The sequence below is a fragment of the Daktulosphaira vitifoliae genome, unplaced genomic scaffold (genome assembly GCF_025091365.1).
Source record: "Daktulosphaira vitifoliae isolate Bord-2020 unplaced genomic scaffold, ASM2509136v1 Scaffold_2, whole genome shotgun sequence".
In the NCBI taxonomy this organism is placed as follows: Eukaryota; Metazoa; Arthropoda; class Insecta; order Hemiptera; family Phylloxeridae; genus Daktulosphaira; species Daktulosphaira vitifoliae.
The window spans coordinates 35,061,691-35,125,520 of record NW_026099573.1 but is presented as its reverse complement, the minus strand read 5'-3'; the positions used below and the strand labels follow the sequence as shown (position 1 = coordinate 35,125,520).

Genomic DNA, 63,830 nt, shown 5'->3' with positions numbered 1-63,830 from the left:
TGTTCCGGAAATACTGCGTCCTTTAAACATATATAAAATTAAAGCTTATTTTATGTACTACAAAATGAAAAAAAAAAATTTGTCCCGACGACCTATCTTCTATACGCAAATGGCTACCATATTCAAAAATATGCTATTTTTGTATGAAAATTATGGGTTTTGTATTTTATTTTAATAGAAGTTGATGTTGCTTTTGCAATTATCCAACAATTTTTTAAAATTAAACACTATCTACAGATTTGCATCGAAGCGTTTCTTATGATAGTGATTTTAATCACTGTCAGATTAAATCTAGACTGAACCCAACTATGCAATGTCTCCACTATGCCGCGACCCCACTGTGCTACCGTTTTTTTATTTAAAATTATTATAACTTTTTTAAAAATAACCAAATCAATATAATTCTTTTTTTTATAGATGCATAATATCTTTATCTATCATATGGTATATTTTTTTTATAATTCTGATAAAGGATCAGATTTATACCCAACCCGCCCACAGGGGGGATTTAAAATGACAACTTTTAGCTACATGTATGGATTAACGTGTAATATTGTGTAATTAACACGCTTATATTAGTTTCACCTGTATGTATGTATGTTTGTAACTCTCCAACCGCCATGCGATATCGCATATTCCGTCATCTATGGCCTTGAGACTAGACTGTCATAACGCAATTACCCCACCCCACGTCTCACTCACCACACGATGACAACACTATTCCTGTTATGTATAAATTTATTTTTGGTTATCGTACCCGTACACGCGTGCTTGTCATCAATTATATATATATAAACAAATTTTTATTTTGACTGACCAGTACCGCCCGCGTGTAATGCGCCTTACGTATATATATTTATATATTCCTACCGCCGCTGCCGCCGTTTATACCTTAGGTATAACGTTCCCCACGTCCACAAAACACGGCTATACCTAGTGCATGATACGTTTACGTACTTAAGTGCATTATTTGTATATATATATATATATATATATTCTAATTACTATTAAAATTTATATATTAACACGCTTTATTCTTATTAAGAGATATAAAAAGAGGTATTCATTCCGATTACGAGGGATCATTTCCGTATCGTCATTTTTCGTCACTACCTCCACGTTCCGAGAGTGAGTAATTTATGCGCCTGCTGCTTTCCTTGGATGTGGTAGCCGTTTCTCAGACTCCCTCCCCGGAATCGAACTCTGTATTCCCGTTACCCGTTACAACCATGATATTGATAGTAACTACTATCATAACATAAAACTAAAAACCCAGCACAGGGGGGTCGCGGCACAGTGGTGACGTGGCATAGTTGGATCAAGTATAATGATATCTGACAGTGATTAAAATCACTATAAAAAAAAAACGCTTCGATGCAAATCTTTAGATACTGTTTAATTTTAAAAAATTGGTGGACTATTCCAAAAGCTACATGATCTGCTAGTTCATTATAAATATCCTAATTAAGATAAAGTATGTAGAATGAAAAAGGGATTATTAAAAAATATTATTTCTCATAAAAAAATAATGTTGATCCATACACTTTTCAATATGTCATAGCATTATAAAGTTAAAAATGTAAAAAATAAAATCGAGAATTTTCACGCAATAATAGCATTCGGTAGCCATTTTCACCGTGAAGATAAAATAAAGTCCGAAATTTTTTTTTTCCATAATAAAGTATATTACATTAGCTTTAATTTAAGATATATATAAAAGTGTCAGACTTTCCGGAACACTTTCAAAATTTAAGTTGAAAAAGTAAATTTTTTGTGAAAAATTGGTCATTTTAAATCCCCCCCTGTGGGCAGGTAACGGGTCAGATATAAAAAAATATGTNCAGGTAACGGGGCAGATATAAAAAAATATGTACCAAATGATAGGTAAAGACATCATGCATCTATAAAAAAAAAATTATATTGATCCATACATCTTTCAAAAAGTTATAGCATTATAAAGTTAAAAATATAAAAATGAATTTTTTTACAAAAATCGTATTTTTTTTTATAAAATTTGATGTCTGTNAAAAGTTAATTTTTTGTGAAAAAGTTGTCATTTTAAATCCCCCCTTGTGGGCAGGTTAAGGGTTAAATTTATGAAAAAAATATACCAAACAAAAGGTAATGATATTACACATCTATATAAAAAATAATTATATTGATATGTTCATTTTTGAAAAAGTTATGGCAGTTTTTAGTAAAAAAAATTGAAAAATTTTCGAAAATTAGCGATTTTTAAATTTGTAATTTTTTTGGAGGTTTCCCCCATTTACGGGGAACGAGGGCATTTTTTCCAATTTTTGAGGGTAATGTCTTCGACTAGATACAATTTGTGATCTTTTGACGTATCATTAAAAGAAATTGGTTCGGTGAGAGCTGAGAAAAAGTGGTAACAGACACAAAAAAAAAAACACATCTTAGTAAAACCAATACCTTCTCAGCTTCGCATCGAAGCTAAAAGTAAAAAATAAATATAGTTTAAAAAAACTAAAAAACACGCTTTTAAAGCACATTGAACTAATTTTTCGTATATTGAGCGCACGACGCTTTTATCACAATAATACTAGTATTTTTCGTTCATTATTGTTTTATGTGATACTTTTGGCCGCCTAAATCGGCGTTTCATTTCACTGTGCGGATGAGAGAAACTGTTGGCTATCGCCTAAACAGGCCGATACAAACCAACCAATAACAAATAAAAACATGCCAAATTACGGGCCAACGAGTTAACTACTTAACGACTTAATTAATAAATAATAAATTATAACAACTAAAAAAACTCTGAGCATATGAATAATTTTTATTAATTTAATAATATTCCCGCTCAACCTTCAACACATGTTGTGAGTAATCATTTATAAATACACAAACCAGAATAAACCGATGTACGGATTCATTGGAAATATTGAGGCATTGTATCCTTATCAAAATGTTATCTAAACAAAACTTTGATTTAACTTGTAACATATTCCCTGTAATTAAAAATTTACAAACTATTTTCGAGAGATATCAAAACCTAAATATCTCTAACATGTGGAATACCATTCTACTTGAACACATCTGTTTCCATAATAATGTCACAGATATGTGATAATGTCAAAAATTTTGTATTTTTATCTTAGAGTGTATATTTTATTTTTAAAATTGTTACAACTACCGCCGGCCGATCACCCAGAGATTATATAATACCTCTTTTTTACTATTAATTAAGCTANTATTTTTATCTTAGAGTGTATATTTTATTTTTAAAATTGTTACAACTACCGCCGGCCGATCACCCAGAGATTATATAATACCCCTTTTTTACTATTAATTAAGCTATTAATTAATAATATAATAATATTCATTTCAATTAAACGGGCGTCCCCATACTTGAACAATGTTTCACACAAACAAATTATATATATATATACAATAAATATTTTTAACCGATCCGACCTGTTGATTGTTTTCTTCCATTCGTGTTTGACTCGAGACGCTTTTAAATGTTCGGTAGGTCGCTACAATACGATACGCATCAGCTTGGACAATTACACGCTAATCCTCAATAACGTGAACTAAAACCGTAATTTCAAAAAAAAAAAACAATATTATACCGCCGAACAAACAATATTCTCGGTCACCGATATTTTTAGTTATAACAAAACGAGAATAATTATATCAGGCAACAAACTCAAAGGCTGCACTTAATTTACGCTGCGTAACTGATCGCAGAAAAAAAGAAGATAGGAATAACAACTGTTTTTTTTTTTGGCAAGAGCCGGCACAACAGATTGGTGATGGAAACGGCTGATAAGAACTAATTGTCTTTACCAGGCCTTGTCGCCTGGCTCGAAAAAAATAATTGCGCAAGTTTTTTTTTTTTTTCAGTTGTTTTAAACAATTTCTTAAGTTTTGTTTATTGTCAAAATTGATTTGTTTAAAATGGATTAAAAAAATAGCATTGAAAAAATGTCATTAGTCTTGCGTGGATGATTTCATTTCATAAACATCATAACAAGTACTATCTTGCTTGGCTCGGTTACTAGGTCACTGTCCAGTATTCCCCCTGGGTAGCGGGTAAATAGTAGGCCCTCTGGTTCAGCTGAAACCTTACACAGGCAATATTCTTAGTAAATACATATGCTCGCTTAATAAGAAATAAGAATATTTATGAATACATTTTTATTTTACCGTAGATAAGTGCAAATATTTTGATGTGATGTCTCTGACAATTTTTGATATTTGGTTGAGCAAACGGGAGTTGAAAACAACTAAATTTTATTTCACAAAGCAGCTACAATTTTTTTTTCAGAAAAAAATTTTATATTTATTTAAGGTATTGTAAGAACATTTATTACTATGTTCTTACCACTTATATTACACACGTTTTATTTCTATTTATTTAATTCGTAATACATATTAATTAGCATAGAGGGAGATGCTGATGTGACAATTCTACTCGTCTGTAGCCCGGAGCTACCGACGTCGAACTAACAAAGAGCAGTTGTGTTTCATTTGCCGTTTTAAACATAGATTTTAATGCTATTACTTTCGTCTTATTTATATTATTTATAATTTAACTTGTTATATTCAACGACCCGTCTATCGCCAATTGTCATCATAGCCAAAACCAACTCAGTCTTACTTGGATATACCTACTAACCAACTGTACTAGGATTCGGGTCAGACGTATTGTACATTACATATAACTGAACATCTAAAATATAACTTTACTTTGTCGTTGACATAAAACAATAGTCTAATTTTATTTAATAATTTATCCCCTGGAACTAAGGTACACGATTGCCTGTGTCTCCCTCAGTCAATTAAAACTCATTTAAGGAGATAGGGACGATATTTGGGCAGACGTCGGGTAGCTTCCGATTCTTGGTTTTGACCAAGATCCTCAACTATTAAACAAGCCCCTAACAGTATCTATATTTTAAAATGCATGCCCTAGTAAGGTTTGATACCTCAATGTCATATGATTAATATTGTAATCACATTTATAATGTTGCAGAATTTATACAAGTTTTTGTTTAATAAATCTTATCAATTAGATGTGTGGGCAGTAGGTGTAAAGTATTTTAATAGTTGTGTATGTGATAACCTCCACTAGTCAACCGGTCTGATATTTGTCATCCTATCGTCATCAGCTGACTGTCACTGTGCACCTGTACCAATATTGTTGTATTTTCCCCCAATGAACGTGTTCAAAGTTGGTACCACCACCACCCGGCGTCACGATCAGCGGCCACTATACAAATGACGCGACAACAGATTTTTTTTTTCTCAACTATACTATTGAAGCGTTGCCTAAGTTGTCTGTCTGTATTTTATGGTGAAAACCACGTTTTTTTTTGTATTTTTTTTGTCCTCCATTTTTTTTTTTAAATAAAACGTTGAGATGCCAATGATGATGGTGATGTGAGGTACAACTATGGCCGGTGGTGGGCCGTCACTCCTCGAAACAATTAACGACAAGTATCAACATGAAACCCCCCTTTTTAATTTTGTGTATCTAGCACCTCTTTTAAAATATTTAAAATAATAATTATAAATTTTTAATTAAATAATTGAAAAATGTTATTATATTATACATGGCCTGTTTTTAGCTTTTTTTTTTTTTTTTTTTGTCTGTTGCCACTTTTTCTCAGCTGTCACTGGACCGATTTCTTTCAAAAATACGTCAAAATATCACAATTCGTATCTAGTTGGAGACATTACACTTAAAAATTGAAAAAAATTCCCTCGTTCCCCGCAAATGGGGGAAATATGCAAAAAAATTACTAATTTAAAAATCGCTAATTTTCGAAATTTTTTAACTTTTTTTTCTTAAAACTTCCATAACTTTTTGAAAAATCAACAAATCAACATAATTTTTTTTTATACTAAAACCTTAAATATTTACCTTTCATTTGATATCATTTTTTTGAAAATCTATCACTTAACCTACTCATTGGGGAGGATTTAAAATGGAAACTTTTTTACAAAAATTAATTATTTCAACTTAATTTTTGAAAATGTTCCGGAAATACTGCGTCCTTCAAACATATATCAAATTAAAGCTTATTTTATGTACTATAAAATGGAAAAAAAAAAAATTTGTCCCAACACTTTATCTTTTGCATGTAAACGGCTGCCGTAGTTAAAAAAACGCTATTTTTGTGTTAAAATTTTCGATTTTAAATTTTCAACATAAAAGTGCTATAACTTTTCGAAAAATGTAATTATCAGCACAAATTTTTATTTTCTATATACATTATAAGTACGTCTTTCATTTGACATACTTTTTATTAAAATTGTACAATTTTCCCATATATAGGAGGCGTTCAAAACTTGAAACATTGTATAAAAAATAGAACTTTTTCAACTTAACTTTTGAAAGAGTTCCGAAAAAACTGAGTCCTTTAAACATATATAAAATTAAAGCTTATTTTATGTACTATAAAATGAAAAAAAAATTTGTCCCGGCGAACCTATCTTCTATGCGCAAATGGATACCGTATTCAAAAATATGCTATTATTGTGTTAAAATCCTTGGTTTTGTATTTTATTNCTTCTATGCGCAAATGGCTACCATATTCAAAAATATGCTATTTTTCTATTAAAATTCTAGGTTTTGTACTTTATTTTATTTTAAAATATCTTATTAGGAGAATATATTGACTTTCATGAATATTATATAATTTAATTGACATAGAATAAAGGTCATAAGACATAAGAAATTAAACTTATTAAATTTTTTTACTTTTTTATTTTCATACTAAATTTAATAATTATAATTAGTATTTATTCATATGTTATATTTTAAAATCAAAGAACTACTAATTAGGATATAATCAAAGAAATAATAGTTGATTTATCTTTTGGAATAATCTACCAATTTCTCTAAATGAAACTCTATCTACAGATTTGAATCGAAGCGTTTCTTATGATAGTGATTTTAATCACTGTCAAATATCATCTATACTTGTCCCATCTATGCCTTGTTTACACTGTGCCTCGACCCCACTGTGCTACCGTTTTTAAACATATGTAAATTATAATTTGTGTAAGACATAAGGCCACTCACCCTTACCCAATGATGGGAGACCTGCCAATTTCTCGAGTTTTTTTTTCTATACTTTTCCCTCATTTTTATTAATCATCCTGATCCCTAGTCTCAATATGTTTCCTCCGTAGATTTACACATTCACGCAACCCTTCAAAATAATTGTTCTGTTCGAATGACAATGTATCAGTCATAGATTCAGTAACTTTAAGTAATAACTCATCAGGTTCATCTTTGTTGAATGCATTATAATCAGTACAACTTTTGCTCCACATCTTATTAGATTTTTGATTATCTGATCTAAAATTGACTAAATGTTATTTCTAATTTACTTAAAATTATTCAGTTCTTTCAAATATGCTTAGAAAAACTATCAGCTTGCGGCTATGTATTGTATTGTTAAATAAAACAAAATAATCTTAATTCATTAACAACTATGCGACGACTTAGATTTAAATATCATAACTTACAATATTATCTTAGTAATTACACTTTGTAAACTCGTAGAAGAATTAATAACTTCTGGAAAAAAAAATCACATTCAATATCACTGCTTAAAACCGAATTCATATCAATAAAATCATTATTATTAAATAAATTTTCATCATCATTTCCTTCCATTATTAAAACACAAATGTCATATAAGTAATAAACACTGGATATAATTTATAATTAATACACCTTATAAACAATATGTTACTTCAGTTACAGTTACTTGAATTATAATTTAAATAAAAAAATGAGAAATCTCAGATAAATAATAACATGCATACTTTAAATTAATCATAATTTATCTTTACTTATAAGTTGAGGGTATATTGAGTAGTTTGAATAAATATGTTCATGATTTACGGATGATTAAAAAAAGGCGGTGGTGATCGGGCCATTCAGGGAAGGTCAACGGTACTTCGCGGTCATAAAGATGGGAATGATGGGAGACCTGCCAATTTCTCGAGTTTTTTTTTCTATACTTTTCCCTCATTTTTATTAATATTTGTTTTTTTTTTATCAAAACCTAGTAGCTCTGTCAACAAGTACTATCTTACTTGGCTACTAGGTCACTTTCCAGTGTGTCCCCTGGGCAGTGGGTAAATAGTAGGCCCTCTGTTTTGGCTGAAACCGTACACATTAATAAACAAAAATAATCTTAATTAAATCTTACTTGTGCTTTAATTTTTAATTATTTAAGTCATTTAAAATAAATGTTTGAATAGATTATTATTCATATTAAAATTTAGCCGTAATGTTGTAATAAAATTTATTGATGTTAATTGTTCTCGTAGTTATAATATTGATTAAGACTTAAGTAGATTAAAATTTTAATAAATCTTACCATAATTATTGATTTATAAAGATAAAATAGGATTATGAAATATATGTAGTTATTATTGAATTTTTTTAATGAGTTAGTATTAGAGGGAATAGTAAGAAATTTTTAGCTTAAAATTTATAATAAGAGCAATTTTTTTTTACATACAGTGGTTAAGTTTTTAAACTGAATTAAAATCATTATTATTACATAATGTATCTCCACAGTTACTGCAATAGCTTAATTAAAAATTTAAGCTTTCAGTCAGTAAATATTTTTTATAAGATTTACTTGTATGTTTTAGTTAATAAATAAAGAATATAATATTTTTAGTTGTAGTCAAGTTATTCTTTTCAAAATAGTTAATGAATACATTGGGTTTAATGTTTAATAAATAATATTAATTCATAAATAGATAAAACATAATTTTAATGTTTCAGTAACAAAAAAAAATATTATTTTTTAATGTATACTTTTGTACAATGGTTTTGTAAATATTTGTATCTACTTGTATAAAATCACTGTTAATTTAAATACATTTTATTTAGCGAGTACTTCTAAATTTATTTGTAAATGTTAACTAGTCACTTAGTTATAATTAAATTAATAATTTATTCTTAATTTGTTTAGTGAAACATATTCTTTGTTTAAAACATTTAATATTTACAATAGTTCAATATTTAAATTATTACATTTATTATGTAAATATAGTTTTTCTTATAATTAACAAATTTTTAAATCCTTTAAGCTGCAGCATATAATTTTTTATTTGTGTATACGTTCACACAAATGTTTTATTAGTTTTTAATTAAAAAAAACCCCAGCACAGGGTGTCGTGGCAGAGTGGTGACGTGGCATAGTTGGTATAAAAATAAGATAATGAAATCCTAATTTCCAGAGTGACTATTTCATTTACTTTACATAAACGTTAACTTAATTAACTTTATATATAAATGACGGGTCGGGTGTTTTCTGCTACTCTTTACAGGCGAAGAACGATAAAACAATCCACCTAAGGTCAATTACAGACAGTAATTTTATTATATATATAAACTAATAGACATTCAATATATTGATACATCAACACTAAAAAAAGTTGTAAAAACATCATCCAGTCATCAGCCAACCACATTACAATTTGACCTATTTCATCAAAAAGTAAGTCTTTATTTAGTTATTCTCCAATTGAAATTTTAAAAGTATCACAAGAAAGTAATACTGATTTCCATGTAATTTGGTCTCGCAAACATATCCAAGAGAATAACTTTAAGACATTCATATTTGTTGACCATTTATTCAAATAATTTATACATTCATTATAAAATTCTTTACCTTGAAGTGAAAAATTTTCATGGTAATTGTTTTGTAGTTTGGATAATGATTCTTTCACTCTGGTTGGTAAAAATATTTCTTTTTCTTTGTGGGTTAGTGTATCAATGAGTTTAAAATACTCTAATGTCGCTTCAGTGGCACATATTTTATCAGATTCAACATTTAAAATACTTTGATGAAATAAAAATGAATTGTTGTGGACAAACCAGAACCAAATTTCTCCAAGAGAATTTTCAAAGAATCTTTTAAGATTGTATGACATTCTACTGAGGCAAAATATTCTTTTATTGGCTTAAACATTTGTAAAATTGGTTCTCCTGCAGGCATCAGGCTTAAGAATTTTGTTTTTGAAAAAGTTAACATATTTCTGTACTCAACTTCTACAGTATCACAAAAGTCCTTTAATGAACTCTAACAGTATAAATGTAAAAGTCTTTATACATTTTTACAACAATCACTTCAATATCAAAAGGTAAAATGTCTGTTGCATTTTGAATACAATTATTCAGAATATGTGCCATACTTAATGCGTATCCAATATATATATAGTTGAGAACCGCACAGTATATTTATTTAATGATATAGATATACTGACAAAATTGATCATCGCGGTCAAGTCACAAAACAACAATGTAGAGCCAATATATATAATATTATATTATTCGCATAAATATACTTTCGCGCAACAAATTATATTTAGGTATAATCGAACACCGCAGTCAAGTCGCACAAAACAACGCAGTGAAAATATATATATATAACCAAAAAAAGACACCAGTTATCGTGTACGTCGGAAACGGAACAGAACGCAATATCGGTAATCCATATTCGGCGGCGGCCTTATCTCAGTGTCAAGGGCGGGGAGACAACCGATGACAACCGATTGTCATATTAATAGCTGGGCGGCTGATATCGAGAGAGACACGGATGAGCGCCAGCCTAGAGCAAAAGACACGCGGTGCCGTGTCAACTCCCCCCACCAAGCCATCAGTCTATCACTTGACCCGCCCGGTTTTTTTTTGTAAACAAATAGTCGCATCATACACAGTAGTTATAAGTAATAAACAATTGTAGACTTACCGCCATGTTCCTTGTACGTGTGGATGGTCACTGATATTGCGTTTTAAGACTTACCGTATTAGACTGAAACCTTCAGTCTCGCTGGCAAGAGGGAAAGTACTATTCGGTCCGGTCATCCGTAACCTACGGATGACATAAGGACCGAGGAAGTAGAGGAAGGAAACTCCTCGACCGATTACTCGGCTTGAGGAATTTCAGGAGGGGAGTCAGAAGGAGGAGGACAGGGAGCATCCGCCAGAAAGGCTTCCACCGCGTGTCCCAGGTCGTCTTCGATCTCCATGGGAGCCGGTCCAACTGCGGCGGTTGTTACGGCGGAGCTGGCGGTCCGGACGATCTCCGAGAGAGGTGGTAGACGGGTCCGTGGCGCCGGCATCGGGGGCGTCGGTGCGGTTGGTGGGCGGATAGCCGCCTCCCTCTCCCGGTCCTTCCTTTCCTTGAAGGCCCGATTGATGCGCTCCCTCCGACGTACGTCGGAGGGAGTAAGCTTCCTGTACCCCGGGTGTGCCGGTGGCGGCCGGGTGGCCGAGCCTGTCCCGGGTGTAGGGCGCCGGGGCTGGACGGTCGCTGCACTGCCGCGGCAGCGATACCCGGGCGCTGTGTAGGGGAGGCACCACCCTCCCCCGGCACAGACCGTGGGATCTCCGGCACGGTGGCGATAGCCCTTCAGGTTTCGCGAAGGGTGGCCGCACCCGGGTGTAGAACGCATTTGCGATCGGGTCCCTCAAGATCTGTTGCAACGGTGCGCTCCGGGCTGCCTCGACCGTCGCACGGATTGCCGGGACGATGGCCAGCGGGACGTTGAGCGCCTCCGCCAACCGGCGGAGGAGGTCGCGCACCAGGCCGTCACGCTCGCCACATTTCCGACAGGACATGCTGAAAATAAAACAGCCCGTTAGCATTACTATACATCGACGACGGCCCGTAATTTGTAGTACATGGCAACTATTTTAATTTTAAACATAATACGTGAAGTTTGCGTGGGGGATTTTGATCTGTCAGGAACACTCCTTTGCCTACTTTTTCCGCTAGTCTGACAGGGCCCCACCACTTCGGCGCGAAGCCGGCACAAAATTTGTTTTGTTTATTAGATAAGTGGTGTGCTTTATAATACACCACGTCATCGACCGTATAAGGTTTTACTACGTGTTTCGTCGGTACGTTATCTATAATTTCGCCGGCCTGCTGTTTGGGTGATGGGCGACTATTGTTTACATTGTCGGCAGTCGCCGTGTTTACATGTACGACCGCCCAGTCACCAGGTCGTTTTTCTTCTCGGCCGAGAACGAGTACGGAAGGTGGATAACCGGTTTTTTCATTCCGACGATTACGCAACGCAAATAGTATCGACGGTATTTTAGTGTCCCAGGTGCTATGGTCGCCCTCTACTAGTAGGGCGCGGAGACCTTTTTTTAGCTCCTGATTTTTTCGTTCTACCGGATTTGCGCGCGGATGATAAATAGGTGTGGTCCAGGCTTCCGCCCCCCATCTATTTATCGCGTTAATCATTTCGTTAGAAACCAGATTCCGTCCGTTGTCGCAAAGCAATACGCGGGGGTACCCAAAACGTGAGAAAAATTCGCGTTCGAGCGTGTCTACAATCGTTTTTGTAGTCGCTGCGCCTATCGGGTACGCTTCGGTCCAGCGACTGAAACAGTCAGTTGCTACTAACAGGTTCGTTTTTCCCCTTGATGTTCTGGGGTACTCACCCATTAAGTCGATACTAATGACCTCCCACGGTTGTCTGGGTTTGCGCGAAGTTAGAGGATCATTCGGACGTCTATTTAGGGCCTTTGTACACGCGCAAACATCACACGATTTTACGTACTCGCGTACTATGTTTTTCAGAATAGAAACGCTGTTTGATCGCTCGGTAGGTTTCTTTCCATCCTGGGTGACTCGCCAGCATCGTCGTGGTATCGCCAAATCACACGCTGTGATTTGGCTACTGGTATTACAGCCGGTGTGTCTACGCTCATACGAATGCGTAAAAGTCCGTCTAACATGAAATATTCGTTGTTGTTCTTGCTGGACTACTTATCGTTTTTTTTGGCGTTCCCCTTGAGCAATTGTTTCATGACGGATGAAAGAAACGGATCGTCGTTTTGCCACTCTTGTATTTCCTCCCCCCCCCATAAACAGCCGTTTATCTGACGCGCCGTTTGTTTCGGTTAAGGCAAAAACATTGTCAAGAGTGGCCCGCGTATTATCCGACGCTCTCGTTGTCGGTGCGCCCACCGGATTGTCGTCAAGTAACTTTTCGTCAACAGGGGTCGACCGGATAATCTAGGAGGGATAATCTATACATAAACGAAAAGTCCCGTCCTTCTTCTTGGTCAGCACTATCGGTGCTGACTACGGCAATACACTCGGTTCTATTAGCCCCTGCGCCTACATGTCGTTTACCATATCGTCAATAACCTCCTACATGTGCAAGGGGTAGGCGTACGGTTTTAGTGCGATAGGAGTAGGGTCTTTCAATAGAATGTCGTGCTCGATTAATTTTGTGCGACCCACCGTGTCGTTAAAGACCGCTGCGTAATTACATATCGTCTGTGTTAATAACGCGCGCGTTCGTGGGTCGACGGTTATATCTAACTGCGTCAGATCTGGTTTGCGGATCGTGTGTCGTGCGCCCGATTTCCAACAAGCGGTTGTACGTTTCCTATTGCCTAAGTGTATTGTTCCTGCTGAGTAGTCCCAGGCGACTTTCTGATCAATCAAAAAATCGTGGCCAAGTAATACGTCGCAATATAGGTCGTCTAAAATAACCGCTGAAAAACGCACTTCTAAATCCGCGATTTTGGCGGTAAACGTGGCGGTACCGTTCGTCGTGGCGGTATGTCNACGGTACCATTCGTCCTGGCGGTGTGTCCGTCCGCTAGTCTAACCGCGTCAGTGTGTCCTTTATAAACAGTTCCGTATTTATATGCAATTACCGGTTTTACATACGATTTATGCGCCTGTGAGTCGAGTAGGGCTGTGACGAAGTCAGTTTCGAATTCTAACTCGACTGCTGGAGTAGTAATTCTACGCGGGCATTTTCGTTGGCCATTACTCAGGTGGTTTACGGTTCGAACGGGGGGCAGCTGGTTCTTAACCGCGACGTCGGTTTGCCCACCGACAGTGTTAACTGCCATTAGTGGACTAGCCGGATCGACTGACACCCCCTCCCCCACTGTGCCCGAAAAAATTTCGAACACCTGACTCGCGCTTTGTTCGTTCGTGTCGGCAGCGTGTTCGAACTCCGATACCCTGATTACATCCGAATTTACCGCGGCGTCCCCTCCATTCCGATAAGAGGGGTGCGGTGCCGAAAAAGTGCCAAGATCGTTGGCGGTATGTAACTCGTAAGGGCCGTTAGATTCGGTGTTCTGCGCGACGGTTGTGATGCGTAATATGTTTTCATCAGATAAAAATTTCGAAGCGGCAGGGCGCGTTTTAAACGAAACGTCGTCTAAAACACTGCGCCCTGTTTGGATCTGTTGTAGGCTGGAGGGGCGGACTAATTCCCTCCTAGCCGATTGCCGTTTCCCGATACCGACGGTCTGTTTGGGCACTGGCGGTGNGGTTTTGGGTTTGGTCGGTATTAGTGCCAGTGTCGCTCGCCGCAATATCGGCACGGGGTAAGCGGTGCGTCCGCGTGTGCATAACCCGCTCGCTGTCGGGCCGCTGGTTGCGCGGTATGCCGCGGATGCAGATCGGCTGGCTGTCGGGACGCTGGCGGAGCGTACCGAGGAGCCGCGGTTTTGTCTACGTCGTGCGCTATCTCACGTAGATCGGCGAAAGACGCTGGGTGCATTAACCGTATCATAGCGCGGTAATCGTCCCGTAAAAGCCCCGTTAACTGTCGCACAAGTTGTTGTTCTGGTAACCCACAACGTACTCGCGCGGCCAATCGTTGTTTATGAATAATAAATTCAGTTAACGTTTGTCGGGGGCCCTGTCGCGTCGTTTTTAAGTCCGTCTCGAGCGCCGTCCGGATGTCGATNTGTCTCGAGCGCCGTCGGGATATCGATATTGTCGAACTCCTCGAGTAATTCGGACCTAAATTCCGCCCAAGGCATATTGTTTAATTTAATAGCTCGCCACCAATCACCTGCCCTGTCGTTCAAAAACGGGACGACGATGTTCACCCACGCAGTTGGGTGTATACCGCCCTGACAGAGTAGATCCTCCGCTCTGTCTAGAAACTCCCGTGGGTCCTCTTCGTTTCTCCCGTAATATTCAGNGCGTGGGTGCTCTTCGTTTCTCCTGTAATATTCGGGTAAACAGGCGCGTACGGTGCGTAGGTCATGGTAAGGTACCAATACAGACCGCGAGCTGCGGGTAGACGACAAATCATTAAAAGACCGACGACTGTCGGTTGTGTTTAATTGCCCCTCCCGTGGTTGGCGCGTAAACGGAAAATCGGTCGGCTCGTTCTCATATGTATGAGTGCGCGGAATATGTTCGTCTTGCCAACCCGTGCTACACATCTGTGGTAATTCAGGGTAATTCTTTAAGTTATAATAATTTAATTTGTAATCCTTTTTCTGAACTAAAATATCTCGCAAGCAAGGGAACAATGTTAATTTCTTTGTGATTTGAAGAATCTATCATTACGCTAAAATAAATAGTATTTTGTAAGGCTACGTTCAATCTGACTTCAACTTCTTTGCAAATACATTAGTAATTATTCATTCAGCTTTAGTTCTACTCAAAGCAAATTTCGGCTCAAATAATGTCGCGAGTAATTTAGAAGTGCAATCTAAAGATCTAAAACTTTGCATATGTTTAATAGTATGATAAGCTAAAGTACCCTCTTTAGTGGCAAGTTGCAAATTTTCAGTAGCAAGATCATTATTTTTAAAAAAATGATTTACCTCTCGACTAGATAAATCAGCATTTAAGGCTACTTGTTGTTTTTTTTTAATTGATGTGATTTTTTATATTGCTGCGACCACTATTTGATATATAAAATTCACATTTACACACCTCACAGTACACAATATGAGGAGATATTGAAGTAGGTTATATAAAAGTAAACTCATTCTGTAGATTTGAATTAAACACACACTTTCTACGTGGTGGGCTCATTGTGCAAAAATTTAAAACTGTACCTATTAGTATGTTTCTTTATCTATTACGCGAGTACGTAAAATCGTGTAATATTTGTGCGCGTACGAAGGCCCTAAATAGGTGTCCGAATGATCCTCTAACTTCGCGCAAACTTCATGAGGGCAGCTCCCTCAAAATTATCTATGCATGAAAATGGATTTGAACAGTGTAAAGTTTACTGCATCAGGGGACTCGGATGTTTCAGTGTCAGCGGTTGGTGGGTTGTGTACCCACCAGGTGTCGTTATCCAGCGAATACACGACAAATGCAGGAGTGTTGAGGCAGGATCCTGCAGCCAACCACAGGGTTGGTACTGCACTGCAGAGAGTGATGGTGACCAAGCCACTTCCACTTGTGTAATAGTCGGGAAGTCATTGGAAACTGATTGCTCGGGTAATAACGGAACAGATATAACTATGGCCACCCCCTCAGGTGAGAAAGCGAGGACCACCATAATGGAGAGGCTGCTGAACGCTTTTAGGACACTCAGGTTCGACATCTGGAGTTTTTAGTGTGGTGGCGGAGGTGGGGGAAGACGATTCCCTCCGTCCTAAAAGGAAGGAGATTTCTCCGACCCTCGATACCCTCACCATTAACTGGAGTATACAACGCCCAGCGCGGGCATCCCCATGCCTGCGCCGATACAGGCCAAAAAACCCAAACGCCGACGGTCACCAAATAGGGTGATTGGACCTTGTCAGAGAGCAAGCAGGGTGGCAAAGGACGCTGAGTGTTCGATTGCGGAATCCATGGCGCCTTTGCTATTCAAAGTCGCAGCCCTCCGGCCGGCGACACATCTACCACCGCTCCAGCAACCTTGTGGACAGAGGTGGTGAAGCGAAAGGGGACAAAAAAGTGGAGCGGGTGACGACGGCTCCCAAGGTGGAGGTCCCCAGAGACCCTTAGGTCCGATCACCACCGCCGCCATCTCGAGGACGGAAGCAGTGGTGATCGGGCCACTCAGGGAGGGTCAACGGTACGCCACGGTTATAAAGATCGCGATGACTGCGTTGATCTCAAAGTTCTGGGGGTCCAATTGGCGGGCACCAGGAGAACCCAAATGGGTGCCCGCTAATGGATGAGATTCCTTCAAACGAACCTTAACCACTGTCGGAGTGCCCAGGATCTGGTTCGGGGGGCGGCATACGAGATGGGCACCGACGTGTACATCATCTCGGACCCGTACGCCTGTTCAGTCCGGAACTCTGCTGGTTGGTTCTTGAACCAGTCCGGCAGAGCGGCAATCTAACTATAATAAAATAAACAATAGCAACAAAATACAACCGATACTACTTCTACAACTTATCAAAATCATGTGATTGCATCATGTCACCTATTTTTGTCTGAGAGGGCCCATCAGGCTCAAACAATGGCAAGAAAACCCACCACGCCCTGCTTACCAAAATATAAAAATAATATAGTGAAATCCTAGTTTCCAGAGTGACAATTTCATTTACTTTACATATATTTACTTTATATATATATATATAAATGACGGGTCGGGTGTTTTCTGCTACTCTTTACAGGCGAAGAACGATAAAACAATCCACTTAAGGTCAATTACAGACAGCAATTTTATTATATATATATATAGGCAAGTAAAGATTTTCACAATTGCCAGAAAACGAAAGTAAAAACAGAAAAACCACAGAAACTGAACGGAGCAACCAGTTGAGGTGCACGTCGGAAACAGAACAGAACGCATTATCAGAAATCCATATTCCTATAGCCCGGATGTGCCAGCGGTGGCCAGATAGCCAAGCCAGCCCCGGAAGACGTGCTCGCCACGTCGGCCGCTCTGTCCCGGGTTTAGGGAGCAGGTTCAATGCCGTCGGTCCATCGGTCGCTGCACCACCGCTGTAGTGGTAGCTTGGCGCTGTGGAGGGGAGGTAGCACCCTCATCAGGCACAGGCCGCGGGAACACTCCGTGTCTCACAGAGTGTAGCCGCCGGTCTGACTCTCATCTCACGATTATAAAACACGCTCGCAATCGAATCCCTTAGGATCCGATGTAGTGGAGCGTCCCTAGCCGCCTCAACTAACACAAGGATCGGCGAGGAGAACCTGCATCAGCTCGTCCCGCGCGTGGGTGGCATCCCCATTATTCTTCTGGCTTGCTCTTTGACATTAAAAAAAAAAAAAATAGTAATAAAATGAGAGAAGAGTAAAATGAAATTAGTCGAATTTTTGTCGTGAGGTTTTATAAGACGGAGTGATCCTTAAAAGTACGCCAATTGGGAGGGAAAATAAAAGAGTAGAAATCGATGAAAGTAATTCAGCAAAAGAAAATATCATTAAGGCCACCGGGTCGAGGGGTAATGGGTATTCGGCGGGGTCGAAAGGATCACTAATAGGTTTTTCTTGGTACCCATTGAAACTAAAGACAAAGAGACACTCTTGAACATCATAAAACGCTGGATATTGCCGGGAACCACAATAATTTCCGATTGTTGGAAGTTAGATTAAAATAAAACGTAAAAATACGGTCTATATAAAGACCGTATTTTATTTTAACAACACAAATTGTTAAATTTTGTGTTAAAATAAAATCAATATGAAAAAATTACCATTATATTACTTGAAAACATTCACATTTAAAAATTTTAAAAAGTAATCATGTTTGTTACATGATTAAAACGCTAAACGGAATACTGACACACAACTCGGTACAGCAAGCTTATCTCAAACGACTGCCGCGATTACAGCCATTTTGAAATTGTCATTAACAATGATATTCAATAAAACAGTGTATCATGATCTTTGTTATCAACTGTCAAATATAAAAATGCATTATCATAGTTTAAAAAATGCAAAAAATTTTATAAATAGTTAGAATTGAAACTGATACTGTATGTACAAAATGTATTAGCAATAACATTTCAGCAACAGTTTGAATTGCACGATGCGACGTAAATTTTTTTTATTCAAATATCTACACACATATAAATATTTTTTTAGTATAATTAAATAAATGAAATTCGATTACTATATCATCGAGAATACTTTTTTTAATGAATTAATGAAAACTATCAAAAAAACGACAATATATTACAAAATTTGTCAATGATGGTTGTAAACTTTGAAAGCTCATAACTTTTAAACTGGACTTAGCCGACAAAAAATTTTTATATATTCCTAGTAAGTATAAAAAACTGAATCAATTAAAAACAATTTTTAAAAAATTTTGATGGGGTGGTAAAATACAAATATGTAAAATATAAAGTTTGCTATTGAATGTGATTAAGTGATGAATTTATAAAAAATAAACTGTATTTTACTTTAAAACTAAAAGATAAATCTATAGAAGCATAAAGAGTTTAAATCTAACCATGTGTTACACATTCAGATTTTATTTTCTATAGATTATTTTGTTATGTGAAGTCAATCTGAAATCTTTAAAATTGAAAATAGTACTATAAGTCTATACCCTTAATAGTTTTGTAAATGACATAGATAAAAATTTAAAAGAATCTACTCTTATTTTTCTAGTAGTTAAATATTTTACTAAGCGTTTTGTTCCTGGAATCCTTTTCTTATTATTTTTTTGATAATACATTAAAAAGTAAACATGAAAATTCGTTTTTTAGTTAATTTAATCATTATTTCTTTTTTTGTTACAACTATAAAAATTTGTAAATTGTGTAATGTGTAAATTAGAAGCACAAGTCCTCATCCAAATGCATCATTTTTTCAGAGTGCCATAAGGAGCTCAAAGAACTCGACTTAAAATTCCTTGAAACATTAAATAAAAAATTTCTATTAAAATTACTATTAATCATATGAACTTCTGATACATACTTTTATTTTCTTGTACTGTAGAAATAGTCTGGTTGACCTGACAAGTAGTTTCATTATTAATAAAATTAGATGGTCAACATTTTGGTAAGGGATACAGTAGGGTCTCGATAATCCGAACACAGGCTTATCCGAAAGACGCGGTAATCCGAACGGTCTTGAGAATTATCTTATCGCTATAATATGTACATATTTATTTATAAATAATATTTTCAGGTAATAAAATTTTTCGATTATGTTTGTACATCCGACATCGCACATGTACGTCGTTTAGATATGATACGTTAGATATGAACGTCGATCACATACATTCGTCAGTTGAGTGTCATACTGCATAAAGATCGCTTTACACTGCGTATTTGTAACATTTATTAGCGTATTTTTCTTAAAATGGCTCCACGTAAGCATGTTACATTAAAATTACAGGATAAGTTAGAAGTTATAAAATTAATTAACAAAGGGACCAGCTACAGTACCAGTGGCGTATTTACAAATTTGCTCAGGGGGGGGATGAAATGAATAATTCTCCATAGACTTGTGGGGGCTTCCCCCTCCCCGCCACCCCACAAAGTCCAAGAAACTACATAACATAACATAAAAATTTTATTTTTAAAATTCACCAACTTATCACTTAATTAAAACACAATATTATTAAGTTATTATACACTAACTAGGCTCCGCCTAGCTGGTGCTCCGCCCCAGACCCGGGGCCCTAAAAAAATATTGATAGCGCTTGTTCAAGGAGGGGCCAATCTCTCTTAAATACACCCCTGTTATACACAAAAATTATTAATAATCTAATTATAATAATTGTTTTTATATTATAGAATAATTAAAAAAAAATTTAGCAGGTTATTATAAGTGGCACACTGTAAATTTAAATTAAAATTAATATTAAAAATAAAAATAAAAATTTAATTTTGATAAATATATTAGTAACTGCGATTTAACGATGAACATCATAGTTATCATAGATGAACCCCAATTCAAAGGATAAACTCATAGTCTCATACATCATATATGAGAAAAAAGCAAATTATTCCTTGATAAAAATAGGGCAAATGCAAAATAGTGTCCTACTAATAATACATAATACACCATATAAATAAGGTTCATAATACGTATCAGCAGAAATGAATCACTGCGCATAATACAACCATGCGCGTGGACTTAAAAAAAAAGCTCGTAAAATGTGAAAAATGAACGGATTGAATTGATTTTTTTATCATATGTCAGGAATGTCATTGGGCGGGTCTGATGAAAATTTCAAACCTTAAGTCGTAAAACGCTGGCGTCAGCGAGCGTTTTTCTCGAAAACGGTCGAAATTTTAAAACGCTCGCGGGCGAGCGGCAAAAATTTTCCGACCTTCGCCAATAATTTTCCCGGAGTCTGGTGACCGAGTACTTTCGTTAAAAAAAAAATTTTTGAAAATCCGAGCACGCTAAGTAATTTTCCCAGAAAAGCGTTTTTTTCCTTGTTCTATTATATAATAAGATTATTTACAAAATACTTCAATTTTTAAATTAACTACAACACAAAATCCAATTTTCTATTTTTTTGAATACTAAGTTCATTTATGACTTCATCTGGTGAAACTTCTATTGTCCGGTAAATTGCCAATAAAGCCAGCCCATTAAGTCTAGTCTAATAATAAAAAAATAAACTATTATTTTAATACTAATTTATAATTGTATTCCAATAATAAATAGAAAATATATTTACTTCTGTCATACTATTCCTAAGATAGGACTTAATCCTTTTTAGGCTGGAAAAGCATCGCTCAGGAGTAGCGGTGGACACAGGCAATGTACAAAATATTTTAAGAAGCCCATAAATATTAGGGTATATTACTTTGTCGCCAAACCAGTAGAAATAGAATTATTTTCTGGTGGTGAATTTGAAACTTTCCTTTTGAAAAAATTTAAAATGGATTCTTTATTACTTTTCCCCATTGAACTAGTATTCATGTTTTACAATCAAACAAATCACATTTACATTAAAACTCCCTTAACCCAACAGTAAATTTGAACAACATAACTGTTATTTACACGCGTTTATCGTTTACGTTGCTTCTCAGCACGCTTCACAACTCGTGATCATCAGTGTTACCAAAATTATTTAATATTTAATAAAACAATAGAGGTCTAACTCATAACTGATATCATTTTTATAAAAAAAAAAAAATTCACTTTTTTTTTTCAATATTGATTTTAACATTCATTTTCATAATTTCGTTCATTCAATAATCAAAAAAATTATTTTAAAAAACCTCCCGGGGGGGGATATGACCCCCATATCCCCCCCCGTAAATACGCCACTGTACAGTACTATTTCAAGACAATTTGGGATAGGTGTATCTACCATCAGTGATATTAAAAAAAACAAGGAAAAAATAGAGAAGTTTGTCATTTAAACGGAAAATGGTCCAGGTAAGCGTAAAACATTGAAACAACCAGAAAATCCAAATGTGTGAGAGTGCAATTTTTATGTGGTTTATTCAACAAAGACGTTTACACGTTCTAATGAGCGGTGAAATGATTTGTGAAAAACCACGATCTTTTCAGCGCCAATTCTCAAAAAATAACCATGCTTTTAATGCGTGCAAAGGTTGGTTAGACAACTTCAAAAAGCGTCATGGGATATGGCGTCTCAAAATTTCTGGTGAAAAACTTTCGAGTGTAGAGGACTGCATCAAACCGTTCCAAATAGACTTTGAAGAACTTGTCATACAAAAAAATTTTAAAGCAGAACAAATTTACAATGCCGACGAATCTGGATTGTTTTGGCGAATGTTGCCTGACCACACTTTAGTGTAATCTACAGAAAAAGCCGTTCCCGGTAGAAAGATTATGAAAGAAAGAGTCACTTATGCCTTGCGCTAATGCGACGGGCAACCATAAAATTCGTTTACTTGTTGTAGGAAAGGCTCACAAGCCTCGTGCATTTAAATCGGTTGCACTTCCTGTGTGCTACCGCCCACATAGCAAATTCAATATATTAATATTGTCAAAATATTCTTACAAAATACTTTTTAAAATATTTTGAATACAATATTGTAACAATATCTCATAAATATAATAAAAAATATATTCTATTGAAATATTTCCATAATATGCTCATAATATAATTCTTTAAATATTTGTTTATGTATATTTTGAAAATATATTAAAGAGAATAAATACAGTATATTACACAGAAAATATTTCTACAATGTGCTTAAAAAATATCTTTTTAAATATTTGCTTATAAATATTATGAAAATATATTAATTAAAATAAATATAGAATGTTTAACTTGAAATATTTGTTGAATATGTTATTAATACAATTTTTTAAATATTATAAATATATATCTTGTTGGCCAACTGAGGTAACTTAAGAGACACAAGCCATCCTCTTTTCTCCCTTTAGTTACATCTTTGGATGTTATTGGTATCTTGTTGTATAATACTTATGTATTATATATACATATTCCTAAATCCTTAATAAGTAAACAGCCATTTTCTCTTATTAGTATCAATTTTAATTAACTTAATTCAATTAAGCTAAGTAAGTCAGGGACAGTAAAAAAACCCTTGTTGCTATTATTTTCAGGCTTATCGAGTTAAAACTTTTTTTAGTTTTATCAGCGCAATTATATCTTATTATTGTCCTGTGAAACTAAAAATCCTAAAAAGTTTTTTTATTATAGTTAGAATATATTTCTATATTATCAACAATAATAGTCAATTTCTAACTTACAAGGAGAAATCATGGTGATGGGATCGCCGATTTTCAAAAAAATTATATGAATCTAATCTAAATTGAATATAAAATTGTATTTACTTTGAATTTTTTTAAACAAGAAAAATTACTTAACAGACAAATAACCATTAGAACTACCTTAAATAGTCTTTTTTATCCTATTACAATCGAAGCAACCTGTGGGTCAATGGGTAACGTATGAGTGCAATGCGCTTGAAGTACAGGGATCAAATCCCGCGTAGTGGTGTCTAATCTTTTGCATTTTTTTAATATATTTATAAAACATTTTAAAAATATTGTCACAATATATTTTTTATAATATTTTAGAAATATACCTTTAAAATATTGTGAGAATGTAATATTCGCTGCCAAAGTATATTCTGAAAACATTGTGAGAATATTTCAATATATTCTGGTTATATTCTAGAAATATTTTAATATCAGAAATAAATATTCTAGGAATATTCTAGAAATATTTCATNGTTTCATTGCTATGTGGGCGAGGGCAGAAAAATGCGTGGGTAACAAGAGATTTATTTTTAGATTGGTTCAACAATTAATTTGTTCCTAGTGTTCGTCGTCATCTTTCTTCAATCAATTTTCCTCTGGAAGCTGTATCACTATTGGATAACTGCCCAGGTCACTCATCTGCAGATGAATTTATAAGTGAAGATGGCAAAATTTTTGCGATGTTTCTTCCACCAAATGCAACTGCTATGATTCAACCAATGGATCAGAATGTTATCCAAAATATAAAATTGAATTACCGAAAAACTTTACTTACAAATATTTTGGCGGATAAAGAAACCGGAGTTGACTTAGTAGCAGCTTTGAAAAAATCAATCTTAAAGATGTTGTTTTTAATTTGGTTAATTGTTGGTTATCTGTCCGGTCACATCTCATTAAAATGTCATGGAAATATCTTAGTCCACAACTGGTGGATGTGAACGAAACCAATGAAGTTCAGGGGGGAAACATTATCCTTACTCCACTTTTAGACAAGTTGGCTTCAAACACAGCCATCACTGAGGATGAAATTCAACAGTGGGCATCTGGGGGCTGTGATGAAGAGATACAGCACCAGGAAATTTTAACTGATGATGAAATCATACATGCCGTGACCAGAGGATATTGAGAAGGAAGAAGATGATGAATTTTTGCCCTCTTCAAAAATATCTGCTTTAGATGTCACTAAAGCGTTAAATACGGCCATACAGTGGGCTGAACAAAACGATGAAAGCTGCGAAGAACTTATGTTGCTTAGACGTTTACGGGACAAGGCATACCAATCCATAATAGAAACCAGTGTACAAAAAAAAAATAAATCAATATTTTAAATAGTAAGGTTCATAATTACATATACCCATAATTATATTAATATTTTTATACTTTCATTTTTATTTTATATATTCTTTTGAAATTACGAATTTTTACACGATTAATACAGATAAAAATACAATTTCATAATTTAAATTACGATAAAATTGATGTTTTTTTTTAAGCCATAGGTAATCCGAACGACCCCTTTCCCCAATCTAGTTCGGATTATCGAGACCCTACTGTATCACATTTTGTGTTGGGTTTTGCGATCAGTTGTACAGCATCGAATCTAAATATTTTCAAGAATGAATTATGCATGAAATTTATAAATAAGAAGATTACTATAAAATAGTCACTCGATAACCAAAAAATTGAGTTATATCAAACAAGTCATGATACGACTATGATGAAGTACAAGAACTTTTTGAAAGTTAAAACATTTTTTCCTCTATGAAAATTAGAGCACTTGAATTGATTGCTTATTGGAGGACTACTTAAAAAAATATTTAATAAGACATTGGTTGCAAAATTTTGGTTAAAGACTTCCTCTAGGTAAACCCTATGTCATTGGAAAGATTTTAAAAGACTGCAAGGATGAATTTAAGTAGATGTGATGGTTCAAGCATGAAGGGTTAATAGCCTAAGTATGATCATAATATACGTATAATTTTATAATTAAATTATTAAACGTTATACTTATTAAAAAGTATATCAGGTCAATCTTTACAAGAAAAATATACTTAAAAACATTTACCTCGCCATTTTTTGTCCAGTACGCATATCTAGATTTTGCTTTTTTTAAAATATTAAAATCATCCATGTTATGTATTGACACGGTCATGGAGTTGTCACCCGTTTGACACCCCGCGGTCGTTTCAGCTCCCTCTCAGCCACCACTCCAATGTAAACCGGACCATTACACACACGCGTTATCGTCGTGATGTAAATTCCGATAAATGCCTCATGTCGAATACCCGCTGCAATAATACGTCAGTTATTTTCGTGACAGCAATATCGCTTTTATCGTCCGTCAGGTCGACCGAACCGCCACCGCAGTTACGAACATTTTGACATCTGCCGACAAATCTATACCTATTCTTTATTTCAATACTTAGTACTATTGTGTTTTATCTTTTGTTTTTGTACACCATCACGAGTCACTTTATGTTTAAATAAACAACACTAACCGACAAATCCAAATTGTGTCGCCTACTTTATTCACCACCTGTTCACTCGTAGCACTATTTTAATATTTTTAAAAACTTCTTGATAATTGAAATGTTGTGGACACCACTATTTAGAGCAGATTTTCTGGTGAAGAACCAATAATACTTTATATGTACATACATTAAATATCTCAAAAATGACTTATCCAATTTTAAAATTTTAAAAGTATTTTTGTTTTAAATAAAATTACTTAACCAAAAATTGAAAAAAGTAATGTTTGCCATTTAAATTTCTTATGTTAGGGTAGATTTCTACCCTTTTGCTTTAGGGTTGAACTTTAATTTTAATCGTAAAAGATGCATTTAATTATTCAATTAGCCCATAAAAAAAATTATTAAAAAAATCGGTGTTTCCGAACTTATTAAACACTGTATGAATGGTTAGTCCGTCGCCGGAGAGAAGGATGGCGACTCCAATTACCTAACTGATCTATAGCTTAGCAAATAAAGTCGCCCGTGACCGAGTTTCGAACCTGAGGCAATATGCGTCAAGCACTACCGACTCGGCCACACCGTCCCTATTGATACGATATTAGGGTTGTTTAATAGTAATAAAACGTAACACCGTGTTTAGGTAAACTATCGAATTAGTTTATTTAAATTTATAATAATATTAATAAACTACGACGTATATAAAAATCCGGGTAATCAGATACGAAGTATAAAATTCAACGGTACATGCGGCGGATGTAAGTCATAGTTGAACTGGTTTACATGATCATCGACGTGTCTCACGGTACTGAATCTCTTGACCTGCCCTATCTACCGACTGGTGGAAAAGACGAACAGTGTTATTATCATTACTAACGATTGCGACGGTGGACAACTAAAAATCGCGACCGGATAGAGTGCTAATTTACAATAAAGGAATAGTGCGCTATTAAAGGCTGTGTCAATATTAAATACTCTCAACGGAAACCATTAGTTCTATCTTCAGACTTCGTAGTATTCTTAACAAACCACTAGCTTTATCTTTTTAGTGATTTTTCCAATTTATCATTTACAAATTCTTATAGTGTTTTTATTATTTCTTTCCAGTTATATATATGAAAGGCTAAAACATGCATCGTGACGTGCTGATGATCATGTATCCAATAGAATTTTTGCAGTTACATTATCCTGTAAATATAATGCTTAGATGGTTTTCTAGAAAAGTGTTGCCGTTATCTAGCGTTGAGTGACGTCACCAAAACGTTGTCTTTACAAACTTTCGTAGTGGGTTTCCTAGGGAACGTCGAGTGTCACCGTAACGTCAAATAGCGGTGCTGTCAGTTGCATGACATCCGTCTTAGCGGTAATAAACAGTTGTACAACGTTTTTCGCTTGTAGTGGTGTGAATTTTTTTATACGATGAGTAGAAACGTGACTTGGACGAGTGAAAAGAATGAACAATTAGCTAACTTTGTTAAAAATCATGAAGTATTATACAATATCAAAAGCAAAGAGTATAGACAAGCCTAGATGAACCAAAATTTGTGAAACGAAATTGGAATAACACTTCAGAAATCAGGTATGTAGAGTTTTAAAATTCTAAAAATTTATTGTAGGAAAAAAACAATAACGGGTTATCATCAGACATTGGACTATCATAGTATAATGAATGAAACAATAAACTGGACAATTTACATTTGGTTGAGTTCAAATTTATTTATAAAACAAAACATTACTTACTATTTCTCAATGTTTATCTTCTACTAAACCTGTTCATCTTTCATCATGTTATATTATATTCAGTTATTTATTATTATCACGTTCAGCAGCGATTCAACGCCACAACAATAGTATCGCGAGCATTTACTAATATTAACATACATTTTAGTAATAATATTCGTGTATATTATAATAATGTATAATACCTAATGTAGTAATTAATACAATACAATTTAATATAAGAATAATGAACATATTAATTATTAATATACAACGATGTTTTAAGTAAAAATAATAACCACAATAAGTATATTATATAATAATCACAATTAATGTTGTATTGCATAACTATGTTGTCACTCAACAGCCCCTGGACCGTTAAAGTAATTTTTGAATATTTCTCGAATTTGAGTGTGATTCATTTTAGCACGGATATTGTGTTCTGTCATGGAGATTAAATTTTCAGTTGGTAGTGGGATTGTATCATAAATATGTTTTTGACCTGGAGAAATTGCTATTGTCTGTAGTTTCTGGGGCAGTAGCGATAGGTAGCAAAAAGAGTCTGAAGTAACCGGATAAAATTCCGAAAGTTTTTCAGTTTTTTTTCTCAAAGCTCTAGATAATCGATAATTATATATAGCTTTTGATTGATCATGTACAGATTGCTGTCTTGAGTAAGGTTTCATCAGGTTTTCTTGCAGAGCAAAAGCTTCATCCCCTACAATGACTTGGGGTACAACATTATTCTTCTGGGTATTACTTTCGGTGTTGGTATATTGAAAGTGTTATTTTTTATCATTTTCCCTATTTTACTCTTAAGGTAAATACCAGCATCTTCCTCTCTACCTTAGGCACCAATATCAACAGCAGTGAATTTACAATTTGCGCCAACGACTGCTAGCAAAACGATTGAATAGTACTCTTTATAGTTACAACATAATGATCCATTTCGTTTGGAAGTCTTTATTCTTATATGTTTCCCGTCTATCATTTCGACGCAGTTTGGAAAATTTCATTTTGAAAAAATTTACTACTGATTTGTCTAAGTTGATCTTCTGTAGATGACGATATAATTATTATTTGGTAATATTGGCATTTGGTAAAAGCCAAAAGAATTATTTTTAAGATTATTACAAGATATTACATCTGTAGAACAAGAGTAGAATGAGTTACATTTATCAAAATTAATACTATTATTAGAAAGAATATTTACAGGTTCACCAGCTGACTGATATATTCATAACTGTTTTTTTGATACAGCCCTAAAATCGTTTCACTAAGATCCAATCATGCAAGAATGATTCTAGGACTTCGTCAAGTTTTCCCAAGGGCATGTGTTTATGAAAAGATCCATACAATGAAAAGTTTTGGAATACCCCAAAAATACGCAACCCTGGTCAAAATGTGCAACAGTAATAAGGTACTATTCTGGCAAGAAATGTCAACACAATTTATAGTACAGACCGGTCTTCGCCAGGATGATGCATTGTCAAAAAATAGATAACAAGTGCTATTTTAGTTTATACTTACTCAAATCAAAAAATCTATCTTATGAATCAAAGAAAATCCTATACACTAGTTACCTTAGACCGATTCTAACATATGGATGTGATACATGGTCAACATCCAAGGGAAACCACCAGAGCCTAATTACCTTAAATAAAAATCTATTAATATTAATGAAAAATATATTTTAGAATGAAATAAGAGACAATTGATAAACAATTTTTAAAAACTGTTATGTAGTAAAGTATAAATCGCGCCAGCCTAATTTAGACTATTAATGTTATTTAATACGAATCGACCTACACGTATTAGTAACGATACATCACTATAGAAACGAAATTCGATAGTTCTATTATTAGTGCTATATATTACCAGTTTTATTTTTAATAACAGATTACATGATCATATTATTACAAAATATACTGTTATTGAATAGCATTTTCTTCTTATTATTGAAGTTATGGTAAGTTAACTATGATAATATATTAAATTTTAGAGTTTGTATATGTGTAAACCCGGAATGGTGACAGTTTACTCATTGTCGCTGATATTTAGTGACCCAAAAATCCTAGATACTTTTTCTCCAAAATATGATATTTAATTGTTAAAAGTTAAATAACACAACTGGAATATAATTAAAATGATAACATTTCACAGAAAATAGTTAACCTATACAATGAAATTCAATAAAAAAAACCCAGCACAGTGGGGACGTAGCATAGTTGGATCAAGTATAGATAATATCTGACAGTGATTAAAATTACTATCATAAAAACGCTTCGATGAAAATCTGTAGATAGTGTTTAATTTTTAAAAATTGCCCGAAAAAGGTAATAACTATTTTTCATAAATTCATTATATTTTGAGAAAAATAACTTAACATAAAATTTAACATAAATATATTTTTTTAAATGTTTTAATATTTTTACTAAGTAGTTAAAGTTTCATAAAATTTTTCCTTTAAAATTGGTTTTAGTAATATTTCATAAAAAAAAACTCATATTATATTTTACGTTAATACAATTATATATGATTGTATTAGAATTTGTGGCGCATAAAATCAAATATCAGTTTACGCGTACTGTTCTAAATGCTATACTTATTATTTTGAACGTGCGAAATTTACTATGATTATCCATAGAAGATAAAAATTGTGGCATAATTGACGAGTGTCTAATTTACTGGATAAAATCTCGAATTCCTACGCAAGATCCAACTAATATTATAAGAAAATTAAAAAAGTTGTACGATGAACTAAGAAATTTAGAAAATTATAAAACCAGTACTAGCGACTTATACAAGGAAAGAGAACAAAATTTTGTAGACCAAATCGAGGCATTGTTTGATATTGCTAAAGCTAATGCAATCAGTCTAATGAAGATATTGATTTTTTGCGACTTCAACGAACTAAGGGTCGTCATGGATGTATGATGAAGTAGATATAAATTTAACCCAAACAAAAAAAAAATGCAAATAAGACAAGAAAATAAAAATAAAATACTTATACCTCACTCAGAAACAGTAACTTTATTAGAAGGTAGTTTTTAAAAATAATGAATGTTTAATAAACATTGTTTATTATATTTTTAACACTTATATAGGATTTAATTTAGATAAATATTCATGTACTTCCGATTCATGTGATATGGAAATTGTAAGTGATGAAGAAAGAAAATTTTCATTAGTAACAGGTCCGTCAACAAATAAAAGAGATAGAAAAGAACTTTTAACTTCTAGATTATGTGCTACTCTTGATAGATGTAAAATATATGATAGGGACGCTGTTCGTTTGTTAACTGCATGTTTGGATGCCTTATCATTACATCCCAGCATATATGTGTTAAACCGTTCATCAATTTAAAGGTCCCGTGAACATTATAGACAAAAAATTGCAGAAAATATTAATTCTAAATTTCATGAACAAAGTTTGAATTTTGTTGTGATCCATTGGAATTCAAAAATACTTTCAGACCTTACAGGGAATAAAAAGTCGATCGCCTCCCTATTATTGCAACCGCCTTAAATTTTGAACAGCTTCTTGGAGTCCCTTATATACCCTCTGGGAAAGGTTTAGAAGTATCATCAGCTGTCTTTGATGCTTTAGTCAAATGGTCACTATTCGAAAAAGTATAGGCTTTCACATTTGATACTACGGCCTCTAATACGAGAAGGTTGAATAGGGTGAGTTTTTTATTAGAGCAACGTCTTGGAAGAGAAATTTTATTCTGAGCGTGCTGACACCATATTTATGAACTTGTTTTTAAGGCGTATTTTCAGAAACCAAATTATGTCCTTCAACCGGACCAGAAATATTATTATTCAAGAGGTTTCAACAAGAGGGGGAAACAATTGATAAAACAAAATTTTCCACATCAATTTCTGATATTTATGTTCATAATATTTTAAAAGATGAAGTTGATGAAATTATTTTATATGCAAAAAATAAAATTACTGAATATCCCCCCGAGATGATTATCAAGAGTTTTAAGAACTTGTCATTATATTTTTGAGCGGTGTTTTTCAAAGAGGAAATACTTTTCGAAAACCGAATCCATATCACCTAGCCAGATGGATGGCTAAGGCAATATATTGCTTAAAAATATTTTTATTCAAAAATCAATTTAATTTGTTGTTTTATAGTAAAATGTTACGTTCAAGCTTGGTTTTCAACTCCCAACACTATAGAAGCTCCTTCTAATGACATATTATTTCTTAGAAAATTAGAATCTTATAAATTACAAAATAAAACAACCCAGCACAGTGGGGTCGTGGCATAGTTGGGTCCAGTATAGATGATATCTGAGAGTGATTAAAATCACTATCATAAAAAACGCTTCGATTCAAATCTGTAGATAGTGTTTAATTTAAAAAAAATTTGTTAAAATAGCATATTTTTGAATACAGTAGCCATTTGCGCATAGAAGATAGGTCGTCGGGACAATTTTTTTTTTTAATTTGATAGTATATAACATAACCTTTGATTTGATATATGTTTAAAGGACGCAGTATTTCCGGAACATTTTCAAAAGTTCAGTTGAAAAAGATCTATGTTTTTTACAATATTTTAAGTTTTGAACGCCCCCTATATAAGGGGAAATTGTCCAATTTTAATAAAAAGTATGTCAAATGAAAGATGTACTTATAATGTATTTAGAAAAAAAAAATTTGTGCTGATATATACATTTTTCAAAAAGTTATAGCATTTTTAAGTTGAAAATTTAAAATCGAAAATCGAAAATTTTAACACAAAAATAGTGTTTTTTTAACTACGGCAGCCGTTTAAATGTAGAAAAAAAAGTGTCGGGACAAATTTTTTTTTTTCATTTTGTAGTACATAAAATAAGCTTTAATTTGATATATGTTTAAAGGACGCAGTATTTCCGGAACATTTTCAAAAATTAAGTTGAAAAAATTAATTTTTGTAAAAAAGTTGCCATTTTAAATCCCCCCCAATGAGCAGGTTAAGTGATAGATTTTCAAAAATATGATATCAAATGAAAGGTAAATATCTAAGGTTTTAGTATAAAAAAAAATTATGTAGATTTGTTGATTTTTCAAAAAGTGATGGAAGTTTTAAGAAAAAAAAAGTAAAAAATTTCGAAAATTAGCGATTTTTAAATTTGTAATTTTTTTAGATATTTCCTTCATTTTCGGGAAACCAGGGAATTGTTTTCAATTTTTAAGGGTAATGTCTTCAACTAGATACGATTTGTGAACTTTTGACGTATTTTTGAAAGAAATCGGTCCAGTGAGAGCTGAGAAAAAGTGGCAACAGAAAAAAAAAAAAAAGAAGAGACAAATACTAGTTCCATTTGGATAAATGTGCTGTGAATTTTGTAATAATATGTGTTGATAGATTGATAAATTGATAGAATGAATTATACATTTTTTAGCTTTGATGCAAAGCTGAGAAGGTATTAGTTTTACTATGATGTGGTTTGTTTTTATTATTTTTTTTTTGTGTCTGTTGGGGGAAACCTCCAAAAAAATTACTCGAATTTCTCGAAATTTTTTCACTTTTTTTTCTTAAAACTTCCATGACTTTTTGAAAAAACAATAAATCAACATAATTTTTTTTATACTAAAACCTTAGATATTTACCTTTCATTTGATATCATTTTTTTGAAAATCTATCACTTAACCTGCTCATTGGGAGGGATTTAAAATAGCAACTTTTTTACAAAAATTAACTTTTTCAACTTAATTTTTGAAAATGTTCCGGAAATACTGCGTCCTTTAAACATATATCAAATTAAAGCTTTTTTTATGTACTATAAAATGAAAAAAAAAAATTTGTCCTACGACCTTTTTTTTTTAAATAAACACTATCTACAGATTTGCATCGAAGCGTTTTTTATGATAGTGATTTTAATCACTGTCAGATATCATCTATACTGGACCCAACTATGCCACGACTTCACTGTGCCGCCACCCCACTGTGCTGTTTTTTTATTTAATATTAGTCAATATTCATGAAATTATTATACGTTTATTTTATACAATTTTTTACTTAGATTTTTATATATATATGACAGGATACCCAAGCGGTTATCCTGTCATCACTGCCGCCCGCCGAAACAAGTGAAAGAAGCGAGTGGACCAGGTTCCTCATAGGACACAGTTGGTCGGCTGGACAGGTGGGTGGACCGAACTCACGGTGAGATGACTTATCATCTCACCCAAGTGATGTTCGGCCACGGCTACTTTAACGAGTACTTGCATCGTATTCGTAAAGCAGCCTCGCCGACGTGCGACTACTGTTCGGATCGCCCGGAAGAGGCTGACAGCGCTCGCTCTGCACACCCTCTTTTGGTGCGAGGGATGAGCCCAGGAACTGGAATCTTTGGAGTCCCGACTAGAGTCTACGTTCCGAGTCGGGTCCATGGTGAACTTGATGTTGATTAGCCAGGTTGCGTGGTTGCTCGTTCAGGCGTTCGCTGAATCCGTCTTGAAAAAGAAGGAGGATGCGGAACGCCTGAGACAGAGGCGACCATGCCGCCCGGCACAGGAGGACCTGAAACGTTGGTTTAGACCGGTGCCTTAGGTTCTTGATTTTTGTCTTGTGAGTTATTTTGCCAACCCTCCCTGACGGTTACCATTCTGAGATCCGGTTAACGGAGGGGGGCCAAACCACGTTGCGGGTCAGTTCATGGTTAAGTTCGGGCTAATTCACAATATGGTGGTGTGAGTTATAGAGATGGCGTGGACCGCTCTGAAGTTATGCCTCACAGCAGTTCCAGGGCGGCCCACAATGTCGGTTTTGTAAAAAAAAAAAAAATGAAAAAAAAAAGGTAATGTCTTCGACTAGATACGATTTGTGATCTTTTGACGTATTGTTGAAAGAATCGATTCTGTGAGAGCTGAGAAAAAATGGTAACAGTCACAAAAAAAAAAAATAATAAAAACAAACCACATCATAGTAAAACGATATCTTCTCAGCTTCGCATCGAAGCTAAAATGCAGGGAAATAGCACGCACAAGGAAGGTCTTCTGAACGCTGATATTGTTTTCATAGTTATAAAACTACATTTATTTTATTATTAATATCTTGGAAATTATCTTTAAGAGATATATTTTCAGATAATTTTCATCATCAAATGTTTCACAAAACATTTTAATTAGATATAGGTAATGATGTAATAACCCTCAGGGGCCACTAACTAGTGTTACGGGTATTGTGAATACGGCGCCTCGAGCTCTAAAATTAAATGACTTTAACCAGTTAGTTCATTATTATTACTCTGATCTTAATTGATTGGGATGATCTGGTTCTCCAAGTTGGAAGTTGAGCGTAGGCTAACAACCCTAAGTTGTAAAAAAACATATTGTAGCGTATCTAAAAACCTAACCAGGACAGTAAGTGATTAAAGATCGGAACATGGAATATTAGAACTTTATTTAAGTCAGGAGCTTTGAAAATATTAATTGACGAAGTGACCAGATATAATATACCAATAGTAGCATTACAGTAAGTAAGATGGCATGAAACTAGTCATAGGCCTATTATCGGATAAGAAAGCCTACACTTGACGTTTAATGACAATGGAATATGGGCCATAAACTTTGCAGTGTCGAATCTTCTCGTAGTAAACAGTACATTTTTCCCAAGAAATGATATTTACAAACATTGGTATCCGCCAGCACAATAACTAAGTGCGAAATTGACCACGTAATAAATAACAGACGACATAAATCTTGGATCACTACCTCGTAGTAACATACTTTACGGAAAAACTGAGCTTAGGCGATAAGTACAAACAAATAATATACGACACTGTACAAACGAGTTGCTGAAGCCAGATCTCGACAAAATCAAGGTGATAAACAACCCTCTTAAGAACAACAAATCGCCGAGAGAAGACAACATTAACTCAAAAATTCTTAAGCTAGCAGGATCACACAAAAATACACTAGCAACAAAAATACAGAAATATATTAAAAGTATATGGATTAATGAGCAGATTCCCGAAGATTGGAACACAGCAATTGCGTGTCCGATTATTAAAAAGGGAACACAGCTAAGGTAGAAAATTACCGAGGAATTTCACTCTAGATGTTTTTTTTTTATCATTACTTTAATGTTTATCAAAAAAAATTTTATAGCGTGATTACCAAGGTAAAAAAATTAAATACCCTACTAAAATGATTTCTGAATACACCTCTGGTGAATACTTCAGTAAACAAACGTCAATTTTTATATTAGTTTCACGTGTATGTTGTTGTTTGTAAGTTTGTAACTCCACGCGGCACGTGTTATTATGTCGCGTATCCCGTCGTGTATGACCTTGAGACTATACTGTTGTAACGCATTCGCCCCACCCCGCTCACCACTCGTAGACAACAATATTTTCTAACCCGTAGACGCGCGCGTGTCATCAATTATGTATATATATAACAAATTTTTATTGTAATTGACACGGCCCGCGTCGTTTCATTATACACAATGCCCCACGACTCGTGCCACCTTTATCAGCCGTCGCCCTATTATGAGTGTTTGACTGACCAAGCGCCGCACGCCCGACGACATTCCGCCGCAAATGATACCGTAGTCTTCTTCCCGTTGTCAAAGTGACAATGTCTACGATTCCATCCGCACTCGCGCACCATCGCTATCAACGCTGCTAACCTGTTGACGTCCGAGGAACACGTCGGACAACGCGTCGTCGATGCCAGCGAAAGTGCCGCGATATTATGCGAAGATTATATATTCCTACCGCCACCGCTAATATTAATATATATATATATATATTAATATTTGTACGTATATACGTATATGTTAATATTCATTTATATATTCCTACAGCCGACGCCTCTGCTGCCGTATATGCCTCGTGTATAATGTTCCCTCCGCCATGCCCGCCCACATAAACACGGCTATACCTCATGCATGATACGTTTACGTACTTAAGTCCCTTTAAATATATATATATTCTAATTACTATTAAAACTTATATATTAATACACTTTATTCTCATTAAGAGATATGTAGTGTATTCATTCCGATTACGGAGGATGATTCTCGTATCGTTATTTTTCGTCACTACCTCCACGTTACGCGCCTGCTGCTTTCCTTGGATGTGGTAGCCGTTTCTTAGACTCCCTCTCCGGAATCGAACCCTTATTTCCCGTTACCCGTTACAACCATGATATTGATATTAACTACTATCATAACATGAAACTAAAAAGTGAAAAATAAATATAGTTTAAAAAAACTAAAAAACACGCTTTTAAAGCACATCGAACTAAAAAGTTAAAAATAATTTTTAAAATTAACTTAAAACAATAATGAACGAAAAATACTAGTATTATTGTGAAAAAAAGCGTGGGTGCTTTATGCCATATTTTTTGTATATTGAGCGCCTGACGCTTTTTTTCACAATAATACTAGTATTTTTCGTTCATTATTGTTTTAAGTTAATTTTAAAAATTATTTTTAACTTTTTAGTTCGATGTGCTTTAAAAGCGTGTTTTTTAGTTTTTTTAAACTATATTTATTATACCCAATACATTTTACTATTTTCTCTTTTTTCATTTGCCTGCTTTTAATGATTAAATTTTTAATAAAATTTGGTTACACTTATTTTGTTGTAATATTTTTTCTGTAAAACACGTAGTGGAATACTCTTATTAGAATCAGTGGCCTACTTATAATGACAGCCAAAAGAGACGTTTGCGACGAAGGCGCATGAGACTCGTAAGGTTCCAAGTCTAAAATAAAATAATAAATATAATATTAATAACTTTTTTATTTGTTTCTTTTAGTTTAATTTTTCTCTCGATTTATCAATCTGAAAATTCGAAAATATTTAATAATATTTGATTATTATCCAGGTAAAGATATGTGACACATCGTTTACAGCTAAACCGACCTAGTATTCCATAAAAATAAATTTAAACTAATTATAATTAAAAACAATAAAATTCCAAGTTATACGTTAATATTTTAGTTTTTAAATACAAGAAAATTATTGTAATTATGTGAAACAAAACAATTGAAACTGAAATATGACAAAATATAGTTGAAATCGATTTTATTAACGCACAATTAACTGTTCACAACAATAAAAGTTACACATTGAATTGACTGATTGGTGACACACAATTGTAATTTTATATGGACAATATTTTAAAATTAAAATTGTGTAATATTAAAAAAAACCCAGCACAGTGGGGTCGCGGCATAGTGGGGATGTTGCATAGTTGGGTCCAGTATAGATTTAATCTGACAGTGATTAAAATCACTATCATAAGAAACGCTTCGATGCAAATCAGTAGATAGTGTTTAATTCTAAGAAATTGGTGGATAATTACAAAAGCTACATTATCTGCTAGTTTCTTATTAATACCCTGATTAAGATAAAGTATGTCGAATGAAAAAGGGATTATTAAAAAATATTATTTCTCATAAAAAAATTGTGTTGATTCGTACACTTTTCAATGAGTTATAGCATTATAAAGTTAAAAATGTAACCAACCCAACCCAACATCAACTCCTATTTCCTTAATTATATCCAGATTAGTAATTATTTTAATTATATATTATATAATTTTTATAATTAATTATTTTCAAATTATTATTGATTTTTAATATGTTAAAAGTAATCATTTTGAACCTACTTCTTTTTGTTCTTTAAAGTGAAAGTTTTAATAAAAAAAAAATGAATTTATTACCATAACTTTTAACTCAACTTGCAAGTTTGAAATAAATATTATTAAATAGAAAAAAATGAAATTGGTAGATTATTTCAAAAACAACAATAACACTTATTCCCTTAATTTTACCCCGATTTATAACTATAATATATGAATACATAATAATTACAGTAATTAAATTGAGTATGAAAGTGGTATTCAATAATATAATATTGTAATTTTTACGGAGATATTATAAAAATAAAAAGGAGTTGTATATTCATATACTTTTAATGCGTATACAAATTTAAAGGAATTTATGCAATACTTTTTAATAAAAAAATTTTGTTACTTATGAATAAATACACTAAACAAAAGGAACTTTCATCAGAAAAAAAATATACTTTTCTAAATAAACTTTTCGTGATGTTTTCAAATGTGCAATTAAACTTTTTCTATTACTTCTAAGTTTTAATATTATTACTTATTATTAAAAAATAAGTATTTACATATAAAAAAAAATAATTAAGAACAAAAAAAATTGTATTAAATTAATACTGATTTTGATTTTTAATATGTTAAAGGTAATCATTTTGAACCTATTTTTTATTGTCTTTTAAAGTGAAAGTTTTAATGAAAAATACCTTCTCAGCTTCGCATCGAAGCTAAAAAATGAATTTGTTACCATAACTTATAGTTCAACTTGCAAGTTTGAAATTGACATTATTAAATTGAAAAAAATGAAATTTTTAAGATTAATATGCAATCTGGAAATTTTATAATTACTAATTACAGTACATTTGTCAGAAAAATTCGATTTTTTTACATTTTTATCGTAATAGATAACTGAAATAGAAAGAATAGTAATCATATCCTAATAACTTTTGGTGTTTAAAAAAATTCTGCAATTGAAATATTCAGAACTTAATTAATTTTAATAATTTACTTTAATTAAATGAACCAATCAAACCAAAGTAGTTAAAAAGATTTACTCAATTGAGCATATTATCAAAAATATAATTATAATTGTAAAACTCCATCGTTAACTTCAGGTGAAACTAAAAATCATTTTTTTTTTAAATTTATGATTTATATAGCAAAATATTACTAAAAAATTTGGCATATTATAGACTGGTAGTAGCACACAGAAATAGAGTTAAAAAATTAATAAATTATAAAGTAAAATTATTTACTTTTGTAGTTGAATACTTTTATCATATCAAATTTAATTCGACAATAAATAATTTAAGAATATTAAAAATTAATGATTTTAATTGTTTGTATGGACAAATCTAGTTAAGCTACTTTTTATTTGAATAAGGAATATTTTTTTGATTTTTAAGAGTAATAACTTAAACTAATCATTAACTTAAATATCATAAACTTAAATGAATCATTTGACGTATCGTTGAAAAAAGTAGGTCTAGTGAGGGTTGGCAAAATAAATCGTAGCCAGAAAAAGAACCACATAGTAAAATAATATTAACATGAATATCAATTTCTTCTCACGAGGGGAGACTATAGTGATAAGATCCTTTATATTTATTGAAATTATTGAATCTAAATGAGATAAATATCAAATGATTTGAAAATTCTATTCTAACTCAAAAAAAAAATGCAAAATTTTAGAAGCCACAAACGGATTTGAACCTCGTACCCTAGGCGTTAAAGATCAAGGTGTTACCCATTCGGCAACTATTCGTTGATTTTTGTTGCATGATAAAATTGGCTATTTAAGCTAACTCAAATTTAAAAATTACTTTTTCGACTTTAAAAAAGTAAAAAATGTTAATAAGTATAATATCATATGTCTTATGAACTTTATTCTATGTCAATGAAATTATATAATATTCATGAAAGTCAGTTTATTCCCCTAATAAAATATTTTAAAATAAAATAAAATACAAAACCTAGAATTTTAATAAAAAATAGCATATTTTTAAATACGGTAGCCTTTTGCGCATAGAAGATAGGTCGTCGGGACAAATTTTTTTTTTTCATTTAGTAGTACATAAAATAAGCTTTAATTTGATATATGTTTAAAGGACGCAGTATTTCCGGAACATTTTCAAAAATTAAGTTGAAAAAGTTAGTTTTTGTAAAAAAGTTGCTATTTTAAATCCCCCCTGTGAGCAGAATAAGTGTTAGATTTTCAAAAAAAAATGATATCAAATGAAAGAAAATTACCTAAGGTTTCAATATAAAGAAATATTATTTTGATTAGTTAATATTTGAAAAAGTTATGGCAGTTTTAAGTACAAAAAACATCGTTATAAAAGGTGATTTTTATCGCAAATATTACATTTTTTTTATAATTTCGACAGCCATTTGCACATAGAAGATAAGGTGTCGGGACAAATTTTTTTTTTTCATTTTATAGTACATAAAAAAAGCTTTAATTTGATATATGTTTAAAGGACGCAGTATTTCCGGAACATTTTCAAAAGTTCAGTTGAAAAAGTTCTATTTTTTATACAATGTTTCAAAGTTTGAACCCCCCCTATATAAGGGGAAATTGTCTAATTTTAATAAAAAGTATGTCAAATGGAAGATGTACTTATAATGTATTTAGAAAAAAAAAAATTGTGCTGATACATGCATTTTTCGAAAAGTTATAGCATTTTTAAGTTGAAAATTAAAAATTGAAAATCGAAAATTTTAACACAAAAATAGTGTTTTTTTAACTACGGCAACCGTTTACATGCGGAAGAATAGAAACAATAGAAGATAAAGTGTCGGGACAAATTTTTTTTTTCATTTTATAGTACATAAAATAAGCTTTAATTTGATATATGTTTAAAGGACGCAGTATTTCCGGAACATTTTCAAAAATTAAGTTGAAAAAGTTAGTTTTTGTAAAAAAGTTGCAATTTTAAATCCCCCCCCATGAGCAGGTTAAGTGTTAAATTTTCAAAAAAATTATATCAAATGAAAGGAAAATTATCTAAGGTTTTAGTTAAAAAAAAATTATGTTGATTTGTTGATTTTTGAAAAAGTTATGAAAGTTTTAAGAAAAAAAAGTGAAAAAAATGACAAAAATTTGTCGATTTTTAAATTTGTAATTTTTTTGGATATTTCCCCCATTTGCGGGGAACGAGGGAAAATTTTTAAATTTTTAAGGGTAATGTCTTCAACTAGATACAATTTGTGATCTTTTGACGTATTGTTAAAAGAAATCGGTCCAGTGAGAGCTGAGAAAAAGTAGTGACAGACAAAAAAAAAAAAAAAAAATAAACACATCATGGTAAAATTAATACCTTCTCAGCTTCGCATCGAAGCTAAAATAGATATCCAGTTTTAATTGCTGTTTAAAAATGTCATATTATATGAAGAAAAAGTTACAAAAGTCACTATGAGTAATATGATCAAAATGTAAGCCCTATGTATAATAAAGACAACAGTTTAAAGGAAGAAGTTTAAAGACTCTATTGGTTAGAAGCTAGCAGACAAAAAATATATATTATATTTCTAAATGTATGATATTAAGAATAAATATTTTTTTCTTTTAAAAAAAATTGTATGATTCCTTTTGGTTATCAAAAATACTTAGTTTTGTTTGAGAAAAAATTATGAAATTATAATGTACTTGAATAATCCTGAAAACTTCATTATATTTAATCATTGTTTTTTTAAAGGATTCAAAATTATCTAGTAATAACTCCTTCATCAGCTGTCCAACTTGCAATGGTCTAGGTCATATTATTGATCACTCAAATCCGAGTAAGTTATCAATAAAAATTTACTAATTTATAAGCATTACCGAATACTAATAATATTCAGATCGTGCACTAAATTATTAATTAATTCTTACAAATAATATTTTTGATTAACAATAGTACAAAATAATTCTTTTTTTATTTTATTACAAATTTTTTTTAAGCACTATGCTGACTATTGTATTAAAAATATATCTCTTTCTCAGCCTTATACAATATTAATTTAAAATAATAATAGTTAAAATATTACTATAAAATGGTACCATGAAAATGGATGGAAGATACCGATATTTCCTTAAATAAATATATTTATATATTTAATATACTATTAACAATACTATTATCTTCTTTTATTTTGTTACTCAGACACCGCCACAATTAATAGGAAATCCCAAGGTTATCTGAACACAACCACAACCAATATCAAATCAGTTGAGTTATGTTCTGAAACACATAATGAAATTTTATTAGAAAACAAAAATAATGAATCGGATTCAAATAACTTGTAAATATAATAATGTATTATTTATCAATAACTTCAGAGACTCAGATGTTGGAGGGAAAGCTCTACCTCAAATATTGAGAGACTTACGTTTAAATTTGTTTGAAAATTTTTCCTCAATTTCTGAGTTTTTAACATATGTAATAGCTAATATGCTATTAAGTAGCATATTATTAACATATGGGTTTTTTTTTAAAGAAAATTTTTGTCAAAAATGGATTCTATTATTGGATGTGTGACTGATTTACTAAATGAAAAACCACCATTTGAAAACCCACACGAAGTCATAAAATTAATAATTAATAGACTGAAAAATAATAACTTGTGAGTTAATTTTTATATACATTAAATAATACCTTAAATGCTTATTAATTTTTCTTTTAAAAAAATCTGTGGTCAAGTAGATTACCTATTTTACATAAAGTAATCATTTAATTATTTAGTATTATATAAAATACAGTTACATTTTAACGATTCTTACTTATTCAAAATACACTTCAAATGTTAGTGCAAGTCCATGATCACAAGTTAGTCATGAATATTACATAAATTCATTTAAATTTATTTATTATTTATTATGGTCAGGTACGTATTCATAAAATTTTCCGTCACTTCTTACCATCCAACTCATTAAATAAAGTGGTTATTAAAAGTACATAATTATTTCTTTACATCCTACATAATTGTAGGGTTGTATAAGAATGATTATTTTTGTATAAGTATTTGTAGGTATTTAATTCAAAAATAGAAATAATATTAATAACATTTTTATTTGTATTATTTTAGTTCAATAATTTTTTCAATTTATCAATTATGATTTTTTTAGCTTCGATGCAAAGCGGAGAAGGTATTTTATATGATGTGTTTTTTATTTTTTGTGTTTGTGAATGCTCAATCTCAGCTCTCGCTGAACCGATTTTGATGAAAAATACGTCATAAGATCACAAATCGTATTTAGTCAAAAATTGATCAAAAAAAAAAAACGCTCTAAAATTGATACTTATTTAAATTTTTTTGCATTTTTTAAGTCGAGAAAAATAACTTTGAAATTTGAACTAGCTTAAATTGCCATTTTTTCAGTTTATGAAAGCGAAGTACGGTTGCCGAGTCCATAAAATTTGTGTGTTACACGCTTGGGGTGCAAGGTTCCAATCCGCGTATGACAAGGAATTTTTTGCATTTTTTTCTTAATTCTTTTTAAGTTTGAATAAATTTTCAACTCCTTTGATTTTTATCTCATTTAAATTCAAAGATCAAGAATCCTATCACGAGAAGAAATTTCTTATTCATATTAAAATTATATTACTATACTTTAGGTTTTAGCTTTGTTACGAAGCTAAGAAGGTATTAATTTTAATATGATGTGTTTTTAGCTTCGATGCGAAGCTGAGAAGGTATTGGTTTTACTAAGATGTGTTTTTTTTTTTGTGTCTGTTACCACTTTTTCTCAGCTCTCATCGAACCGATTTCTTTCAATGATACGTCAAAAGATCACAAATTGTAGCTAGTCGAAGACATTACCCTCAAAAATTGAAAAAAATTCCCTCGTTCCCCGTAAATGGGGGAAACCTCCAAAAAAATTACGAATTTAAAAATCGCTAATTTTCGAAATTTTTTCAATTTTTTTTACTAAAAACTGCCATAACATTTTTAAAAATGAACATAACAATATAATTTTTTTTTTATAGATGCATAATATCATTATCTTTCATTTGGTATATTTTTTTGTTATATCGGATCCTTTAACTGTTCACAGGGGAGGATTTAAAATGACAACTTTTTCACAAAAAATTTACTTTTTCAACTTAACTTTTGAAAATGTTCCGGAAGGTCTGACACTTTTATATATATCTTAAATTAAAGCTAATGTAATGTACTTTAATTTGAAAAAAAAAAATTTGACCTCTGGACTTGTCTTCATGGTGAAAACNAAAAAAAAAAATTTCGGACTTTATTTTATCTTCAGGGTGAAAATGGCTACCGAATGCTATTTTTGTGTGAAAATTTTCGATTTTGTAATTTACATTTTTAACTTTATTATGCTATAACTTTTTGAAAAATGTATGAATCATTACAATTTTTTTATGAGAAGTAGTATTTATATAGATCTTTCATTCGACATACTGTTTTTTTAAATCGGACCATTTCCCTAAATACAGGGGGGATTCAAAACATAAAAATGCATATAGAAAGTAGAACTTTTTCAACGTAACTTTTGAAAGTGTTCCGGAAGGTCTGACACTTTTATATATATCTTAAATTAAAGCTAATGTAATATACTTTATAATGGTAAAAAAAAATTTCGGACTTTATTTTATCTTCATGGTGAAAACATACATTAAACTTAATAAAAAAAATATGATTTTTGTAAAAAAATTCTTTTTTATATTTTTAACTATATAATGCTATAACTTCTCGAAATATTTGTGGATCAATATAATTCTTTTTTTTGTAGATGCATGATGTCTTTACCTATCATTTGGTATATTTTTTTTATAAATCTGACTTTTTACCTGCCTACAGGGGGGGATTCAAAATGACAACTTTTTCACAAAAAATTGACTTTTTCAACTTAAATTTTGAAAGTGTTCCGGAAAGTCTGACACTTTTATATATATCTTAAATTAAAGCTAATGTAATATACTTTATCATGGAAAAAAAAAATTTCGGACTTTATTTTATCTTCAAGGTGAAAATGGCTACCAAATGCTATTATTGTGTGAAAATTCTCAATTTTATTTTTTACATTTTTAACATTATAATGCTATAACTTATTGAAAAGTGTATTGATCAATATAATTTTTTTATGGGAAATACTATTTTCTAATAATCTCTTTTTTATTCGACATACTTTGTCTTAATCAGGATATTAATAAGGAACTAGCAGTTTATGAAGCTTTTGGAATAATCCACCAATTTTTTAAAATTAAACACTATCTAAAGATTTGCATCGAAGCGTTTTTTTTTTATAGTGATTTTAATCACTGTCAGATATCATTATACTTGATCCAACTATGCCACGTCACCACTGTGCCGCGACCCCCCTGTGCTGGGTTTTTTATATCTGTTGTAAAAATTTATCATACTAATATGCATAATACTATTATAAAAATGAAAATAATTGAAATTAAAAATTGAAGTTTATTGGATAGTTTAATTAATTGATTTATAGTTCAAAGAAAACTCAAAAAATGTATATAATAATATCGGTTATTCTATTGATAAAAAAAATTATCGGTCACTCTACATCACGTAACCTGTTGAATGTGTCGCAGTCATTATCTAGCTATAAATATCTAGCTTTGCCCACCCCGCCATAACTACATCAGAAAAATAAAAATTTTATTTTACAAACATATAAATATGAAAAAAGAACACATTTTTCATTACACAAATATTTATTAGTTAATAAATAAATTATACTTTATACATTAGTCAATAAATAATGTCCATAAATGTTGATATGAACTTATTTTGTTTTGAGGAGATCATTTTGGACAGTTTACTTCATCTGCACTTCTTTTACCGCTTATAATCCAGCTGTCAACATATTTGTCCGGTTTAAACAGCGGGACAGGAGGTCCAATACAATTATTAAAAACCAATGAAGATATATACTCAGTGGTCAAATCATTTCATTTTAAGGTAACTATACTGTTCGTTGCACTAAACGATCTCTCACATTCCGAGGAAGAAATTTGCTATTGTCCTGACAGCAGTTAAAATAGGATGTAGATAGTTCATTTTTAAAGGAATCTTTTGAATCTTTAAACTCACGGTATCCATGAATTGTTGGTTTTTCATCTAAATTAAATTTTGAATCTAACCTTCTAACACATTCATCTCCATATTGAATGTTAACTTTATCAGGCCAAATATTGGAATCTGTACATACATATTTTTCTTTTGTTATCCAACAGATATTGCTACATGCTTTATTCGTTTGAAGAATTCATCCCATATCCAAGCTATTCGTAATTTGAAGGTCTATTAATTTTTATACGTCTGTGTAAGGTCTTTGATTCTTTACTATGCTGTATGCTGTCCTAAATATTATTTTTGTATTTTAAATTTCTTTTTTTCAATTATACGTTCATTGTGTACATGGGTTTGAGAAGATTTATGTTTTTCTTAAATTTGCTTGCTATTTCTTAAAATTATCTCCAACTGGAAATATTTCTCCTTTCATCCATTCTTGTGAAGCATGAGTACCTTGATATTTTGTTAAATTAAAATTGGCCTCGGAACATATTTTGCAACCAATTTTTTTATTATTAAAAAAAATTACGGTTTTACTTGTACAATATGTGCTGGTGTCACGTTACCATTATTGTGAGAATTATTTTAATAAAATACAGACAGCACATCCGCTTCCTGAGACTGATGAATTAACAAATAATATTTATTGCCAAATTGGCAATAGTTCTAATTACTACAAAAACCAAAAAGACCTGACCATCGTGGACAGTCGACTCTAGTGTCTTGTGTCATTCATCAGCCTCAGTACTCGATTGTCGCTGTCCGGCTTACTGCTTAAAGTAAAGTCTTTGTTTATTCCTTTTTAAACCTATCTACTCTCTTCCACAACATTTCAGAGTATTTGTGTCTTGCACTTCGTCTGCACCTCATACCTAGGTGTTACCCTTATTCCCTTCCTATAACAACAGCCTTTCGACACCCGGAGTGTCAGCCGAGCACGGTGACTGCTGTACGACAACACGCACGTGAATACCTAGACAGCAGGCACCACATCCTCATCTTCATCTTCGTACACATCACAATAACATTTACACCTGTTTCCCATTTCTTTTATTGTGTTACGACAAATACTTTACTTGTTTATCGTCCCAACAATCTGGCGACTGTGTATTTAATAAAAAAACATTTTTTGATGTTTCAGGTTCACTTTTTGTAGATAGAATTTTGTAAAATTTCAAAATATATTTTTAGTAAAATTTACCTACTCCTTTATTATTTAAATAATTTTTATTATTTTAATTATATACTGAATAATAAAATATATTAGAATATTAAACATTATTATCTTATGAATAAAAAGTAACAATAACAAAATGAAATAGAAGTATACAACTTTTTTTTTTACAAATTTTATAATTCTTTAGGCTAATATCAATACAAATAATATAACAATATACAATAATAATAATAATAATACAATAATAATATAACAAATATATAACAATATAATTTTACACAAATGCAAAATAAATATTTTTTATAAACAAGACAATTAATCAGCTTGAGTTATAAAATCAGGTATTTTCAACAAATTAATGTGTGTTAATATAATAAATAATATAATATATAATATAATAAAACTCCCTAATGTAAAATATACTCTGCATGTAATTTAAAGCTGAAGTCAAAATATAAATTAATTTTAACCAGTGAAAAAATCTGGCACAATCATTTAAAATAAATCCACAAAAAAACTCTAATAAGTACATATGTTTGAAAATCGATAAATGTATGCAAATGATCCAAAAGCAAAGTTATAACTATTTAATATAATTTTTTAATAATATAAATGTTTTATTTTAATTATTTCTATATTTTTTGTATCTATAACAATGCCTTTGACCTATATGATATTAAACAACTCGAGTGAAATCAAGAAAAATTCCTAGTAATTAGTGTGTTTGTATATATAATTGATGAAGTTTGCCCCCCCCCCAATTATAAGATCTAGAGACGCCACTGGTTAGATACACGCTTTTAATAATTACCCAAAGTTCAATATTTATCTATTAAATTACAAATATCTATAAAAATATCACTTATCTATAAAAATTTGTTTATATTTTTTACTATAATTTTTGAGTGAACATACATGTATTATGATTATACAAAATAAAAAATTGTGAAAAATATTACTATAAAAAACTATATATAGATAATAATATACATATTAATAAATTAATTAGGTACCTCACTTATTTTCTTTGGTTAAATTTACATAGTTTACACAATGATTTTGGTGTTGTCAAATTATTATGACTTCCATAATTTTTACATTTTATGGTTATGAAATATAAAAATATAGATAAGTAAGTAATCATTTAAGAATTATCTTGAGTCTTAAATACTGAGAACAAAAAATTGTTCAGAACAGATAACTCTGAATTCTTTGAATTAAGAATTATTTTTACTTAATAATATCTATTAAATTAAACTCCTTAACTGTTCAAAAACAATACTTACCTGCTCATCAACTTCACTTTTTTTATTTTTAATAATGTTATTTACTTATAAAACATAGAAATATGTTCAACAGTGATTTAATAATATTATTGTTAAAATTTTTTGAAACTTTTTTTACATTGATTGGTAGATGTTCTACAGTAGTGGCAGTATTAGGTGCAGGTTTTTTGAAAAAAAAATTCAATAACTTACTTGATTTTTTCATGATAGATTACAGTATAAATGTATAGATATCTTAAGAATTGTTATAAGATCAATTAATAAATTGAATGGTATTGTTAACAAAACTAATGTTTTGAATTTCACAAACGAAGAATTGGCGCCCGCCCTTATCAACTTGTTTCACTGTGAAAGTGTAAACAATCAATAATAGATTAAATTGCATGTTCAGTACAAAATTCAATATCCCCTATCTAAATTACAGATTAATAATCTTAGTCCGTATTCTAAATATAGATATCTGTGCACGAAATTCGAGGCAGACTATATCGCAGAACAACAGTGTAGGTACTATAGAATATAGAAAATATCGATTGTGGTCAACTCATAGACCTATTAATATTAAATTTACAATTCCAGTCGAAGTTATAAGCGTTGTAAAACTGATATAAATTTGATAGTCAACATTAACTCCCGACGGGCAACATTGAGATAGCTGATAGCGGGAGAATATTAGTTTTATCCACAGATAAAATAAATTGGCTAGAATCTAGCCGATAGATCACGGTTTTTATTACGGGTTTTATAATAGGAGTGAGTGTACACACAATTATTTACAAAATCATTGTAATAAGATTATAAACATCGTTGCAACACGTATTCGGTTCAACTAAAATAATTACAGTATAAGTATACAATTATACAAAAAAAAATAAGATGTACCTTTTTGTCACGTTAAATAAATAACAATTCGATTTCAATTATATTTATTCTCTGATCGTTTTATCTAGCAGTCAGCGGCAGTAATAATGAGTTGTTGACATCACTGTTACAAAAAGGTTCATATGCACATTCTCTTGCGCGATAAAAAAAATAGATAAATAAATATTTTAAAAATTATAATCAGTCCACTTACGAATTTATGATGTTACAGTATAAATATTTATATATATATATATATATATAAAAAAAAAAATTCTTGTTTGAGAAGTCCAATTCTTTGAGTAGGGAAAGCTCCATAATTTCTTTAGTTACGCCATAAAATATCAGAATTTAAAGTATGATAAGTATAATTAAATTAATATGTTAATTTATAAAAATATACGTATTTTATACATAAAATATCTATCGTCAATATTGTAAGTAATTATCTAGCTATAGTAATAATGTGCATAGATTTGAAAAAAAAATTTACATTCAAAGAATTGTTTTTTGTAATCGAAAATTATTTATATTTTCGTTAGATAAATAAAACTTCTAATAATTTCCAAATATTTTGTATACTTTTACAACTCAATAATAACGTTAAAAAAAAATTTTATCACTTAAGTTATTTCTATTTTATTTGAATTAGTTTCTGTAGTTTGTTTTTATTTTTTATGTATATTGTATTTAATTGATTTACAAGTCTTTTTATGAATGCCACTGACATAAATGTTAAATATATATATAATGAATAATTCGTGTTGTTGTATTATGTTAAATTTTAGAGAAGACCACAAGAAAGCTTTATGCGACGCCGTACAATTGGCACGACATCATCCAGACATATTAAAACCTAATATGAAAATAATAAATACAAAAGTTATAGATTTTCTTAATTATCAGCGCATTCAAGTAGTTCGGTTAGCGTGTCAAACAGCCGGAGAATTATTTAGAACGATGAGATGTGTAGATCGACCAGTATGAGTGCTTTTTATTTAGCATAAAAATTTATTTTACAGGAAATTAAAACATTTAAACTGAAATTATGTACCACTGCAGATCATATGAGGTGATCTAAATATCAAAAGCCTGTCCAAATTTTTTTTTCTATTTAAAAAATCTTTCATAGTGTTCAACAAAAACCTTGGTCCTTTCATTATTAGTAAAAATTTGTAATATCCACGTAAAAAAATGTTTTGACATATAAATTTATATACTAGATGTATGACTAAAACTAGGAATAAAATCCAGAATCACATAGAAGTATTTTATTGATAGTAATTTTAATCACTACCAAATTTCAAACTATAGGAATTTCTACTATATTGGATCCAATTGAGCTGTTTTTTAATAAAACATTACGACAGTGTTATATAGTAATATAGATATAAAATAAGTAACATATGATAATGCGATAGAATAGGACGTTCAACATTGCGACAAATATCCTCTATTTTTTTATTTTAATAGGTTTAGGCCCTCATAAGCAATTCTCAATTTTTCAATGGTTAAAAATTTAGCTAAATATCCTAATATTGTGTTTATGTGTTACTATGAAGATATTTGATCATATTGTTGTGGGTTTGATGTGCAAGACAGCAGATAAAAATCAACAATTAAGAATTGACGCTAATTGGGCATTGGATAAGATGGTAATAAGTGTACCTCTATTAGTGGCTATAAAGGCATTGGCTGGCTGTAGACATAAAAATCCATCAGTTAAGGTAGCCCAGTTACGATTGATGCATGGTGCAGTAGTCATTGGTGATCCAAAGAAAATATTGATATCACCTGGTTTAAAAGAAGCTAGACGTCTGGTTCTCCGAAATTGTATAACTGCTATTGAGGACTCTAATGCTGATGTTAGGTAAGAACAGATACAATCTAAAATATTTCCTAGAAATAGCTTAAAATACTTAAATTAAATAAAGCCGTGGAGGGTGGAACAATATCATACTGACACGATTTACGTCGCAATAATGTAGTCGACACTGGTTTTGATGGTACACCTAAGAGATGTTTATTAATGATGAGCAACAACTGATTTTTACAAAAAGAACCGAAAAGACAAACATAATTTGTCTTTTCGGTAACACAATTAATCAAAATTTTCGCAAAATATTGTGGCACTTTTGCATGGGTTGCCCCACGTGATTCTCGGCCGTCACTAAATTAGCAGTCTTGATAGCTAAGGTGCGCGGGTGAAAATCGGTTTGTCTATTCCGGTCATGCTACACTTCTGTAGCCGATGGCGTACATCCTCAACATTATCACTTTGACACAGGGAAAAAAACTCAACGTATCTTTTGCGGGGGGTTGTCGTCGGGCGGGCTGCATTTGTGCTCGCTGGAATCTGGCTCTGGTGTAAACTAGGACCTTATCTCTGCGCGGTGGTAAGAAGATGAAGGCGACGTGGTCCGCCCCGAAACAATACCTCACGGCAGTTCCGGGGCGGTCCACATGAAGTCGAGTAAGGAGGAGAAAAAAAAGTGCTGCATTTGCTGGACTTAGCACTGCAGTGTATAACACGCGTTGTTTATCAGTTAAAATACAAAAAACCTATAGTAGGGCAACTAATAAAGATGACGCGGGTCGTGGAGCACCGTGTATCATGAAACGACGTGGAACCGTGTTAAATTACCCCCCCCACGACAAGCTGCCGGTCTTCTTGATGACGAACAGATAACCGTGCAGAGCGATGGGAATATAGATCATATTAAGTTAATAATTCAGTATATGGCAGTGACAGCCGCAAAACTTACGTTGTTTATTGAGTTCTCTAGGAGGGGGATGAGTGCGTGTATTCAAATTCCATGGATCCCTCTATTAGTCGCTGTTTGAGCCCCATAAAAGAGTTATCAATCTAGTACATGTTCACCTCTAGTTGATAAAACTGGATATGGTGCAATACCCACTTGTATCATTGTTATCAACTGCTGTTGCTGTTGTCAGTACATTTTAACGTTTCTGTGTTTTTTAAATTTGTGTGAGTGTTCTCTCTAACCTTCAAACTCATGTATTGTGTTTTAACGTACTCTGCGTACTACTACACACCGTAGATATTTAATATGTATGCTCATACAATATGAATACCCTATTATTCATAATAGTGCTCTCAAACAAAACCACATTGTTGATGTGAAGAATGTAGATATTATCCTACAGTTTAGTATTGCTGTCCTACGCAGAGGATTCAATGGAATGGATAATGCCTATCAGCTCGGATAACCAAGTCAATGTACAGCTCATGTGATTTATGAAGGAGGCAGATCAGCTATAACATCATTCAATACCCAAAAACCAGAGAGAGTATTTGTTGTATCCCTTAGCTCATAAGGCCACAACATCATTAAAATATATAAATTAATCATTTAAAGGTTATGTACTTTATTTTAAGTAAAGTGTTATTGTCCCACATGATCCTTATATAAGCTATTGACGCCAACCATTAATTTAGGAGTGTCATGGCGCAACAGTCGCTATTTCACCACTGCTAATTTGGTTGTTGTTGAAGATGATGTCTTATTCATGTAAAATAAGAAGGATGCTGGTATCAGATTTTGTTTTACTGGCTGGCAATGGTTAAATGGGTGTAAAGTTGTCCGCGCTTTGTGGTCTGGTGTTAATATGATATGTGTTGTGCGTCCCACTATATCATTAAAAACCGCAACGTATTTTTTCACTATATCTGTTAATAATTTGCGTGGATGTGTGTCGTCAGCTATATTTACGGGTTGGGTTGGGTTGGGTTTTGATAATTTTGGCAGATCTATATTATAGGGAGTGTGGGGAGCACTTGATTTCCAGTACGCCGCGAGTACGTCATGATGCGCCTAGATGGATTATGCATGCAGCATAATACCAGATGATTTCTTGATTCTTCAGAAAATTATGCTCCAGAAATACGTCACAGTACAAATTATCGAAGATCACGCAAAATTAATAGTCTTATTTGTGATGTTGGCAGTAAAAGTAGCGGTGGGTTTTGTATAGACGTATGCTCGTATAATCTCGTTTGTTTTTTATGCACAATTCCGTATTTATAGGCTATTGCCGGGGTGATATATGAATTTTGTGCTTGTAAGTCAAGTAATGCCATCACAAAGTCATTGTTAAATTAGAGTTTCATGGCTAGAGTTCGGTGAATGGTTTTGAAGGAGCTACAAAATGTCTAGCGTTGTGATCGAGAAGCTATCGATGAAGATAAGTCGGTGTATGGGCGAAGTGAAATGGATGGCCGTTAAAAATTTCGTCATTTTGACCATGAGGAATGCACTGGATTTCGTTAACAGTGACAAGGGAGCTGGTTGTTCGCGCTGCGCGTATTGCTGTGTGTTGATTTGGTGGTGGTGGAAATTGTGTTTTTGAGCCAGGAAAGTGGACTAATTTCTCTGTGCCTGATGCCCGTTTCTGCATACTTATTATAGCAACTACTGTATCAATGATCAGCTCTACAATATCTTCAGGATCGGCATTCTGCGTATGTTCGAATATAAGCTGACTTTTAGCCTATCCGTGTGTTAGACCCTATCGAAATTGTTTAACGTACGTAAAAATCGCATCATACGTTGCCATAGTATTCGTCGCGCAAAAGNTTGATCCGTGTGTTAGACCCTATCGAAATTGTTTAACGTACGTAAAAATCGCATCATACGTTGCCATAGTATTCGTCGCGCAAAAGACTATTCTATCTACAATGTGTTGCTCTGAAAAACAGTGGCGTGCACGCATCGCTAGTTGTTGTTTATTTATAATAAACTCTGTCATTCGCTGATAGGGCCCCTGTTGTGTTTTCAAAGTTACGAGGCTCAGTTCGGACAGACGGGCGTAATTAGTACAATTTGTTTCTACTGGTTGGGTTGAGTTAGGTTATAAGAAAACAGCGAGCGTTCAAAAATTTTTACTATAATAATTGAAACCTATATGATTGTGTGGAAATCAATATAACTTGTTTTTATTTATAATTTTAATAATTATTAGAAGACCAAAATTTTTCACTCAAATATGCAAAACATTTCCCTGACGCACATACTATATTCCAATGCACTTTGATCTATAGCCTGGATTACTCATTTGTAGGATATAAGAGATAAACATTAAGAACGGTAGCACAGGGGGTCGCGGCACAGTATGGACGTGTCATAGTTGGGACAAGTATAGCTGATATCTGACAGTGATTAAAATCACTATCATAAGAAACGCTTCGATGCAAATCTGTAGATAGTGTTTAATTTTAAGAAATTGGTAGACTATTTCAAAAGCAACAATAACTTCTATTAAAATAAAATACAAAACCCATAATTTNTAGACTATTTCAAAAGCAACAATAACACTTATTCCCTTTTTTTAAAATCACAAATTTACATGATTTTTTCTTATATTAAAATCTTAGATATTTCCTTTTCATTTGATATCTAATTTTGAAAATGTAACACTGAACATGCTCACAGAGGAGGATTTAAAATAGTAAAACAAAAACTAATTTTTTCAACTTAACTTTTGAAAATGTTAAGATTAATATGCAGTCAGGAAATTTTATAATTACTATTTATAGTAAATTATCAGAAAAGCTCAATATTTTTTTGCATTATTATCATAATAGATAACTTAAATAAAAATAATAGTTATCATTTCCTAGTAACTTTTGGTATTTAAAAAAATTCTACAATTGAAATATTTAGAACTTAATTAATTTTAATGATTTACTTTAAACTAAAAGAAACAATCAAAACAAATTCGTTAAAAGATTTACTCAATTGAGCGTTTTATAAAATTTGATTATAATTTTTTAAATTCATAGTTTATTCAGGAGAAACTAACAATCATTTTTTTTTTGAATTGATTTAGATAGCAATATGTTACCAAAAAATTTGGAATATTATAGTCTAGTAATAAGACACACAAATAGAGTAAAAAAATTATTAAATTACAAAGTAAAATGGTTTAATTTTGTAATTTAAACCTATCATATCGAACTTGATTCGTCAATAAATACTTTGAAAACATTTGAAATGAAGGATTTTAATTGCTGTATAGATAAGCAACTATTTAATTGATAATACATAGAATCATAAATACATTTTTCAAAAACTTATAACATTATAAAGTTTAAAATGCAAAATACAAAATCGTGAATTTTCACACAAAAATAGCATTTGGTAGCCATTTTCACCGTGAAGACAAAATAAAGTCCGAATTTTTTTTTTTTCCATGATAAAGTATATTACATTAGCTTTAATTTGAGATATATATAAAAGTGTTAGGATTTCCGCAACACTTTCAAAAGTTATGTTCAATATGTTAATTCTTTTGTGAAAAATGTTATCATTTTAAATCCCCCCTTGTGGGCAGGTAAAAAGTCATATTTATAAAAAAAATATACTAAATAAAAGGTAATGATATCATGCATCTATAAAAAAAATTATATTGATTTGGTTATTTTTAAAAAAGTTATGACATTTTAAGTAAAAAAAACCCAGCACAGTGGGGTCATGGCATAGTTGGGTCTAGTATAGATGATATCTGACAGTGATTAAAATCACTATCATAAAAAACGCTTCGATACAAATCTGTAAATAGTGTTTATTTAAAAAAAAAAATTTGTCAAAAGAGTAGGTCAAGTGAGAGCAGAGAAAATAAATGATAGCTACAAAAAAAAAAACCACATAGTAAAATTATATTTATGATGAATTTCTTCTCATGAGAGGAGACTACAGTAATGGGATCCTTGATATTTATTGAAGTTATTGAATCTAAATGAGATAAAAATCAAATGAGTTAAACATTTTTTTCTCAAAAAGAATTAAGAAAAAATTCAGTGCCACAGGCATGAAAGACCCAAGTGTTACCGTCTCAGAAACATTAAAGTGTAATCTCCTTATAATAAAATAAAATACAAAATCAAAAATTTTATCACAAAAATAGCATATTTTTGAATACGGTAGTTATTTTCACCATGAAGACAAAATGAAGTCCAAAATTTTTTTTTTTAATATTAAAGTATATTACATAATCTTTAATTTAAGATATATATAAAAGTGTCAGTATTTCCGAAACAATTTCAAAAGTTAAGTTGAAAGAGTTAATTTTTTGTGAAAAAGTTGTCATTTTGAATCCCTCCCTGTGGGCTGAGAAAGGGTTAAATTTATAAAAAAAATATAATAAATAAAAGGTAACGATATCATGCATCTATAAAAAAAAATTATATTAATTTGGTTATTTTTAAAAAAAGTTATGGTATTTTAAAAAAAAATTTTTTTTAAAAATATCGAAAATTAGCGATTTTTAAATTTGTAAATTTTTTGTAGATTTCCCCCATTTACGGGGAACAAGGGAATTTTTTTCAATTTTTAAGGCTAATGTCTTCGACTAGATACAATTTGTGATCTTTTACATTTGTTCATCAAAATCGGTCCAACGAGAGCTGAGATTGAGCGTTCACAGTAAAATTAATAACTTATCAGTTTCGCATTAAAGCTAATAGAAGTGTTCATAAAATTTAATTGCAGATTTGAAAACAACGCAAAAAATTAAGAAAAGTGTATTTTTGACTCAGGGAAATATTCCTTGACCAGTGCAATTATTTAGAATTAACATCAAATTATTTCTAAATAATTTTGCATCAAGCCCTTCAATTTTTATACACGTTTGCCAAAAATATTACAAAATATCCAATTACTTTATAATTTCTCTTTAAAAGTTACAATATTATATTATTGAACATCAATTTTATACTAAATTTAATTACTTTAATCAATATTTATTCAAATATATTTATAAATGAAACAACTACTAAAAATGAATTATTTTTCTTTAACTCCTCTACTTATCTATGACATCGTGTCTGCTTCTACTCGACAACACGTACTCTGATCTTAAAATTTCCATATCGATGCCTTTTGTGGATTTGATTTTGCTTTTGAAATAATCCACCAATTTCTGAAAATTAAACAGTATCTACAGATTTGTATTGAAGGGTTACTTATGATCGTGATTTTAATAACTGTTTATACTTGTCACAAATAGTTTATGACCTGAGTACATCAATAATAATTAAATATTCTGTATGTAATTAGAAATTTGTAGTTGGTAAACTTTGCAGAAAATACTCTTCCACGGAAATATTTCTATAGTATTATATACATATATGATCATTTTTCACGATAATAGGTGTCCTAGATGCAATTGTAAATAAATGCTTAGTCCCAAACCCTGATTATAAAACATGTTTGTTTTTTAAAATTAAAAATTATTGAATTTTTTCAATTAATATTAATCACAAGTGACGAAATCTTATTACATATTTACTTTTTTTTAATTTCTAAAATTATTTTTGAAGTTAATAATATTATTGCATTTATAATTACTAAAAATGTAAAAATTATTGAGAAGTCAATACAAACTTTAATTTATGTTAAATATTTTTGGAGGTACCTCTTACTAACTAATTAACAACTATTTGAATAAAACAAATGTCAAATTTTATCTATAAGTTTCATACTATTTAGCAAGAAATACTAATAATATTTAAATTAATGTATTTTATTTCGAAATTCAATAGGTTTAAATCAAAAAAGTTATTACAGCTTTTGAAAAAAACAAATTACGAAGTTTTTAGTTCTGCTTTAGTACATGATGTCAGTTGGGATGAGTTGAAACTTGCCGAAAAAGTAACAACTTTTTTTTTTCTAGATTTAATATAAATGTAATAGTAATTAAGTGTAATATAAATGTAACACTAATAATCCTACTTGTAAAAGTAATAAGTATACCCAACTAAATATCTAAGTATAAAATTAAAAAAAGAAATTATCACATTTTGAGATGTTTCACTGTGCATTAAACATTTTTGAAATTTACTAATAAAGATAACTGACTGTTGATATGTATTCTTGTAGGTGTTCTTTTTTTAGTTATTAACCTCTCCATGCACTTTTTGTCATATATCAAATTAATTTTTTTTTTTATTAAAAGATGGACGGATTTTATTGAATGCGATATGAGGATGGCTGATGTGGATTATTCTATTTTACTAATTAAATATGTTATTATAAAAATTAATTTTATTTATACTTATTATAAAAATGAATTTTTGTTTTATGTCACATGAAACACATGGGGTTCATCATTCCTTTCAAAATTATATCGGCTGATGGGGTTTTTAAATTTTTCTTTTGTTTTCGTCAAAATAATTCTATAATTGATTTGTTTTTGGAATTGTTAGGTAGTGTTTGAAGTATATTATTTACAAAGTAACCTTCTTCTTTTTCCGCGCTTTAATTCCAACTACTTGATGTCGGCTACCCTTATTCTAAACTACTACATGACACGATCTCTCACATCAGCCATCCTCATATTGTACCCAATAACATCTCTTTATCTCTTTTTTGGTCTTCCTCTACCTCTCCTTCATTCATCATTTATTTCCATAACTGTTCTTACAGCTTCCGTTCCTCTCTCCTCATAATACGACTGACCATCTATGTCTTTTTTCACTCATCTTATCCAGAATTGACGCTTAATCTATAGGTTCGTTCCTTTTCCTATCTTTTCTAATTACTCCACTTATCCATTTAAGCATTCTCATCTCTGTTACATTTATTCTCTGTTCTACTTTCTTGTCATTCGCACAAAACTCTGAACCATACGTTATAGCTGGTCTCACCACAATCTTATAAAACTTACCTTTCAGCCTCATTGGAATTCTTTTATTATAAAACACGCAAGAGGATTCTACCCACTTCAACCACCCACACCTTATCATGTGTGTGAGGCATGTGATGTACCTTCTCGTGGTCCCCATGTCTAGTAATGTTGTAATACCGGTAAATCTAAACGCTTATGCCTTAAGATATCATAACTATGTCAACGCGAAGCCAATTATCAGAAACCAGGCGGTCGAACGTGGAAATACCTCCTGTGAAAACAGCTCTTTTCAGGGCTACCCAACTGACGAACATGGAACACACGTAACAAAATGGAAAAACAAAAAAAAATGTACAAAAAACACAAAAAAATACTTGACAATTAATCACGCTGTGATACTGCATGTACTAGAGAACTGTAGAAAACAATTTTAAGATAGCTCAGATTAACGTGGACTCGAGTCAAGGCTGACATTTTGGTGAAAAGATTTAGTGATATGGATGTATTGAAGCTATAAGTGACCCACTTATCTAATGGCGTAACAAATCGTTTAAAAATAAATAGCTTTGAAATGGTGCATCACATTAGTCGCAATAAACATTATTGTGTTACATATACATTACATCTACTTAAACATGGTTTGGCATGATTAAAAAAAAATAAAATCGTTCCTAGACATTGAACAAGTGGCTGGTAATGAACATACGGTTGATATCCGCATAGGCAACCTAACCATCTTTAACGTATACAAACCCCTACTCAGCAAGTCGACTGCTTCCGTTTTGTCAGTCAGTGAACACCCTGTAATATATATCGGAGATTTCAACTCTCACAATATTGAGTTGGGATACTCCGTCGACAATGAAGAAGGCGAAAGACTTTCGGACTGCGCAGCAATTAACTAGCTTAAACTGATCTACGATGTCAAACAAGGAGGCACCTTTAAATCTGGTAGATGGAGTACGACGACATCGCCGGATCTCTGTTTAGTGTCGGATGACTCTAATGGCCTACCTCTAACCATAAACAGAGAATTCAAAAACCCTTTTCCAAGAAGTTTTTATGCCTCGTTGGAACCTGCGTAAAGCAGCATGACCAGACCATTAAAAATACGTTGATGATAATATCGACTGAATTGAACCTATACCGGACAACTATGGCGGATTCATCAACCTTATAAGACAGCTGCGAAGAAATCGATACCAAGAGGCCACAGACATAATTATATCTTTTGCTAGACTAAGGAATGCGAAGAATTACTAAAAGAATAGAAAGGGATGGAAGCGAAATAATTGCCGATAAACTCATCGTCCTACTTGACGAGGAGCGATAGAACAGATGGATACAAACTATGAATGAGATGGACTACACTCACTTGAGTAGGGAAAGTTGGTCTCTCTGAAGGAAACTGGGGGCAGCTCAAACCTCATGAAAAGCTAGCAAAGTCTCACCAAACTCCATTTCAACCATTCTTCACAAGACCGCTAATATAAAACCCAAAAAACCAGAGAAGATGAAAGTGAAAGCTGAGTACAAGAAAGAACTTCAATCATGTGCAGAAAAATCCAAAAATATAAAGAACTTTCACACGGGAAAAGTGGAGGCTGCGATAAAGCTTCAAAAAAACGGTAAAGATGCAGGCGAAGATAGTATAATACCAGAATTCCTCAAACATATGGACACTAAAATGAAATTTTGGATAGCAAGACTTTTCTCGTCAGTAAAAAATAACAATACATTGCCAAAACAATGACGGAAAGCTAAATTAGTTGCAATATTAAAACCTTTTAAGCTTGATGATGACCCATAAAGCTACAGACCAATTTCATTGATATCCGTTATCTACAAATTATTTGAAAAAGTACTCTTAACAAGAAGTTGCTTAGAAATCACTTAATGAAGTCAACGACAATATAGAATTACTGAAACATGTTATAATATGTGACGAAACATGGGTTTATGATACGACGTCGAAACTAAGGCTCAATCGTCTCAGTAGAGGCTTTCTTCTAGATCGCGAAGACTGAAAAAAACTCGTAAAGTGTGATCGAACGTGGTTCTGCTCACTGTGTTCTTCGATTTTAATGGCATAGTGTATCATGAATTCTTGTCACAATGTCAATAAGGAGTACTATCTAAATGTTTAACGTTTGCGTGAAGTAATCCGAAAAAAACACGGATTTGTAATAAAAAAATTCATGGCTTTCGTATAAATCCTTCCATTTCCAGAAAATCGTGGTACATCATGAAATATATTTTGATTTTTTTAAAATTACCATAACTTGCAAAAGCAACGAAAAAATAATAATTTTTTTTTATATAATAACTTTAAATTTTTTTTGCTCTTATTTAGTATGTAACAAGCAGCCCCTTAATATTAAAGGGGAATGACCTGTTACTGTGTGGTAACGTTGTTTATTTTGTAGCAAACAAAATGATAAATATAGTAAAATAAGAAGGGGTAAGAAAATAGGTACACCTGCTTATGTATATATATATAATAAGAAATATATTTACTGTTTTGCAAATGAAATTCTTAAAAGTAAAGGGAAAGGGGGGGGATAACTTACATACGAAAACAATATTAATCTTATGATATAAAACAATTACAAAATGATAATAAATTAATAACTTATCTGATATCAGCTTGAGAAAATTGAGACTGTGGCAAAATTATTGACCGGAAACTAACTGAACAAAATCAGTAAAGACTACAAGGCGAGCAGTTACTAATTGTACGGATGCGGAGTATTAGATGCGCGAGACAAGTGTACTGTTTACGTACCAAAGAGATTGTGTCGCTAGTTGAAGAAGTAACGATGACCGGACGAATCATGAACACGTTCGAACCGGTCATACACGCGTGCCACACTCTACCCAACATAGTATACATTTTAAAAATCTGATCATTTACCTACCCACATGGGGGATTAAAATTAAAATTTTTGCACAAAACTTTAAATTAACTTTTGAAATTTCTTCAGAAATAAAACTCATGTTACGTATGTATAAATTTAAAAAAACATTGTTCATAAGATTTGTCTTCTATGTGCATATGGCTACACATAATGTTTGATTTCATATTTAATTTTTTCAACTTTAAATTACTATAACTTTTTAAAAAAAGTATAGATTAATACAATTTTTTTTTTTTTAATATTTTATGTTAATTATTTTCAATTGTTTTTTATTAAATCGGACAATTTTCTTTAATACTGAAGGGGTTTAAGACTTGAAAATTATGATTTAAATATTTAACTTTTTCAAATTAACTTCAATTGTATTACGTATCATAAATTAAATAAAAAAAATTACTCCTTCTACTTTATTGTATGTGTAAACAGTCTCCGACAAAAAATATTCTTTTGGTACACAATTGAAATATTCAAAACTATATTCTGTATAGTTATATCTTTTAATAGTATATTATACTAATAAAAGATATAAATAAGAATATAAATATACATTGTCCGCTGATGTGTTGTTGAATTTCATTTTAACCTACATTTTTTGGATCATTATTTCTTTTATATATGAATATTGTTTTTTAACAAATTAGTAATAATCTCAAAAATTAAAGATGATAGACAAAAGTATATCTTTGATTCTGATGAATGTTCCTGTATGCCAGTGTATTCATAAGTAACAATTTTTTTTTTTTTGAAATGTATTGCATTATATCCTTTAAATTTGAGACACGCTAAAAATAATTAAATATACTATTAGTTCATTATTTTTATAATTAATTAGTATTATATTATGGAATATCAATTTCATACTAAATTTAATTACTATAATTAGTATTTATTCGTATATTAAAATTTATAAATTAGTGAACTACTAATTAGGATATAATTATCATCTATACTTATTCCAACTGTTTTAACGTTTTTTTGTTTGTTCTTTTTCATGTTACAAATATACATAACTTAATTTTAATTTATTTTTATGCATGATAAGGATCAGATTGAGAGAGGAGCCCCGGATCCAAAACATAAATTAATGATAAATTTTTATTGTTTATGAAACATCAAAATTACGTTTGAAGTTGAAATTCCACATATTAGTAATTCCGGCTCCAAGTGCGGTATTAATAATAATAACAAAAGTTTAATATTAGGTACTTAAATAAAATTTCATGAATTGATTAAAATTAATTCTCACCTAAATTATTGTAGTTAACTTATTTTATTATTATAAAGTAGTTATTATGAAATTTACAATGGAGATTTTTAAGATAAAATATGTTTAATTTATTTATTTCTTCAACAGAATTTAAACGTTGATAATTTGGCGGAAGTTTTAAAAAAAAACGGCATGTGATAACAAATACCAATCATATACTTCTAAGAAATTTATCAATATACGTTGAAAACCTTAAGGTTTCTGAAAATAATACTTCCACATAATATATTTCTAAAACAAAATCAATATAAAAAGCTGTATATCCAATTTGTTACATTACAGCACAATTATTCGTTTTCTATAAAAGCTGCTAAATACTTGACTTTCTAAAAAAAAAATTAATAAATATTTTTTTTAACATTTTTAACAATATTAAGTACTAACATTATATATTGTATTATCTTGTAATGTACTCGTCACTTATGAGACAATATAACAAAAGGCTACTGTGTTTGTGTTTTCTATAATG

General features: G+C 31.6%; 2 protein-coding genes across 2 annotated transcripts in view; one reads left to right on the top strand and one right to left on the bottom strand.

Annotated features, from left to right (window-relative positions):
- LOC126898190 (acyl-coenzyme A thioesterase 9, mitochondrial-like) overlaps window positions 1-7,311 on the bottom strand; it is a 22,490-nt gene extending 15,179 nt beyond the window's left edge. Inside the window, exon 1 of the mRNA XM_050672129.1 lies at window positions 7,174-7,311. Within this exon, the coding sequence (XP_050528086.1) occupies window positions 7,174-7,311 (138 nt within the window). The remainder of the gene's footprint in view (window positions 1-7,173) is intronic.
- Window positions 7,312-42,555: 35,244 nt separating this feature from the next.
- LOC126898189 (uncharacterized) lies at window positions 42,556-63,499 on the top strand. The gene is made up of 5 exons (XM_050672128.1): window positions 42,556-42,769; window positions 50,317-50,509; window positions 51,091-51,398; window positions 58,092-58,200; window positions 63,449-63,499. Exons 1-5 carry the CDS (start codon window positions 42,660-42,662, stop codon window positions 63,497-63,499), a joined length of 771 nt encoding a protein of 256 aa, XP_050528085.1. The 5' UTR covers window positions 42,556-42,659.
- The last annotated feature ends 331 nt before the right edge of the window (window positions 63,500-63,830 follow it).

Coding starts and splice junctions, on each gene's coding strand:
- LOC126898189 (XM_050672128.1), top strand. CDS start 42,660: ATGGATTCTATTATTGGATGTGTGACTGATTTACTAAATGAAAAACCA. Junction 51,399..58,091: donor GACTCTAATGCTGATGTTAG/GTAAGAACAGAT, acceptor GAAATTCAATAG/GTTTAAATCAAAAAAGTTAT. Junction 58,201..63,448: donor AGTTGAAACTTGCCGAAAAA/GTAACAACTTTT, acceptor TTTCTTCAACAG/AATTTAAACGTTGATAATTT.